The 71,298-nt window shown below is 52.8% G+C and overlaps 2 long non-coding RNA genes across 8 annotated transcripts; one reads left to right on the top strand and one right to left on the bottom strand.

Moving 5' to 3' along the window:
* Nucleotides 1-32,113: 32,113 nt before the first annotated feature.
* On the bottom strand, nucleotides 32,114-65,260 carry LOC109492370. Of its 7 annotated transcripts, none has more exons than XR_006586576.1 (9): nucleotides 63,044-65,260; nucleotides 62,273-62,913; nucleotides 59,508-59,697; nucleotides 53,565-53,796; nucleotides 48,714-50,327; nucleotides 46,908-47,093; nucleotides 46,537-46,660; nucleotides 35,147-35,300; nucleotides 32,114-34,433 (listed from the first exon to the last, which is right to left on the bottom strand). It is a non-coding gene; the product is annotated as an uncharacterized LOC109492370 (long non-coding RNA). The 7 variants fall into 7 exon arrangements; XR_006586574.1 differs by lacking the exon at nucleotides 46,537-46,660 and having other exon boundaries at nucleotides 63,044-64,091; nucleotides 64,935-65,260; XR_006586573.1 differs by lacking the exon at nucleotides 46,537-46,660 and having other exon boundaries at nucleotides 53,565-53,826.
* A 107-nt stretch (nucleotides 65,261-65,367) lies between these two features.
* LOC109492369 lies at nucleotides 65,368-67,734 on the top strand. The gene is made up of 2 exons (XR_002146211.3): nucleotides 65,368-65,856; nucleotides 66,360-67,734. It is a non-coding gene; the product is annotated as an uncharacterized LOC109492369 (long non-coding RNA).
* Nucleotides 67,735-71,298: the final 3,564 nt, after the last annotated feature.

Below are 71,298 nucleotides of genomic sequence, written 5' to 3'. Positions count from 1 at the left end.
CACGGTTCTCGGAGAGCACGGTGCAGGTGCCAAGGTGCTCCTTGCCGCCTCTCAGAGCTGGGACGCTCCGTGAATTGTATTGTACTGTATTTTTTATTTTACTTTATTTTCCATAAGCTTGACGCCCAACATGGGGCTTGAACTCGTTTCCATAAGCTTGACGCCCAACATGGGGCTTGAACTCACGACTCCGAGACCAAGAGTCTCATGCTCTACCGACTCAGCCAGCCAGGGGCCCCAACATCTCGTCGAATTTTTAAAAAATAACATCACCGTGAATTCAAGCTCATATTTCCAATCCAAACTCAGGACTGATTTACGATTGAGAAAAAAAAATAGTATGTGATATTGAATATAACGTGTTTATATTTAAATAAACATTAAATACTGATAAATTAGAACAATTCCTAGCGGAGCGTCCTGTCGTGTTGCCACCCTACACACACTCACGCTCTCACACTCACGCACTCGCACTCACACTCACGCTCTCACACTCACACACTCACCCTCACACACCCACACAGTCTCCCACACATACACACGCACACCCTCTCACACACTCATTCACACTCACACACTCACACACCCACAAGTCTCCCACACATACACACTCGTACCCACTCTGACACACTCATTCACACTCACTCTCACACACTCACTCACACCCACAGTCCCCCACACATACTCACGCCCACTCTTACACACTCATTCACTCTCACACACTCACACACCCACACAGTCTCCCACACATGCACACTCGCACCCACTCTTACACACTCATTCACACTCACTCTCACACACACACACCCACACAGTCTCCCACACATACACATTCGCACCCACTCTTACACACTCATTCACACTCACTCTCACACTCCCACACACCACAGTCTCCCACACATACACGTGCACACCCACTCTTACACTCATTCACACTCACTCACTCACACACCCACAGTCTCCCACACATACTCACGCCCACTCTTACACACTCATTCACACTCACTCTCACATTCGCACTGACTCACACACACCCACACACAGCTCACACACCCACACTCACACACACTCGGACACAAACTTATAAACGTTTCCATTCCTGGCATTCCCCCGCGTGTCCTCCTCAAGGACTCAAAAGCCAGAGTGAGGTTTGCCCCCTTCTGATCGTTTTCTCACGTGTGTTTTCAAGGCCTCACTAGACACAAGCGTGTGGCCCAGGGTGTAGAGCTTAGGAGGCATGCCGTGTACGTCGGTCGACCTGACCACTGAGCCCACCTGGTCGGTGACAGGGAGCGGGGGCCCCGGTAATCAGACACCCGGGCTGGTGACCAGCTCCCGAGTTCGCCGAATACCTGCACACAGTCCCTTGCCCCCTGAAGACCCAGTTTCCCCCTGTGACAAGGGGACGATAACACCACCAGAGTTACGGGGTTCGAGAGGGTGAGGCGGGGAAACGCGCACCAGGCAGTTAATGACGAGTCTGGCTGCTCGTTAGAAGTCCCTGGTGTGGACTCTCAGCACCAAGCACGGGGATCACCCGCCTCTGTAAAGCGTGTGTTTGGCTTGGTTGTCTGTAAAGCGTGAGGCTCGGGACACGTCCTAGGAGGCTGGTCTCGGAAGGGAGCGAAGCGGGGTACCTGGCTGTTCGGGGCCGCCGGCTCCCTGCGCACCTGCTGCCGGGCCCACTGCCCTCTGGCGCACCCGCCAGTGCCCTGCGCACCTGCCACCAGCACCCGCTCATGTTCCCAGAGGACGGTTGCCCAGATCTGCCACACCCACCGCACCTTATTCTCTCTACAATGCAGGCGACGCTTCAGTTCCGGCCAGGATATGCTCTTTGCTCTGCCCTGTTTCCCCTGCTGTCTCCATTCTGTGGGATTGCGCGATCGTCGCGGTCATTAACTAAACCCCGTGACCTTGATTGAGGTGCTCTGTTTCCGGAGCCCCCTTCCGGCACCTTGAGGCGGTTCTTGATCCCCCATGAAGTTAATTGAAAGGTGGTCTCAGAGGAAGCTATCCCGAGCACCCCAGGCGAGTCTGCAGTTCGTAGGTGGGGAATCAGGAGAAGGAACAGCATCTGATGGAGGTTAGGGACCAGCACTGCCGAGCCCGGTGCAGCTGGGGAGGACAGCATCACTTCGTGAGGGCATGAGCAGCTCCCGACTTCACGCCGGGGGCCCCGAGGGAAGGGGCGGGGCTTGCAGGACGTTCCGGAAGCGACACCCAGGCCTTGGGATCAACGGGCCATCCTGCCAGTCCCGGGGGCTCCGGGAAGGCCGCTTCTGGGTGCATGGAGGCCTCACAAGCAGGACCCTGGGCCCAGCCGAAGGCCGTGGCGGGGGTGATGTCATGGAGCACAGAGGGTCTTTGCCCTCCCCGGCCCTGTGTCCTCCCCCGCGCCCCTGCCCCAGGGGCAGATCCAGACCCCGCGCGGCCGGGCCCTGTTCACTACGGGAGGGCAGCCGAGAGACCGTACCTAGTAATCGACCCAGAAGCTTGACTGGAGCTATAGACAAGCAGAATGTCACCGCCTCTTCAACACAGAGAGAGCCGAGCAGGCCACCGTGCCCCCGATCTGGAGCGTCCACGCCCGGGGTGGCTCCGTGGCGTCCTGCCCACGCACACACTGGCCACAGCGGGCCCCTCTGGTCTCTGGACTGTACGAGTCTGGTTGGATAAGGCACCTGAACTTCAAACTCCTGCTGATAAATCCTCCCAAGTCTTGCTTCAAGTGTCACAGGAGAACCAGCTATGTACGTGGATTTCCTTGGCTTGGCACATCGTCCCCAAAGTCGGGGCACAGACCAGTCGACTGAGGGAACTCGCACGCCACGACGTCTGCCGTCTTGTCCCTTCCGCTGGGAAACGGAGAGGGAAACAGAGGATTCTCAAAAATTAAAATAAGGCTCAGTTTGAGCAACAGTACGTGTCCTGGTCTCAGCTGTCCCTTCCTTCTGACTCACAGGATTCCTGCCACCGTGCGCTCGTGGTGACCCGCTGGCCTGATTCCTCTCCACGTTTATACCTCATCTGCGCAGGAACGTGGCCACGGGCGGTGGGTGATTTCGGACACTGTCAGTGGTGGTCACCATGGCTGCTCTCTCCCCATCAGTTATCTGGACCATTTGAGGGAAAGGAGGTCCAACATCCAGCTAATTCTCAGGAATAGTATTTAAGAATCACTCCTTAGGAAACTATGGGACGCAGGGCTGCAGCCCCCCCTGGTGTTCATGCCACGCCCACCTCCCGGGGCCAGGCCGAGGCCCCCCCCCCCACGGCTCTGGGGGGAAGGGGGTGTGTCCTACAAAGCTTGGAGCCACGTCCATGCAGGTCAGACCTTGTCTCTTTATGTATTTTTCCTGCCACTGATGTCTTCTATAGAACAAAACCCCCGGACAACAGAGCCCACACGGAAGGACGTTACCCCGAGCGCACGTCCCCCAGGACATGCGCGCACAGGAGAGTCAGGGAGGAGTTATTCCATTTTGGACCCGAGGAGCTTGGAGGACGGAAAACAGACATGTCTACTTACGGTCACAAAAGCCAGTAAGAAGCCCAGCCCAGCGCCTGTGTCCCGGCCTCACCCACGAGACCCCGGCTGGAAAGAAGCAGAAAGAACAGAGCGGCCCCGGACTGAGCTGCCGTGGCCGTGGGCCCCCTCCCCCGTCTCCCTCGCCGGTCGCTAAGGACAAGCATGTGCAGACCGGCCGTCAGCCTGCATGTCGAGGGGCCGAAGCGGAGGACGGCTCCAGGAAGCTGGTCCTGATGGGGGATCCCTGACCCCAAGAAGTCGTCGTCCGTCCTCAGTTATGCAAATAGCCGAAGAAACGGGAGGTGGGGTGCTGCTTCCGCGTGACGTCCTTCCCTCGTGCCCTGGGCAGGAGCGACTGGGGGGACACCGGCCCTGACGGGGGTCACGAGACGCAGGTGCCGGGGCGGCCGCCGCCTGAAGAGGAAGCCCCTTTGTCAGGCGGGCCGTAGCCTGTCTTCTGCGCTCGGGTGGAGCAGCCCGTGCGGGAGCTTGTCCCCCGGGAGGACACATCACTGCCTGTTACCGCGCACAGCAAGTCCGCCCCACGTGGAAGACCGAGGGTCTTGCGGTCCGGGCGGGCACAGGGGGCCTCCAGTGACGCCACGCGAGGTCTCACGAGCGCGTGTCTCGCACGGAAAGTCGTGTCAGGTGCCATCTGCGGGTGATGACGGTCAAGACTAGGCTGTGGTAACAGCGAAAACCAGCCGGTGCTGACCGGGGCATCCCCGTGCCGTGGAGCCGGCGGGCCGGTTTGGCCGGGCACCTGTCGTCACGAAGCCACAGAACGGGCAACTCAGATTCTGTTTCGTGATACATCAGCTGGTTCTCAGCGTCCTCCCGTAGCTTCGCCATCTCAGAGCGAAGCGGGAGCCGCCGCGGTTAAGGTGCGTGCTTCACGCACAAGCTGCAGACCCGGCCGAGACCTGAAATCCTGCTGAGTGGAACCCTGGTCCGGCCTGGTCCAGGGTGGCAGGCCATCTCCTCGGGTCTCCTGCACGGCTCCTGGGATCAGTAGTCCCCGCTCATCACCTGCTGGGATCAGCTCTGTGAAAGCGAACTGGCGCTTGTGGCGACGAATAATGTAGATTCCAAGATGCGCACAGAATCTCGCTAAGCACCGCTTGCTCTGGGATTCCCGACTAGTGGAGGTGGTGAGCGTTTAGGGCTTTCTGCTTTGCTGTGGGGGGCAGGTGCATACGTGAGCCTCCGCTGCTGCGGGCCTTTGAGATTTCGCTGATTTTATGGGTCTTGTCTGTGAAAAGAAAGGAGAAAAGGAAGGCTGTCTCTTCAGTGGAGTCCTCTGCACCTTCACGAACTAGCACTTAAGTTATGGGAAAACTAAGGTGTAGACAAATACGTCAGCGGCGTCACACGTGTCCATCCGTTACGAAGGACTTCGCTTTCCCTGTGGGGGCCGGGCCCCCTCACCGGTTTGCCGTCTTTCCTGGGGGCGTCTCGTGCCCGTGCTCAGAACGAACCTGTCCCGTGAACGCCTCCGCGGAGCAGCTCGGGGACGTGATCTCCAGTTTCGGGGACCTTGGGCAGCCCCCTCGTGGAGCCCTCTGCCCGGCCCCCCGGGGGTGGTGCCGCCCCCCACCAAAGCGCGCTCTGCCTGCAGCCCCCCCCCCCCCTCCACGTGGCGGCAGCTTGCTCCTTTCTCTTTCCGGTCGCAACAGGGGTGTTGATGGGCTTCCAAAGTGTCACGTGCTTTCACACGTAGTTTGGGGTGACACACATAGTTTGGCCTGGAGTGTCGCCTCCGGCGGGTTTCCCACGGAGGGCCCCGCCCTGTGGCTCTTTCAGGGTGTCGGGGGAAAGAGCCCCCAGAGCTCCGTGCGTCTCTTCCCTTGCCCGCTCCCTACAGCGCCCGCAGGCCGCGGCCACCAGGGCCTGGCTCCTCTCTGGAGGCGTGCACCCCTCCTCCCGTGAGCAGGGCCCCTCCTCCAGCCCCCCTGACTCTCCCGCCCCTGAAACCCTTCCCCTGTGTTTGCTCTTAGGCCTCCAACTTGTGCCGCGTCTGCTTAGGGTCTTCCGAGGATCCGCCTGCTCTCCAGGACTCGCAGCAGCGACCTTGGGAGCCACACGCCCTGTCCCCGCGGGCTCCCCGCTCCCGCCGGCCGCTCCCTGGCGTTGCTCAGGTGGGAGACTTTTGCCTCCAGCTGAATCTGTGAGGTGACCGGCCAGGGGGTCTCACTGGAACGGTCCGACCGTGCCCTGCGGTTAGGCGCGCGGCCACCCCTCAAAACCAGACCTTCAAGGTAAAGGATCTGTCACCTGCCAGGGCCAGTTTCTGCATCACCAACAGCCCACTGGCCCCTCCACGGAGGCAATGGGGGCAGGGCCCACTCTGTTTTTCCGTTTCTGTATTTCTGTGTGCAGTTTTAGGGACATGCAGGGGTGACTGCGCCCAGACGAAGGGCGGAGGGACAGTGAGGACTCCCTGGTGTCTCTCGCCGATCACGGCAAACCCAGGAGGAAAGGAGAAGGGCCCCCGCGCACCGGGCTGGAGAGGAGGGGGGCGGCCGCGCTGCCTCAAGCTGGCAGGCTTCCCGCCCTGGGCCTCCTCTCTTCTCTCGTCTTCTGATGTCTTTCCAGGTTGGAACTCCTGCTTCGATGAAACAGATGACTTTCTGGGCCCGCTTCTGCTCACAGCAGGCACCAGCCACAGTGACTGATTGGTTGAAACATGAGGATTAATGGGTATTTATATTTCATTAAATTTTATGCTCACTGGAGAATAATGTATCACTCACAGATATTGAAACATATGTCAACCCTATCCACTTACATATAATTCAATTTGACTTAAATGCATTGATCAAGTTTTATTAAAGTCCAATACATCTTCCAAAAAGGCCCGCTAATGTAGGACTGTCCCTCCAGAGTCACAGATGAAAGGAGGCAATCGTGCCCTTAGTGTGTTCACACCGTTTTTGGGAAAACAGAGATCATCGCGGGTGAGATGCTCGTGACGAGGTGGCCGGGGGCATGCTGGACTTGACAGTGTGATTATTGGCCAAACTCTCAAGCGAGGCCTTACCGCCACGACCCCAGAGTGGGTCAGAGCTGAGAGCCCACCCAGAGTGGGTGACATTGCTCTGCGGGTCTCCTGGGGCCAGGCACACAGACCCTGCGATCCCCGATCACTGGTGGCTCCAGGGCCCCTGGACGGTGCCTGGGGGTGCAGAACTCTGTCCGCCACCCCTCCACCCTCTGCCCACTCCCCTGACCCTCCCACACCTTCAAGAGTATTTTTACGCCCGTGATGCAGAGCTACTGACACACAGAAGGAAGCACAAATGCACGAGGGGTGGATGGTGTTTAGCTCAGGCTTTAAAAGTGTCATGAGACTTCGGCTGCTTATTTGAAAATTGTATACGAAATATATGTACATGCTCCCAACATAGACAGTATATTAAAACTAGAAGCATTTGGGTGTAGAAATAAGGAGTGTCCGACAGAATATAGGTATTTGCTGTTCATCTTCAGTTGTTGACTTTCTAACACAATCTGCGAAATAGCCACCTTAATTCGAGCAGGGTCCCCAGCGCTCCGGATACTGGGCCCAAGAGCTTGGAGCTAGTCAGCACCTCTGGACCACAGATCCTGCTTTGGAGAATGAAATTCGGAAGCTGGGTCAGAGTTTGTCAAACCTGGCAGAGAGAGAGAGAGAGAGAGAGAGAGAGAGAGAGAGAGAGAAGGAAGGCAGGTAAATGGGGAGCGTAGGGGAAATGACAGATGGATAAAAAGACTTTTCCATGTCCCAGCTCTTTGGGGAACATTCAGGGAATGCACACGTCTCAGGGCGGTGGTGTGCCCCCAACTGTCCAGCTCGGGGACACCCTGTCCTGTTCACTTTAGGACCTTCTTCCCCAAAGTGCCCGTTGAAGACTCTATTTCTGAAGGTTAGGTGCCAACAGCAATTGTTAAAAGGACTGTGGCCTGGGTCTTTTATGCATTATAAACGTGAGTAAGAAAGATGGAAAGTCAAATACCTTCGCATTTCTAAAGTAGTCAGTAATGAAGAAGACTAATTTTCCTTCAACACACCTTCTACAAAAATCTAAAGATGGCTGTAGTTTTAAAAGAGTAAAGTTCATTTCCCGGAAGATACTGTGTGGATATTTCTTCAGAAAATAGCCAAATGACCAAATGGGTGCCCCGTCACTCCCTGAGGTCGACTTCATGGCGCATGAGATGACACCAGCCTGTGTGCATCAGAGACACAGAGCCCGGGTGCATGGACGGTAGTCCCCTGAGGGACCCTGGGGACCCTCAGAGCCAGTGTGTTCCCAAGGGCACAGAGGAACGAGCTTAGGGGGAGTGACAGAGGGAAAACCGTAAAACCTTCTCAGAGCAGCAGACCCGTGGCCCACGCTTTATTCAAGCTCTAGCACAGCTGTGGGGGAGGGGGGGTGCCAGGGCTTTCTTCCACTGCTCATGGTCCAGGATCAACGATCCGGGGCCTCCCGTGTGCACCCCAGGGAAGGACAGGTGCAGCCTGGCTCCACGGCTACCTCCTTACTACCTTCCTGACCCACTACTTCTGTCACCGGGTGCCCGGCGGGTTCTGGGGACTTCGCTCCCTCCTCCGTTTTCTGGGGAAGTTTTCTGGTGAACTTGACCCATGCGGGGCCTCCGAGACCCCAGACCAGCCATTATTTCTCTGCCCAATCATCCTCTCCCCCCTTTATGCCAGACCCCCTTGAACTTGACCTATGTTGGGTCGAAGCTTCAAGACTTCCTCAGTCACCAAGACTGGGGCAAGACCACTGTGGTGGCTCAGGAGGAGGAGCGCCTGTCCCACGGCATCGTGGCTGCATGGCTGCGGGTCCGCTCGTGGATACGCATGTTGGGGCTTCATTTTTGTGGGGGACGGCAACATGACACGTGTTTACGAATCGAGTCATGTCACACTCAGCGGAACAGTAGCCGAGGACTACATGCGAATTATTCATAAAGACGAACCGAAAACCCAAAGCTGTAAGGATGTGCGAAACTGTTGTCCCTAACCGGACCTCACAGAAGTAGAAGAAGGGTTACGCTGCTTAGACACAGCTTCCAGGCTGTTCTCTTTCCTCCTCCAGTGAGGGGTCCGTGAGGTGAGGGGTGGAAGAGACCCCGAAGTCTTCGTCAGGCCCGCGGGCCACATGGGCACAGCCTGGCCTGCAAGACGCCCGCTCTGCCTCAAGGATGGGCTCGTCTTCCGAGAAGCGGGTCCAAGAAGCACGGCCCCACACCGGTGATGTCTCCGCAGCCGGCTTTCAGCCCAGGGAGCGTTCCAAGCACAGCAAGGCAGACCCACAGGCGAATCTCTGCCTCCGAGGACCAGCAGGGCCCGTCTGTGCCCGCACCCTGGCGTCCTGTCCCACCCTTCAGAGGCGTCCAGTCTGTTTCTCGGGGGCGGGTCTGCAGGGTGATTGGTGTTCCGAGGGCCGATAGACAACAGGGTTGGAAACACGAAGTTAAAACGAAATGCATCTGTTTGTTACAGACAAGAGTCCTCAAGATGTTCATGGGCGTTGAGGGCGCTCCCTGTACGGCGAGGCGTCTCCCGGTTTTCATGAAATGCCTGATACTGAGGTGTGCTGATCGATCACGGGACACAGCCTGAAAGAATGCTCCAGAATCTGAATTCTTGGGCAACAGGAATTACTTCTTATCTTTTTAGCTCTACTTCTATTTAGGGTTTCCAAAACATGACTAAGAACAGAAGAGGGCAGAAAGGGGGTGAGGGAGGAAAGGAGGAAGGGAGGAAGGGAGGAAGGGAGGAAGGAAGGAAGGAAGGAAGGAGGGAAGGAAGGAAGGAAGGAAGCCTACTTCGTCCCGTCTTGGCCAGCTCCCCACCACCCACCTCGACACCTAGCGGGAGCCTGGGGCCCAGTAAGCCCTGGCTGATGTCTTACTGGATGAATGAATGCACGCATACATTTTACGCCGAATGGATACCACCGCATAGAAAGGTGCTGAAATTCATCTCATTTCACTTCTCGAAACATCAGATAAAAATGTGAGGCTGGCTCTGGAAACGAGCCAAGAGGCTTTATAGAAAATTACTACGTGATGGGGACAGCTGGGAAAGAAGTGAGCTGCTCAGGGCTGGCCTGGGGGCCCGTGCACACGGCGGCGGGGGAGGTGGGAAAGGTCTCTGGGCCACGTGTGAGCACATGTGTAAGTGTGCGAGTGTGTGTGAGCGTGTGTGAGCGTGTGTGTAAATTGGGAGCATGTGAGAGTGTGTGTGAACATATGAGTATGTGAGTGTGTCAGCACGTGAAGGTGTGTGCGTGAGTGTATGTATGTGTGTAAGCATAAGTGTGAGCATGTGTGTGTGAGAACATGTACATGAGCATGTGTGTGAGAGCATGTACATGAGCACGTGCACGCGTGTGTGTGTGTGTGTGTGAGTGTGTGTGAGCACGTGTGGAGAGAGGATGGATGTGCACCACGCTGTGATCTGGTTTGTGGAGGACCACGGTGTCCCACACGGGTGGTTGGGGTGACGGCCCTGGTGACAGAGGTGGTGTGGGGGCCACCGCGGAGAGCACATGTGCGGTCCCAGCCGGCCGCTGCCTTCCATCCCGGGGGCTGTCGCTCATCGGTCAGGGCAGCGTGGCCTCAGGCAGAGGGACCCCGTCTCCCAGGGTGTCCTCCGCAGGGAGCTTCCGCGGGCAGGGCAGCCGCCGCTGGGCCCCAGGGCCTCCCCCGAGAGTGTCTCCGGACCTCGCGGGGCGCGGGGCTCGGGACAGGGGGTGGGGAGACCGCGCCGTCCCGCCAGATGGAGCCAGGCTCAGGGAGGATCCGGTCCTGCCCTTCCGCGGGGCTGCCGTCCCCCGAAGACGCGGCCACCGTGCACGTGGCACCGGCGCCCTTTCTGGAGACAGGGCCGTGAACTTGCCGCGAGTTTCCGCAGAAGTGGGAAAACTCACGTCCACTTCCTTCTGCCCCTCGCGCACACCCTGGCTTTCACTCACTCAGCCCCAGACCCCAGTGGCCCCACCACTGCCCTGAGGCTCACGGGATGACGGGCCGGGCTCCTTTGCCACCTGCCCTCGTCCCCGAGAGAGCCGATTTCCTAGGGGACGTGGCCGTGCTCCACCACCCGGGCGACTCACCTGCTTCCAAAACCGGAACACCGCCCGCCCTCTCCGCCGTGGGTCCCCCACCTGCAGACTTCTCCTGCTGCCTCCAGTCTTCTCGAAACCCCCAAATCTGTGGTTCCTCTTTCTGCTGTCACTGCTGATGGGAGGCAGGGGTCCTCCTTCTGATATGGGGTCAGAAGGTCAGTGGTAGCGGGGCGCCTGGGTGGCTCAGTCGGTCGAGCATCTGACTTCAGCTCAGGTCATGATCTCACGGTTCATGGGTTCGAGCCCCGCGTCGGGCTCTGTGCTGCCGGCTCGGAGCCTGGAGCCTACTTCGGGTTCTGTGTCTCCCTCTCTGCCCCTCCCCTGCTCATGCTCTGTCTCTCTCTGCCTCTCAATAATAAATAAACCTTAAAAAAAATTATAAAAAAGTTCAGTGTTGGCTTCACACCGTGTACACGCCTACATCATGCCCTCGCTTGGCCTCATCTCGCGGGCATTTCCCCCTCTCACAGCATCACAGGGAGAAGTAGCCTGAGTGCAAGTAGAATAAGATGCTCCGAGAGAGAGACCTTCTCACGTAATTTTTTTTTGCCGTGTGTTGTTATAATTGTTTTGTTCTACTATTTCATTATTACACATTGTTGTTAGTCTCCTTCCAGGACTCTGTTGTGAATTAAACTTTATTACAGGGAAAAGCACACTTCCACGTGGGCTCTGACACTTTGGTTGCTGGCACCCACTGGGGGTCTGGGAGCGTGTCCCCGGTGGAAGGGAGCGGACGGCTGTACTCACAGAGCTTTCTCGATCACTCACCCACGTGTGCGCAGAGCTGGGACGTCTGAGTCTCTGGGTGCACGTCCCCAGGGCAGGTGGACACAGGCGACGCTCGGCCTTCTGGGCTAAGCTCTCGTGCTGTAAATAACCGTCTTTCCTGCAGTCTACTGAATGCAAAGCTTTCTGAATTTTTTGTGCTTATTGTTGGTGTCACTGCTGGTTAAAGTGGCCACAAGTGTGGAGCAGAAGTGCTGTCTGGTGACCCCAAGCACAAGCAGGCTGCAAAGTGCCTCACACCGAAAATGCAGATTAGGTAAGCTGCGTTCAGCCCTGATTACGGTGTTACATTGGCCGAACGTTCAATGTTAACGAGTCCGCGATGTGTATTCAACAACGGGTGCCTGGGTGGCTCAGTCCATGAAGATTCTGACGCTTGGTTCCAGCCCAGGCCAGGATTTCATGGCTCGTGAGCTCGAGCCCCACATTGGGCTCCTTGCTGACAGTGCTGGGGCCTGCTTGGGATTTTGTCTTTCTCTCTCCCGCCCTCTCTCTCTGCCCCTCCCCTGCTCACACTCTCTCTCTCTCTCAAAATAAATAAATACATATATTCAATAAGATGTCTTCAAAGAGAAACAGCCCTAAAACAAGATGGTGTATTGACTGAGGAAAATGCTTCGCGCAAAGGCTCACAGAACCCTACCCCCAGGCCTCCTCCAGGAGCGATGGCTGAGTGTGTGGCTGATCTGTGTTCTCAGTGACTTTACGGAACACGACCACCATAAACGATGAGAATCAACCGTATCTTCTGTACCTGGTCTTTTGGTGACAACGGTCCCCCCCCCCCCCCCCACTGACTTACGGTGAATGCGTACTTGATATACATTTGTCTTAAACTGAGCTGCACATAAAATTATCTGTGACTTAAAAAAAAAAGAGGACCCCTGTTGGGACGGCCCCTCCCCCTCTGAGATTCTGTTTTCATAGGTGATAAAGGGCACGGGCACTGGTAGTTTCCACAGAGCCCTGATGATTCTAACAGGCAGCCGGAGTACAAAATGTCTTGTGTGTTCAAGAGACCTTTGGGACGTTTTCCTGGAAGCGAAACACAATCAAACAGTGTGCCCCAAAAGTGAACAAAAGCCCCCATTTCAGTCACAGAAGCTTAGTTATTGGGAGTGTTTCTCCCCAGCTGCTATGCAGCAAGGCTGGTTTCGAAACCTTGTGGAAGGACCCCCTCCTCAGCATGATTTCATGGAGGCACACCTGGGCCTCCGGGTCTGGCATTTGGGGTTCTAATCCCACCTCCTGTCTTGGTCAGCTATCTCCAGAGACACAGAACGAATAAATGAGATTTATTAAGAGGTATTGGCTCCCAGGATCAGGAGGGTCAGGAAGTCCCGCTCACAAGCTGCTGTCTACACTCTGGGGTAGACAGTGTGGACTCGAGAAGAGGCGTGACTCCACCCTTGGCTTCACGAGCTCCCTCCATGGACCGCGTGCGGCCACAGCGCACTGGGGAGGGCCGTGTGCGTCACCAGCCTACCAATTCAGGTGCTGACCTCTTCTGGAAACACCCTCATCGACCCACCCAGAAATAAGGTTTAACCGGATACCAGGGCTCCCTGTGATCCCTTCAGGTGAATGCAGAAAACCAGCCATCACTGCCACTTACAGTTGGTGTGATCCTAGAGAATGTGACCCTCCCTGAGCCCCAGGCCTCGTCTGCAGAATGGACGTGGTAACAGTTCACCCGCATAAAATTCTTTAAGGTTAAGAGGGCAAAGGCAGGTGACTTGTTTAACACCTGGCCTGGCATGTCTTCACGAGGATCTTACAGTCCCGTTTTCTTTGCTCAAGTCTGAACCGACGGAAGAAGACAAAATGGTAGGCAGGAAGAGAGAAACTTGTCAGGTTCAGCCGACACGGCGGCGGACCAAGGCGTCGATGAGGTGGGCCTCCGGCACAGGCGTCTCTGCGGGGGCCCCAGACTTGGAAGGCTTTGCCCACTCCGTCCCCAAGCTGGGAACGCACGGGGTCTGCACGTCGGCCCAAGCAGCTCCTTCACCGTGGTGGGTCAGATGGGAAATAGCTTCCATTAAGTTTTCCCCCCCCAAATTATGTCTTTTCTCACTGCCCAACTTGGCCTACCAGAGACCAAAGGCTACAGAGAGAGACTCTAACAACGAAATGCCAACAATAAATGACAAAATCCCCAGGGAAGAATGGAGACCTCTACACCTATATACACAAGACACTCAATAGATTCCCTTCAAGTCTTCCTTCTGCTCTGTCCCAGGCAGGGAGGAGGCCGAGGCCCAGAGGGGGGCTCTCGGCACACACGCCTGAGCCGTCTGCCCCGGATGACTGCAGCTCCCACGGGGGCCGAACCTCCCACGTCCCTCCCTCTTGAAGCGTCACGGAGGCACTCAATAGCATCATATCACTGCCTCTACCTCCTACAAGCAGAGAGCACCCGGGCCCAGGGCAGTCATCCCCGGAAACTTCTGGAATCGGAACTTGGTGTCACCAGAAGTCAGGCCTCCGTGGTGGGAAGACCGACTGGGTGGCTTCCATGACCCGGGCACTCAAGGTCCAGCAAGACCAGTATGCCAGCAGGAGGCCCGTTGTGGAAGTGCTCTGGGGTCTCCTGCCTCCTCGCAAGGAGCCGCGCCAACAGCGCCCCAGCCACAGGGTCTCGTCTGAGCCTTCCTTCTGTTCCACCTGCCCGCACACAGCCTCTCCGTTTCCTTCCAGCCCCGTGTTTCTGGTCGAGGGTTGCCGCTGCGGCATCTTCAGCCCGGAGCTGGGGCGGCCACCCCGCTGAGGGAACCTCCTTAGGATGGTTCCAGAAGGGGGACCACCCTCTGCAGTGTGCTCACCTGAAGCTGCTCCCAATGCTTGCTATAACCGTATCTGCGGAGAACCCACACTCATCGTCAAACGCGTTCGAGCAAGTTCTCACGCAACAAGCTTGCCGACGGACTTGCCGAAGGGATGGGGCCTGATGTAGAGGGACTTCAGGTAGCCTGGGGTCGCAGCCGGCCGGGGAAGTGTCCTAACCGGACCCCAGCACAAACGCACAGTTCTGTCAGTCCTGGTGCTTTTCTGTGATTGCTTTCCTTTTAAAACACATCTTAGGTATGTTTGCTTGCCTATAAAAATTCAGTCATTCCTAAGGAGTCAATTAGCTGGGGCCAAAACACGGCTCCCGGAAAGAGGAGTGTGGCCACGGTCTTTTCCCCTGGGCCGGCCGAGGCCCCGTGTTGCCCACCGCCACTGTCCACGGGCGGGCACGGCATATGGTGGCGACAGCTGGAGAGCAGGGTGGCCCTGCTGAAATAATGAGACCCTCTGAATCATTCAGCAGCTTTACAAAGGGAAGGTCCCCCCACGAGCAGCGCACTATATTTAAGTTCAGGGAATCAATTAATCTTTCAAAGGCAGAATTCGCCTAAGAAGCGGGCAGGGGCCAGCACTCGGAAGCAAGCAGGGAGGCCGGGGCTCCTCGGTCTTAGGGCCTCAGCAGCTGGTAGGAGCTCCAGTCCTGCCACGGCGACAGAAATAATATGGTGGGGAAGCCAAACCGGGGGACCGCGGTTCCATCACCCAAGACCGTTTTTCCGCACCCCAGATGTCGTGCGGCCAAGGAACCCGAGGGTGTCCACCGCCAGGCCGGGCCGGGCACCGGGCAGGGCGGTTCAGCAAAGCCAGCCTGGTCACCCGGGAAGAGCCGAGAGTAGGTCGGTGGACACTCTGTACTCAGAGGCAAGTGCACCCGCAGCAGGGGACGGCCACGTGTCCACCTCCCGCGGCCAGGGGACGAGCATCGCACCGTTAAACGTGTGTTTCCTCCGGGCGGGAAGGACCGAGGGCCGTGCCCAGCTCTTCCCCCAGGGGGACCCCGGAGACAGTGAGTCAAAGAAAAGGTCTGACTGTTTCAGGTGAACTTGTCCAATGCGCTGACTCCTTAGCAGCGAGCTTTCACTACGGCTTTCCTGCCTGTTAGGTACTGCCTTTATCTCCGTGACGATTTGTGTTTGGTTTTATACGCCCCCTGTTTTGAGGCAAAAGACAGTTCTATTTCATAAATGTCTGCATTTATCTATGACTGGATGGAATCCAGAGACACAAACTGATATTTTACTGACCCTCTTCCTCCCTCAGCTAGGTCTCCCCAACGCACACACGTGCACACACGTGCACACACGCCCTTGCCTGTGCCCTGGGGAGAGAAGACAGCAGGGTACGAGGGGGAACAAGAAGTCAGTGGGTTTCTCAAGGGGGGCGTTTTCATAGCTGGTGTTGCTGTTCTTCACATTAGTTGAGCACACAGACCCTGCGTCTGGAGCACAAGGTGAGAAAAGACACCTGTCTCGTCGGTGCGTAACATCTGCACGGACAGACTCAAGGCCGCTGTGTCTGCTCCCCATTTCCCTCCTCACTAGACTGGCTGCGATGGACCAATGGTCCATCCTGCCTCCATCTGAGACCCCGAGAAGGGCTGTGCCCGCGGGACATGAGCAGCAGGGACCCCTCACAAGGCCAAGGTCAGTTTGCAGCCAGAGCGACCTTGGCAGTCTGTCTGGAAGTTTCCCTGCCCTCAGAGGGATGCCCATGTGGCTGCGACAGGTCAGGACCAGGGAGAGGCCCCCCTACAGAGAAGGGGCACCCGGCGGGTAGTATCTGCTGGGGACCCGAAGGTGGTCAGAGAGGCCTGTGACGGTGACCACGGACTGCAGGTGCCATGCTGAGAGTCACTGTCACAGGACCGGATGCAGATACAGCTTTAGGCAGGGGGACAGAGGACACTGGGGGTTGGCTGAGAAGTCCCTGGGTGTGATTGAATTTACCTGTAAAATACAAATGAGGCAACTTTCCCCCATCAAGCAGAAACGGGGGTCAGCAAACAGAGTCCGTTAATGACAGATGGAAAGTCCCGTGGCCAAGGTGGACACTTTTACGAGGCGGCCGGTTCCCGCAGCGGTCGGTGCTCAGCCGTCCGCACAGGCCCCCGGGGGGCTCGGACAGGGGCCACACTCAAGCCGCCCAAGACCTTGCCATCCTTTGTCATCCCCTCCGGAATCGAATAAGGCAAAACCAGCATTTAAGAGAAATTAAAGCAGCCCAGCAGGTGCTGGGGAAGTAGCCTTTTGGTGCGGACCAAACAACCAAGTGGACGACAGGGACCTGAGAACAGAAGGCGCGTGTCCACAGCGCGGGACGGGAGAGCCGCACAGGGGCCTCGCCAGCATTTCAGTAATGAGAGCTAAATAAAAAGGAAGAGACTAGAAAACACCAGATGTGTTGGAGGGGATGAGGCTAAGCGTCCCACACTTCTTTGTGTTAAGTGTGTGTGGTTTCAGACTGTGGTCTGCACGCAGTCCGGGAAGTCCCTGAGATAACAGGGCCCCTTGAAGGAAGTCAGGTTTGTGCTGTGACCCCAGAGCCCCGCCCCCTGGAGGTTTGGATGAGTGCTGTGACCCCCGGGGCCCCGCCCCTGGAGGTTTGGATTGGTGCTATGACCCCAGATCCCCGCCCCCTGGAGGTTTGGATTGGTGCTGTGACCCCAGAGCCCCGCCCCCTGGAGGTTTGGATTGGCCTGGCATCGCATCTGTCTATTGCTGTCTAACAAACCACCCCTAAGCTCAGGGAGCTCAAACACCAACCGTTTCTTCAAGTTTCATCATTTTGTAGTTCAGGAATGTTTGGGGCTTAGCTGGTTGATTCTTCTGTCCCCGTGGCGTGGACACTCTGTGCATTCAAGCTGGCAGGTGGCCGGTCTGGAGCTCTCGGGACAGCGCGCTCCCCGTCCGGTCCGGCCAAAAGCCTGGGCTCCGACAAGACTCGGCCTGGGCACCCCCAGTGGCCCCCTGGTACCGTGGCTTCAGGATGGCCCGGATCTCTCAAGGGGCAGCTCAGGGCTGCCAGGGACCGTGGGAGGCAGCAGCTGGCCGGCCTTCTACGACCTCACCTCGGAAGTCACGTAACATCCCCTCGGCCCTGCCCTACCAGGCGAGGGGGCCAAAAGCCCGCCCGGATTCAAGAGGCAGGCCACGCACGGACCTCGGGTCTCTGAGGAGTGTCCAGGAGTAGGCGGCCACGCCTCTGTGACTTCCCAGGTGGCCACAGCGCCTGGGAGCCCGGGCCTGCTCACGCGAGAGCACCTGCATCAGAGCGCGGTCACGTAGCGACGGCAGGCTTCACTGTCAGTTCAGAATCTTTCCTTGCAGATTCCGAGCACACCGACCGAGTTATTTTCGGTGACTAGAAAAGAATTCCTCCTAGGAATGGATGAAGACACCCTGTGCTTCTCGGGACTTTACTGCAGACGTAGCACAGTTCAGCAGCCTGGGCACTGCATCCCTGTTCCGGCAGGTGCCCCCCCACCTCCCAGACCGCCCAGCGGCCCCGGATGTGGTGCACCCTGTGTACCCTGCATGTGTAACTTAGTTCCATTTTTAAAGCAACAAACATTCCTCAATAATTGAGGACCCGTTGGCTATGTGGGTTGTTTGATGATTTCCTAGATCTGAGCAGGAAGCCATTAGGAAAGCTGGGATGCCCGCGCTTCTGCAAACAGCTACTCACTGTCCGTTTTAGTTAGAAACCAAAAAAGATGACGCGAAACCCTGAAGGCTCTTGTGAGCAAATTCCATTTTGTTTTGTTTTACATTTTTAAAACAATAGAGGGCAGGAGTTTCAAACTGATTTCAAAAGCTTCCTCGTATATGTTCTCCAGAATGGAGCAGTGTTCCCAAAGCTCACATACTTTGCTGGGACTTTCAAGAGCAGTTTGCAGTGGGTTCCTGTGGTCACTTCTGACCCCAGGATGCAGTTTTTTACAGGGTTGAGCAGATCCTAGCCACAGAGTGATTTAAAAAAAAAATTCTCCTCCTCGTTCTCAATTCACACCACATTTTGGTTTTGGGCTAAGAATTAGGAAATTTGTTTTAGTTGATTTAATTCATCTCTATAGATAGATAGATAGATAGATAGATAGATGATAGATGGATAGGCGATGGATGGACAGATAGAGGACAGTGAATAGATGGATGGATGGATAGATGATAAATGGATAGATGGATGGATAGACACAAAAATGATAAATAGATGGGTGGATGGGTGGATGGATGGATGAATAGATAATAGATGTATAGATAGATAGACGATAGATGAATAGATACATGAATGATAGTTTATGGATGGGTAGATAGGATACATGATAGATAATGGATAGCTGGATAGATAGATGATTGATAAATAGATAATAGATGTACAGATGGATATCTGATAGATGATAGAGATAGATGATAGATGATAGATAGATGATAGGTGGATGGGTGATGGGTGGATGGATGGATGGATGGATGGATATATAGATAGATAATAGGTAGATGATAGATGGGTGGATGGATGGGTGGATAGATAATAGATGGATAGGTAGGTAGCCAGAGAGAAAATCGCAGAGATGAGACCCTGCGCGGAGGAATTCCGAATGTGAAGGATGTGGGTTTGTCCCATTTGGTGAAGCAGAAGGTCAAAACGAACGTAATGAGACATTAACGTGCACCGAATGCGAGTTGCGTACCCGGCTCTGTGCCGTGTCTGAGCTGCCTCCATATCACACAAGACATAGCTTGTTCCCCGCTTTACTGGGGAGGAGACTGCAACACGGGGGTTCAGAGAACCCTCTCTGGACCAGAGTCTGGTGCAGCCGCCCCCACTCCGGGAGCCCCAGTTCCGGGAGACCCAGCACCAGCCCCTCTTGGCTGCCAAGACTGTGTGTCCTTGAAGGGAGGATATGGCTGTGGTGGGCATCGGGGGCAATGATTCTTTGTTGGGGTGCCCCTCTGCCCCCTGGACTGTGGTTAGCAGCGTCCCCCCTTCTACATAGTCTCCCCGGCCGTGACCACCCCAGATGCCCCTACCCTGTGTTCCATCTCCCCTGGGTGCAAAACCGCCACCCCCCACCCTTGCTCTAAATTGACCCAGCACGCACTTGACATTGTGTACTTTTCAATATCCAGTATCACGGATGCGGGGGCGCCAGGCCGTCCTCTCGCAAAGTCCGCAGAAGGAGAAAAACGTCCACCTACAACCCTGGCTGCGGGCTGAGAATCAGGTCACCTTCTGGCCGCGTCCTGGCCGGGTTTTCCCCGAGCCTGTCCCGGGGGCTGGGCTCGGCTCAGCTCGCAGGGGAGTGGGGGGTGGTGGGAAAGGGTGAGGGGGGCGCTGCCGGGCACAGCCCTCCGGGGCGCCCCTCTGCCAGGGAAGGCCGAGGACGCTTCCCAACACCGTGTCGCCGGCTGTCGCCGTACAAACTATCTGGAAATTTAGATCCTGGAGTATCTAATAGGGCACCATCAATCTTTCATGGCGAGAGAATACATAAATTATAAACAAATATGTCCTCTGGTCTCAGGGAACAGCATGGTGATCAAAGAGGCACAATAGAAACGTATTTGCTTCTGCGGCGCCGTATTCCCCAGCTCTGGCCGCGCTGCCGGCCGGCCCGGAGCCGTCAGCTTCTGTTCCATCTGCCACAGCCCACTTCCCTCCTGTTGTCTTACGTAATCGATACGGGGCTGAAATCACCTGCCGCTACCTCTACTACCTCCTGTTTTGTCCGCTCATAAATTATGGATCCGCGCACAACATCCAGTCTACAATTTCGATTGCATTTGCTAATCATTGATCAATAATTCAGGAGCGGCTCCTTCTTCAAGGGCCCTGGTTTCCCGCAGCAGATGGCACCGGGCTGACGGGGAGCAGAAGTCCCTCGTCACAAAGAGCGGCCGCGAAAACAACTTGTGTCAGGCCGGCTCTCCTCCGTCCCCTGGCGTGTCGGAGGAGGGTGACTCCGCCCTGGCGTCGGGCGTGGCTGGCGCTGCCCTCTCGGCCACCAGGGCACCGGCGGTGGCGTCCTCGGGCTCTGAGCACGCAGGGCGCTCAGCCGCAGAGCCAGGCTGTGCCCTGGTGCGCTGTCCGCCTCTGTTCCCGGCCGGAGGGGGTCTCGTGGGGCTGGGGGGACAGTCCCCGCCTGCCGCCCTCCCCCGGGTCTGGGCGCCTCTGCGGCTGGGACGCAGCCCTGCCCCCCACCCCGGCAGGCGCACGCGCACAGGAGGCGAACCGGGACGTTCCGCGCCGCGAGACGTCGAAGCCCTGAGCGATTTTAAGACGCGCTGTTTCTGCCTCGTTGTTCTTTTGGAAAGATCCGCCTCCATCCGGTTTCGGGCGGTTGCGTTTGTGTCCTTTCGAGCCGCCGCTGAAACGGAGAATAGCCGTCCTTTCAGAATTTGCCCAGCGTGTCTATCTTAGGTCACTGTCCACGGAAAGAATCCTTTTATTCGAACCTCCTAGAGGCAGCGGCGTGGCAGCCTCTCCCGCTGCAGGGGCCGCTGGTTGGAGGAGAAGCTGCTGCCTGCGGGGGAGGCCGTCCGGGCCGCGACCAGGCAGGGACCCACCTTCGGGGGACCCTTCTCCACGAGGGGCCGTGGCAGAGGGCCCTGGGGACACTGGAGTCTGGGCACGGCACGCCCAGGAGGAAAGGGCGTGAGGAGGGACCCTGGTCACCTCCCAGAGCACCTGCCCTGCCCCTCCCCCAGTCCATTGTCGCCAGCCCAGCGACGGAGAGACGGCACCCGGGAGCTCTAGGTCACTTTAGAACATTGTGAAACCAGAAACAGCCTGGAGGGCAGAGGGGAGGGAGGAAGGGAAGGGTCTCAAGCAGCCTGGCCAGAAGCAGACGGAGAAACGCGATGGCCGGTGGGGAGAAACGGGAACATTCTTTAAACCGGAGAGAGACAAGGCGGAGACAGCAAAGGGCCCTAACGATTTCAGCGAGAAGGAAAGAGATCAGAACTGGGCGGGAAGGGAGAGAGGCGAGAAGAGGGAACCGTAGCCACAGAGCCCAGGACAGGGAAGGAGGGGGCGAGTGGCGCCCCTCCTGCCGGTCCTCTCCCCCCCTTCCCCCCCCCCCCCCCCCCCCCGCCAGGGTCTGGCACCTCGGTGGCCGCTGCAGCGTGGAGGGTACACGGCTGGACTGGAGCTGTACGCGGAGACCCAAACCCGGCATTAGTTCTCGCCCCGGGTGCCCTGGCTGATGCCCTCGTGACCCGGGCAGTGTCCCCCTGCCCCGGACCCCTACTTCTGGCTAGAGCGGGGCCTGTGTGGACCCTGCTGGCCTGACCCCAGCGACCTGGTGACAGTGGTGCCAGCCAGCGTGACACAAGCAGCAGTTGAAGAAAACATGTCTGGTCTGGGTGCAGCTCGCTCCTCCGAGTGACCTGGGACGTGTAGGCCGAAGACCTGGGGACACCACTGGGCATGTGCCGTGGCTCCTCGGGGACGCAGTAGAGACCCACCCAGACCTTCCCTCACCTCCCAGTAACCAAAGCTCTCAGCAGCTGCTGACGGTCACGCAGGGGTCCCGACCGGGAACGGGCCGGCCCCAGGTGCCACCTGTGATTCGGAACCGTGGAGCCCGAACTCTCCCGGAAGGACCCGGTTCCTTGGGGTCCCCTGCCCCCTGGGGGTGCAATGAAGCAACCACATCATGTTTGAAGAACTCACTCACCCACATTTCCCTTCTGCACACCCTCTGGAAGGGAGATCATCAGCAGTGTCCCCCCACCCGCTTCATGTGTGTCCACTGCCCTCCCCCCACTACCGTGCCTCACGTGCATCGCATCAGTCCTTGAAGACACAGCGTTCTGGGAATAGTTCGCACTGTGGAGCCTTTCCCTTCCCCTGACACTCCCGTCTTCATATCCACCTATCATCTGCCCATCTACTTGTCATCTGCCTATTTGTAGATACGTGACATCGGTGTATGTCTCTACCCGTCCATCATCTATCTATCACCTGTCTGTCCATCATCTATCCATCCATCTTTTGTCTGTCTGTCTATCTATCTATCACTTACCCATCCATCATCTATCTATCCATCACCTATCTATGTGTCCATCACCTATCTATCTATCTATCTATCTTTATAATTCTTCCCATTATTGATGACTGTTTTCTTTCAGTGTATAAATAATTCAAAGTTTTCCTGTTTCCTGGATGTGAAAGCACCACTGTTTCCTGAACATGGGCACTGTGCTCCTCTATGCCTTTTAACTTCTCACGTCACCTCCAGCATGGAGTCCAAGTGCACGTGGCACTATCTGTGCTCTCCTTTGGGGCAAAGCAGCAGGGATATGCTAGGCCCTGAGAAGACTGTAAGCAGGGTCTGTTCCCATCCAGCTGGGATGAGCAACTATCTCCCAGCCGAACTCTGCTCACCCAGGGAGCCTGTCGCGCACTTGACCAGCTTCCCAACGTCTGGCTGGCCGATGGGCGATAGGAACTAATGGTTCCCAACAAGGGTGGAAAGGTGTTTTCCCCGCCAGTTGTGCATCTCAGAGAAGCTCACAAAATACCAGGACACCATCTGGGATGTTCTGGCCTCGGAGCCTTGCTGCTTCAAAACCACTCTGTCCTGGTCCCGTCCACCAGCTTCCATGCCCCAGCCCCAGGCCACCCACTTGTGGAAGCCTTCTGAGACTCCCACCGTCTCACCCGCTATCCCCAGAAGCCTCTCCCCTCCCAGACTGCCTGTCATACTTTTGGCCTCAAGGCTCAGGCTCCCCGTGCTGCAGGTCTGGGGTGCACAAGGGTGGGAACAGGGATCGATATGCTCAGAGCTGCACCCTGTGTGGTCTCCGGCTGGTGCCTCACCTGGTCTGCATGCACCGTAGCTGGCTCAACTGCCCCACAGTAACACAGAGGCCACGTGCGCCTGGAGACGTGTCCCCTTCGCCCAAGGAAGAGTCTGCCCCCTCCCCTGGCCCCATCACCTGGGGCTCCTTGGGCTGACCGGGACTGACCAGAGGCATGTGCAACTCTGGCCCGAATGTCTCTTTTCCTTTTTCAAAACTTGTGCATTTTCCTTTACTCTGCTAAAACTCTGGGCTGTTTCCCCCTTAATCTCGGGTGTGCACGTGCGCGTGTATGGGCCCCGCCGTGCACACGTCTGTACACCGAAGCAACCCTGAGCAGAGCAGAAAGAAATGCCGGCTGGCAAACCCTAGCTCTCTCCCAACACTGGACTCATTCCTGTTTTCAGCCAAACACATTCAAGATGTTTTCCTAGAGGCTTGGCGGCTTGGCGGTGGGCCCCTAGGCCCAGGAGAGGGTGGCGGCCTGGGGGCTCAGGAGGTCTGCACCAAGTGTTTGGTAAGTTCAGATGGAGTGGAACTAAATGGCCTTTCTCAGCCCAATTTAAAATGATTGGTTTGGCTCCCCCTTGCTCGCGCCCTTCCCGTTCCAGCACGGGCTTTATGACAACAAAAAAGCAGTTGTGGGTCCCTTCGTGTCAACCTTCCAGATGTTTTCTCAGAGAAGAAAGACGTATTTATAAGGTACCTTGTGCTTCTTGTTCTCTTCAAAATTCAGCTCAAGAAACATTGGAAAAAACGGGCAGAGGGATGGTTCTCATTATATCCCCCTCCCTCGCTCTGGTTTCCGAAACCTGCACCCCGGGTAACACAGCTACGTCAAACCATCCACCCGCTCCCTAAACCCGAGGGGCCGAGAGCTCCGGGCCCTGAGCTCCGGGCTGGCTGGTGGGTGGACATCACTGTCGGGAAACAGCCCCCACCTTGAGGAGCAGCCCCCGGGGGCGCTGGGGCAAGGCCGCACTGTGTGGGGTGCAGAGACAGTATAGCCCAGTGGACGTGGTGTTAGGGGAGGGTGTTGAGGATGCCAGTGAGATGATGGCCCTTCCAAGACAGGAGGGGACGGGTCCAGAAGCCTGCTCTCCGCACGCCCTGGGGAGTTCCTGAGGACACGATGTGGCTGTGTGTCCTCCTGCACGGTCACCTGGGGCCGTGTCTTGCCAGCCAGCGTTCCAGGGGACGGTCCACACAGCTGTGCAGAATGCCGCTGTCTACGTAGAAATGTAAAATTTCTCCCAGGAGCTCCTTCGATATGCTTCGAATACTTGATTCATTGACCTTCCCGGGTGTGGAATTAATTGTAGAGCCTGGAAAGTAACAAGTCAAGTTCAAATCCTTCTTAGTTACAAGTCCTGTCTCCACATACCCATTATTTATGTCAGAAAGAAATGGCTGTGCACACCTTCTAATCTGTGAGTGAGATAATTGATGGTACTTGGGGGGTGATTATTTTCTGTCCTGCCCCTGGCCGCCTGGCTCAGTCACTGCATGATCTAGACCTGAATTGTCTGATGCCAGAGCCACCAGCCACCTGGGCCACTGGGCTGATGGGATTGAGAAACTGAACGTGACATTTTTAATCTTAATTAACTTATGTTTAGATGTATATGTAACCTATGTGCTATATTTAGATTTTAACGTGGAGGCAGTGTAAACTATTTTCCATTAAACACAATTTGGTCTTTGGCTGGGACTCAACATTTCACCTGCACCGTCGAAAATTTGGTGCCCAATTTGAGATGCGATCCAAACGTAATCCAGTGATGGATTTTGAGGACTTAATCCAATAAAAATGAATGCAAAGTATCTCATTAATAATTACATGTTGACATGATGATATTTTGGGTATCCTGAGAGATTTTAACTTTCACCTCTTTCTTTTTGCTTCTCTTAAAAATGGATATTAAACAACCTGAAACCATCTGTGTGGCTCACATCACCCTTCTTTTTTTTATGTTTATTTATTTGTTTTTGAGAAAGACAGAGGGGGTGTGAGCAGGGAGAGGGGCTGAGGAAAACAGAGAGACAGAGACTCCCAAGCAGGATCCACGCTTAGCCCAGAGCCCGATGCAACACTTGATCCCACGACCCCGGGATCATGACCTGAGCCGAAATCAAGAGTTGGATGCTCAACCTACTGAGCCGCTCAGGCGCCCCTCACATCACACTTCTTATTGGGCAATTCTGATCTGGAAGGAAGGCATCTAGATCTGAAGGTGGGCAACACATGGACTTAAAATAAGTGGGGTCTTACAGGCTCCCCCACTGGTCTTCTGTCACAGGATTGTCTTCACCACACTCCTGTCTTTCCAGACATGGTCATTCCTGAACCGTCGGACTGAAGCCTTCTGAAGCATCTCAGGCAGATTGAGCAAAATGCATTTGCCCTCTTTCTTTCCCTGTGGTTCTCCCGTCGGGTAGCCGGCGACAGCTGCAAGAGGCAGAACCTCCCAGAGGCACCAGGAGGAGACGTCAGCAGTGGGAACCCGGGGGAACCCCATCATGGGTGGTCAGTAGGCCTACTGTGCATGCCTGGATTATCCAGAAGCAGCTGAAATTGGTTGGTGAATTAATTTGCCCTAGATCACTTGATCACCATATTCCAACAGGGTTTAACTGAATAGTTGTTAGAAATGAATCAAGAAAAGCAGAATATACAGTCAGTGGTATCAGAAAATTCAATGAAGAGATCTAAAGCATCTTTAACATTTGCTTATCATTTCATATGCCATGTCCTTTGAAAGTTTTTTGAATAGAATATTAAATATTAAGTATATGATATTCCCTATTCATTATTCTACCATGAAATAATTGGAAACAACAGTTCCTGTAGATCCACGTTTCTGGACAACCATTTGATTTTACTTACAGTTTGACACGGGGTAGACAGCGATGTTGGTGTGTGTCCAAGGATTCCTTTCAGTTCCATCTCAAGGACAAACAACCGGAGACTGTTCAATAAAGTTTGTCAAAACTCCCGCCCCCTCCAGTGTCCAGGCATATGAATCAAAATTTCAATCAAGGCATTGGTGTCTTAAGAAGAACTGGTGTGTCCATATCCTGGTCCGCTATATTTTTTTTGTCAACAGACTGATCGAGACACAATTCACATTCCATAAAATTCACTTCTTTAAAGTGTACAATGTGGTAGGATTTAGTACATCCACAGGGTTGTGTGACCATCAGCCCTGACTGATTTTAGAACACTTTTGGCACCCCCAAAAGAAGCTCTGTACCCTCGCTCTAACCCTTATTCTGCCCCTGGGAGTCAATAATCTACTTTCTAATCTTTAATGTTTACTTTTAAAAGATGTAGAAAAAAGGACTTAGTATGTGAGATTAGCCTTTTGGGATACAGTGTGGAGGCAGCAGACAAATGCATTTCGAGCACCAGGTGGAACTTTGAGAGTGTCTTAGTCCATGTGGTCATAACGAGACACCATAGACCAAGAGGCTGGGGTGACAGACATGTATCTTCTTATGGTTCTAGAGGCTGGAAGACCAAGTTCAGGGTGCAGTACGGTCAGTTCCTGACGACAGTCCTCCTCCTGGCTTGCAGACAGCTGCCTTCTCACTGCGTCCCCTCCCAACATGGTGGACAGAGAGAAAGAGCTCTCTGGTGTCTGTCTTGTAAGGGCATGATCCCCACCACAGGGATCCCACCCTCCTGGTCTCATCCAACCTCCCAAATACCCAGTCTCCCAACTCCAAGCACATTGGAGTCTAGGGATTCAATATATGAATTTTAAGGAGACACACTGAATCCGTAACAGATAGGTACAAATGGTTAGGACAAAATTGTGTCACGAGGCACCTGGAGGGCTCAGTCGGTTAAGCGTCCGACCCTTGATTTCAGCTCAGGCCACGACCTCACTGTTGTAAGATCAAGCCCCTCATCAGGCTCTGTGCTGGGCATAGAACCTGCTTGAGATGCTCTCTCTCTCTCCCTCTGTCCCTCCCATGCTTACACCCATGTGCCTGTGCTCACTCTCTCTAAAGAACAAAACAAACACAAAAACAAAAAGACAAAATTGTGTTGGGAACCTTACAATTTCCCGACCCAAGCCACAGGCTTAATATTTATTAAATACAAATTTCAAAACTTTTCTGAGTCAGCCTGGAGAGTATAATCAGGGTTGCGGGCTTTGTTTGATCCAACAAAAGAAAGTAAAACCTAATAGTTTAAGTGATAACCATGCTGTTGAACAATGAGAACATTGGCTGGAGGCCTCTGTGGGATGTTGATGAAAGCAAATAGAACAAAAAGGCAGGGCCTCTACCTTTATAAACACACACAGGGGTGTTGAACTCTGGGTCCCACAGCGCAAACATGCTTTAGAGTCCCCAGGGCAACACTACATGATACTAAAATGCACTTCTGCTGCTAAGCACTGGCAAAGTCATTAAATGGCACAGTGACAATGGCAGGTAATGTACTTGCTTCATGGTCACGACACGCCAAGCATTGAACTGCTTCCACAGGAGTCCCATTGGTGGCATTAGCACAAACTTAAAAATATAATTGTGAAGGGGCTCCTGGGTGGCTCTGTCAGTTAAGCATCCAGCTCCAGCTCAGGTCATGATCTCGAGGTTTGCGAGTCTGAGCCTCGCGTCGGGCTCTGTGCTGACAGCTCAGAGCCCGGAGTCTGCTTCAGATTCTGTGTCTCCCTCTCTCTGTTCCTCCCCCGCTCATGATCTTTCTCTCTCTCAAAAATAAAGAATAAAAAAATTGAAAAATGTAATCGTGAAAACCCAAGGATGTTAATTGTCTGGTCAATATCACTGCACACCAACTAAATGGTAAAGTGAAAAACTGGAAAACACCGAGTGTTGGCGAGACAGGGGGACAACTGAAACTTACATGTTGCTGGTGGAAATGCAAAATGGGAAAAGAAAATTTTAGAAAGCAGTTTGGCGGTATGTTACTAAGTTAAACATCACTACCATTTGCCAATTCCACTCCTAGGATCTGCCCGAGAGAACAGAAGGCAGACAGCAACAAACACTCCCACTCACAGCAGTGTGACCCATAGGTCCCAAACTGCAAAGGTTCCAAGCAGCATCTGCTAGTGAGTGGACAAACACATCATGGTCCATCCATACGATGCAGCACATCTCGTCGATACAAAGGAATAAATACTGATACACGCATCAGCATGAATAAATCTCAAAAGCGTTTTGCTAATAAATGAAGAGAGTCAGACACGAAAGACTCGCAAAGCAATTCCACTTACATAAAAATCTCAAAGTGGCAAAATACAGTGACAGAAAGCAGATCAGTGTTCATGAGTGGTCAGGTTTGGGGCAGGGATCACTGCAAATGGACAGGAGGAAGCATTTGAGAGTGACAGACGTATTCTGGGGACGGCGTTGGTGGCTACGTGGCTGTAGATCGTCATCAACGGTCAGGCAACCGAACTCTAAACGAGCCGTCAATTAGCACCCCGATAAGGACAACAGAAAGCAATTTAGCAGGACTAAAACAAGTAAAAGGAAACTACATAAAACTAAAACAAGAAGTCTTGGAGGCAAAGCAGTATGTGTTGTCTTTTTTTTTTTTTTCACGTTTATTTATTTTTAAGAGAGAGAGACAGAGCATGAGCAGAGGAAGGGCAGAAAGAGAGGGAGACACAGAATCCGAAGCAGGCTCCAGGCTCTGCTCTGTCAGCCCAGAGCCCGACATGGGACTCAAACTCACAGACCTCGAGATGATAACCTGAGCTGAAGTCAGACGCTTAACCGACTGAGCCGCCCACACGCCCCATCTTGTCTTCTGATTGAAATGCTGCATCTACGTGGGTCCTGATGAGGTCTGCAGCAGACCCTTTGGGAGGGCCCGCCCAGAACAGCATGATCACCTGCCCATCAACGAGTGCTTGTCACGTGATATCCCTTGTATCCCTGCCCCTGCTCACAGGGATTGGACACAGGGACGAACGACCATTCTGAGCAGAGCTGTCCAGATCTGACTTTCGCCCGGCAATTTATAGCTGGGAGGCAGCAATCGGAGAGGCCGCCATGCCTCCATCCCCAGCCTTTCTCCACACCCTGCACATAGCAATCTCTCCTCCTCGGCACATCACGAGCACTTGAGATCTCTTGCCCAACAAGGCGCCTGCCCTCAAGTTTTTGCGGTTGCCTGGTAGCCCTGCCTCAGGTAAGAGAGAATAAATACTTCTTGGTTGTCTTTTGGGATCTCTCTGCAGGGGGTACATCGTCCCAGCCCATGTCTCCTCTGAAGATTTACCTGCACTTTGTCTCATTCTCTACTTTGTGTCTTGGTCCAGCATTTTATCCACTCTCTTGTATGTCCAGTGACTTCATGGAAGACAAGAAATTCCGTACCTGATTCTCTGTTCACCATCTACCTCAGCGCCATGCACAGTTAAGTGCTTAATAAATGTCTTTTGATGATACAGATGGTCACGTGGAGGATAATGGTGCTTAACTTCCTCCTGGGAGTTTATATATTTTGAGAGAGCTGCACCTCCTGAATCAAATTATGAGCTGGAAAATCAGTTTCTTCCTATCTTTGGTGAACCACAAGGTTAGTGACTTAATGAAGGGTAAGATAATTAACAGTGTGCTGGACAAAGTTCCACATTCCCCCCGCTAAATACTCACCTCTGGTTCACAGAGGTGTAATTGGGCCACACCATTTGCATGCTACGTGCTCCTAATTGTAGATCCAGAATAACTCAGCTCATCAATGAATTTCGTATGAAATCACAGTGTTTAAAATGGCGGAGTAGTTTTTTAGATTAACATCAGGTGCTGATAAAAGAAAGCTTCATTTCGCCAATGGTGAACTTTATCATTCTTAACGAAACATACACTTCTGATCGTTATATCCCATGATCTGTCCTCGCTTCTGCCTTCGGAACGCTACGTTTATTACAGACAGCACAAGCACAGGGTGGAGTCATAATGAGTTGGTGCCCATCGGGCCTTTACTGTGAAGCATGGAGAGAAGGAGAGCAGGGACCATCCTTGGATTCCATATGACCTGTCTGAAGGTCATCCTAGTTCCAGGCCGTGCTCACAGTAGGTGACCACCTCGTGGGCAGGGCCTTGACATCTCTGGGAGCCAAGGCACTGTTAAATCGGGAATGGGCTCAAAGTAGGAGTTAGAGATCAGACCTTAGGATAGCAATTCAATGTCATATTCTGAGTATGTCAGGTGAAAGTTGGGTTGAAGGCCCCAAGTTCGTTCATTTATGCATCCACCCACCCACCCATCTAATCATCCATCCCTCCCTCCCTCCCTCCCTCCATCCACTCATTCCACAAATACTGGCCGTACACTTACTGTGTCCCAGCTCTTATCAGGTCTTAGGGACGCAGGGCAGCTATGAATGAGGATTCTGTGGCCTTTTGGCTCCTGGACCTCATCTTCAGGGGCACCCAGGCTGCCAGACCGAAGAGGGCAAGAGAGTTCTAGACTCCGCTTCCTGTGAACTCCAGGTACCTAATGTTCAGAGAGGGGACCACAGCAAGGTGGACGCTTTATGTCATCTTGATTACACTGCCAGCTCAAAATTTGCTGGGAGAAAGCAGTGTACCATTTCTGAAAATTCACTCTAAGGTCTTCATCATTTTTCACCTTCTCCCTTTTCTTGAGGCAGTGTTTTGGGCAGCTGCATGCTACCAAGAGTGTGGAAACAAAGTACAGCCACCGGCTCTGTACTGGGTGAGCCTCTGTCCTCATGGCCCTTACGTCTCCCTCATCACACCAGGATCGGAGGACTCCGTCAGCAACCCCATCATAGCGACGTGGACCCAGAGGCCACGTGCCCTCACCACCGCCTGGCCGCCTCTCTGACTGCAGGTGGGAACGGGGCTCCGATGGTGCCTTCTCCTTGCACCCCTACCCTCTGCATGGGACAGCTGCGGAGGCAAACCAGGAAGCCGGCCCTCCTCCCGGGACACAGCTGGGAGGGTCACAGCCTGATGTCTGGGGCAGAAGACCTGGCTTTGACCGCCAAGCTGCCCCGGAGTATTCACTGCACTTCTCTGACCTGGGATGTCATCGTCATATGACCAGTGAGGAGGACACTCCCACCATACCGAGCGGCTGGGATGACTTTCCCCCGAGTCAAGGCTCCAGCACAGCAACAGGGTGGGCACAAATGTCATTTCCCGTGTCCTTTCAAGAAATGTACCTCCTCCTTCGTTCCACAGGGAGAAAAGCCTTTTTTAATCTTTGCCTTAAATCGGGACTAAGTCAATCTTTGGGACTGATACCGTTAAATGCTACACTAACTCTTCCCCACTTTCCTGTCACACCGTCAAGTCAGGGGCGGTGTGGGGGCCACCGGTGTCCATTCAGAAGGGGAGGGGCCCACGGAGAGTCCCCCCATTCCACAAAAGGTCAAGACCAACGTTCTTCAATACAGTCTGTCCGCCCTCCTTTGCAGAGAGCTTTCTCCAAGGGCATCATCGATTTTCCTGGATCAGACTCAAGACGAAGAGGTGAGCTGAACCTCCCAAAACGACAGGCTATAGATCGGTATTCGGTGGAGAAGAAGAATCAAAATGTCAGTGTCTAATTAAAACTCATAAAGGAAAAATTAAATTCCATTCTTTAATGATGCCATTTATTGTCATGGATACTAAGGGGGGGGAATCATACTAATGAAAACGCCTTGAGGAAACTACACTTTGGAAATCGAAGCTTGTGGAATGTTTACACCACAGTCCTGTGGTCTGTGTATTAGTCTCAATACGTATGCCAGTGATTTGCATGAAGCAGGGAATACAAGGTCCGGAATTTATCTTCCAACTTACACATGTAGAAAATTTCAGAAAATCCTGAAGCAGCCATAGAGAGCCGTGCTGTGCTGCGCAAACAAAACCCAGAGGCCTCTATGTTTAAAAACATTTTCTAAATGTAAGGATTTTATTTTTTTAATTTTTTAAATTTTATTTATTTTTGGGAGGGAGAGAGACAGAGTGTGAGTCAGGGAGGGACAGAGAGAGACAGACAGACAGACAGACTCCGAAGCAGGCTCCAGGCTCTGAGCTGTCAGCACAGAGCCCGACGCGGGGCTCGAACCCACGCACCGTGAGATCGCGACGTGAGCCGAAGTCGGACCCTTAACCGGCTGAGCCCCCCAGGCGCCCCAAGCGTAAGGATTTTCTGAGATGGGGTTGGGTAGGGCTGGGAGCAGAGTGAGGGAACACAGCAGTCACTGTCTGTTAGCAAGCCTGCGGTTTCGGCACAAAATAGGAGACGTGCTTGAAACCCGTCCTCCAGTTTAGCCAAATGAAAGTGCCACACACGCTTTCCCGAAGAATTAAGTTAATTGGCTTTGCTGTAAGGTTGGTGTCCTTCCTGCTGGAAGCTTTCCCAGGTCTTTCTGGGCGTCGGTGCCCCCCAGACTCCCCGGTCACCCTGTTAGCCCAGACTTTAATTAGCTCTGGCGTCCTCTTTATAATGATAAATGCAGAGATGATAAATATCTCAGCCATCAGCGCTGAATATCATTAACACCTCCCCACTGCCGAATCGATCACTGTCACCCCGGTGCCTGCGTGCAGCGGGGCACATGGCGGCCCGCCAGAGCGCCTTCCAGAGCACCAGCAGCCCAGACTTGGTGGGGTTTTCCTCCCCATATGCTTTTCTCCATCTTTTGCTGAATATTTGTTTGGCAACCAGAGTTCCAATATATTTCCAGCTGAGATGATAACTATTTTGGGTCAATAAGCAAATAGCTAATTTAGAGCAAAATAAATACCAATGAGGAATTATTCTCCAAGCATCAAGATCTGAAAGAGAGTCAATGTAATGAATATAGCTGGCCTGTTTCAAAACCGGAAGAGCTACTCTGAAGCCGTCTAGAAGTCGGCTTTATAAAGAAAATGTCAATCTATAACCCCCACTTAAATGATGTTAGATTTTTCTTTTCAGTATCTGGAAGCACGAAGTACTCTTGTGCCCACAGTTGGAGGGCTGTTCCCGCCTGGAAACTGATGGGTCCAGAAGGATGAAACATCGTCCCCTTCTGCAGAACCCTCTCCAGCTCCGGCTGCTGACGGCCCTGGTGTCCCTCTCGCAGCAGCTGCAAAACACCCCCTGTCACTTGCACGGAGTCGGCCTCACAAGCAATTTGAAGGTGGGGAGGGTGTTTTCTTTTGATCTTTCTCATTGCCGGTGAGACACAGTGTTAGTCTCAACATGGGAACAACGATACCGATTCTCCCCGTGTTCCCTTTCGGGTACCCCACGTGCCCCTGACCTCTCTCATCTCATCCTGACGTCACTCTTTTCCCCTCCCTCCCTCCACCCCACCTGACCATCCCCATGCCACACCCAACGTCCAATTGGCTAGGACATGTGACACCCACAAGAGGAGGCTCGAGGTCTTTGTGACCAGTGTCCAGACTACTCTCACGATAAGGGCACCATGGGACCTACAGATCTGCCTCCTTCCCAAGCCACAGCACGATTGCATCTTGACCACGTGGTCCAAGATTCAGGGCATCAGCCCCTGGAGAGGTGTGCGCGAACACAGGAGCTCGAAGGGTGTGGTCCAGCGTATTGTGGATATGCTGCTCATGTCTTCCTGCCTTCAACACAGGCTTCCAGAAGAGTGAGGCAAGGAAGCGGACAGTTTTCTCCCCCAGTCTGCCTCTTGCCCTGTTCCCCATCTTGGAAGCAGGTGCCCCCGACAGCACAGCCTTCATCATGGGAACCGGTGTCCAGGAAGGCATCTCAGCACAGCACCCCCTGCCACGTCCTGCCCGTGCAGCTCCTCAGCGACGTGCCTGTACCGAGCATGTCCACTGTCCTTCATCTCCGGCCCCACCTGGGGCTCAGCCTTAGTCTTCCCGTGAACGAATGGAGCCACCCCCTGGCGGACCCTGGCTCTCGGTCCCCACGCCCAGCCTTCTCCAGTCCCTTCTCGCACAGCACCCAGGGTGGTCTTTGGAAGCCACACGTCTGGCCACACAACTCCTGTACTGAAAATATTTCAGAGTTTTTCTTTCTCATCAAGAAAGACATCTAAAGTTCCAGATGAGCCTCCAGAGCCCCTGGGCTGTGCCCGCACCTCTTTCCCGTGTCCTTTGTGCCCCAGCCTTCCTTCACCTTACTCCAGTCACAAGTTCTTTCCCTTCTCCCTCCTCCGCTGAAATCCTCCGTGAGTATTTAATTTGCCCAGAGCCCCTGTCCACCTGCTTTTCTGGGTGACGCCTGCTCAGCAGTGTCCATGTGACACAGGACGCACCCTATACCGTGTGGTGCAGCAACAGAGAGACAGTTCTAGTCTCTTCACCGATGCGTAGACTTTGCATCTTGTTGGTGTCTTGGGTCAATGTCCTTACCTGCAAAGTGAAAATAGTGATGTTAGTCACTTCTTCGGGAGGTCATCGGAGTAAGTGAGCTTACGTGTGTAAGATGTTTGGACCACTTGCACACTAACACAATACATGTTTATTAGACTTACCGTTTACGGACTTGATATGTTAATAAGGGACCTTAGAATAGATGTCACACATTCACAGGAGCTTTCTTAGAGCCGGTGGTAAATCTTATTTTCCAAAGCTGACTGCACCATCTCCTCCCATCCCACGTGCTCTCCCCTCAACGGGACCTTGCCCCTCTCCCACTCTGAGGTGAAGTTTTTTGTTGTTGTTTTTCCCCGTTGACTATGGGAGGAACCTATGACTGCTCAGACCAAGCCAGCTCAGTGTAAAGGCCACTGCAACCGTCCGGTTAGAGCCTTCAGCTAGCCTGGAAGCTTCCTCTCCTTGCCTCTTGGGACGCTTGCCCTCGGTACGTTCCCTCTGGACACACGCGTGCCAGGAGAAGTCCCACGCGGAGAGTGGCCACACTGTGGCTCCCTGGCCGAGGGCTGAGCAACCAGGCCACAGCCAGAGCCAACGCCAGATGTGTGAGCACGCCATCTTGCACGCCAACACGGTGGAGATCCAGCCCCAGCAACCCACGGAACCGCCAGCGCTAAAACTGAATTGCTGTCTTCAGCCACTGAGTTTTGGGGTGACTTATTATGCAGCGATCAGAATGTAGCCACTACCTGGGTCCCGTGTGGTCACTGAAGTGAGATCCAGTCATCACTGTCCCTTCAAGCACCGCCTGGTTGTCGCGAGTCCAAAGTGAGGGCGGTGGCCAGTTGGTTTTGTTTCCAGCTGTGGATGTAGCCCGGTGCCTCCTGGGACTTCAGTAAACACCTGCAGAAGAAATGAATGAAGAAGTGCTTCGTTCTAATAGTTCTAGTGCCTGGCACCGCCTCTCCTCTTGGCTGGCAGGATGGATTCGGTGAGCGATGATCTGTGGAGAGCCCGAGAGTAGGTTTCTGGGAGCCTTGCAGGTTGAGCGCCTAAAAGACCACCCTAGACACAGACCCTCAAGCCCACGGATGGGCTCTGCTCGTCCCAGAGTTCCAGACCCATCTATTTCTGGGATGAATTTAATAATTATTTCAATCAATAATAAAAGTTGACATCAGAGTGAAGAAAACTTCACAAAGACAATCTTGAGTGCCCAGGCAAAGCAGTTAAACTTCAGATTACATTTTTAAAATTCCAATACCGCTATTCTACTTGTCAGATTAATAATTTAAAGGCAGATCAGCCCCCAAAAGACAATGAAGGTAAACTGCTCTCCGTTCTCGTAAAGCATTGTCTGTCATTGAGAGCTACATTTTAAAGTTACAGTTTTGTTAAAATGAACATCTTAACTTTCCGTTTTATAGCAATACTTCCGTTCTCAACGGAAAATCATAAAAGCAATGTTACTTAAAGTTGCAAAGTAATTTATTTCTAAAATAAATACAGGTAAATTGAATTCCATCCGACTATAGGTTAAATATTTTATTTTGTTAGTATAATGGAAACAGAAAATAAAAGGAGACAAAATGTTTTGTTACCTTGGTGCCTATTAAGATCTTGGCATCCTTTCTAGAGAGTGCTAGCCAATTTCAATAACATCGGGAACATGAGGAAATAAATTAGACATTTTAATTGTGAGATTATAACATACTGATGGAAGAGATGGGAAGGAGCCAAAACAAATTTTAATGACAAAACAACAATCTAAGCAAAGTAGAAAACATTGGACTCTGTGGGCTTTGAAGGAAAATAAAGAAATGAAATCAGTAGCACCTCGAAGTGTATGAGGCCAGTAAACTGGAGAGAGCATAAATCGTGAGTGACATTCACAGATGTATTCTAGATAATGCAGACTGCTTGAAGCAGTAAATCAAAGGCATAATTGGGGAAATGTTCATAAAGCTTGAATAATTGATGCATTAGGTGGAGACAGGAGAATTGCATCCTTCAGGAAAATTTAGAGATTTCAAAGTAAAGACGCACGGTGACCAGTCGTAAATGGCCACTAGCAAGGACTCACACGATTGAAAAGAGTTTAGTTGGGTAACATGACCGTGGGTGAGTCAGCCTTGGATGAAAGAATTTTACTTGTTGGCTTTGCAAACAATAGGTCTATTCTCAGGACGCCCAGAACTCAGCGGTGGGAGAGCCTGGCGGAAGTTGTTGATGCTGTTAGAATCGGATTAGCCCTCGATTGTCACCTTCCTGAGACACACAGCCACACGTCTCCAGACCTGACCGAACGCGGTGAAGACAGATGAGCCGCGGTCGTGTTTACGCAGGAACCGCATCCCTCATGCAAGCATGTGACGCGGGGCAGCACAAATGCTTACCGAGAACAAACTCCTGCCATCAAAACATAGAGCATTACTATCTCTCCAGAAAGTTCTGTTGGGCCTCCTCTCAAGGGATAGGCCCTTCCGCAGGCCCACGTTGATCTGACTTGTATTTTGCCGGTTCCAGAATTTCATGTGAGTGGAATTACACATTTCTTCTCATTTATGTCTGGGCTCTTCTGTTCACCATGAGGCTGTGAGGTGTACCTGTGTTGGGAGCATCAGTAATTCACTTGTTTTCATAGCCGAATATTCTTTCATGGTATGAATGCATGGCGATTTGTTTACACATCGATAGATCTAGCTAACGTATCTATCAGTATCTATCCATTGATAGAATAAAGCTGCTGTGAACATTTTGGTACTAGTCATTTTCATGGATGTAAGTTTTCATTTCTCCGACGTAAGGACTTAGGAGTGGCTCACGTAGCAGGTGCATGTTTAACGTTACAATTGCTTCACGTGAGGACTGTCCCGCTGTCTACTCCCCAGAAGTGTGCAAGGGCTCTGTTGGCTTCGTCCTCTCTGGCCGTTGGCACCGTTCATCCTTTTAAGTTGTACAGAGATCTGAGGTCGTTGTGAATGTGCTGTATACACACCTGATGACTCACAACCCTGGACATCTTTCAAGAGCAGACTGCCATGTATGTACCTTCTTTTGAGGCGTATCTGTTCAAATAGCTTGTCCACTTTTCAGTTAGGATGGTCGTCCCATTACAAGGCGTTTCTAACACAATAGCGTCAGGAACTGTAATCCCCGTGCTCTGCCTTCCATCCCCAGAACTTACTTATTTTATAACTGGAAGTCTGTACTTTCTGACCCTCTTCGGCCCTGCCTCTGGCACCGCCAGCCTGTGCTCTGGGTCTGAGTTCTGTTTTTCTTTGTCATTTCTGTCCCCTCTTTTGTTTCTACGTATACATGAGATCACGTGGGATTTGTCCTTCTCTTCTTGAGAAATAAGTTTTCCTGCTGGTTCTTTTTGCATATGTGTGTATATATCTATGCATCGCACAGATGCAGTTTGTAAAATGCATGCATGCCTGTGCCCCCCCCCCCCCGCCCGCCCTGTGTGCACAAAGGCTTGTATCCGGATGTTACACATGTATGAAAATCCCTGACCCAAGTCTTTGGTCACACACCTGTGCTGTGACTCTTTCCTCCAGACTGTGGTTGTGCTGTTTCGTGTACTTGATTGGCATTGCCTTCTGACGATTAGAACGTTCTAGAGTGGATATAGCCCAGCTCATCCTTTGCCTGATACCAACATAAGCAGACCAGCTCTGTCATGTCTTTGCAGGGCACATCTATCCTGTCCTCCCACTTTTAGTATCTGTCTTTATATACGAAACACGCCTCTGAGAGACAGAATTTAGTTGGGTCCAACTTGCCTAACCAGTCTGAAATTTCGGCCTTATAATTCACTTTCTGTGTGTGATGATTGAGTTAAATCAACCATTTCACTCTTCATTTATTATTTAGCCATGATATGCTTTTTTGTTTGTCTGTCTGTTCATTGCTATTTTTTTTTCTTGGATTCATAGTTAAAATTTTTTATTTCATCTATTACCTTCTCATCTAAAACTCTTATTACATTTCATGTTTACTATAAGGTTATTTACATTCAATATTGTACATCTTCACATTTTATTTCATTTTTAATTTTTTAACGAGTATTTATTTTTGAGAGGGAGACAGAGTGTGAGCAGGGGAAGGGCAGAGAGAGAGGGGGACACAGAATCCGAAGCAAGCTCCATGCTCCGAGCTGTCAGCACAGAGCTGGACACAGGGCTCGAAGCCATGGACCCCGGGATCATGACCCGAGCCGAAGTTGGATGCTCAACTGACTGAGTCACCCCTGGGCCCCACATCTTTACATTCTAGACTTCTTACTTTATGCCGGATATTTCCCACTGTCTGCATCCAATTTGTTACATTTTGACGTGGGAAGTAGACGATCACCAGGTGAGAGCTGGGGAATCATGGGACTCCCCACCTGCATTTCACTTTCTTGCCCTGCGTGTGATACACTGAATGAAAACCACTGCTTCCGTGTTTTGTCGAGTTTTGTAGCTGGCTGTGGCGGGAGTCTGCTGCTGTCTCAATTATGCCATTATAGTTGGAATCTGGCCTACTAATTTCATTGGGGCCCTTGAGGTAAAGAGTTTTAATCTTCACGCTTTACGAGTTTTAAGAAGTAAGTGGTCGTATTATTTGATCTAAGAGAAGAAGAGGAGAGAATAGGTAAAAATTTGACAATTAGCCGGTTAATTTAGTCAAGGTCGATAACTGATTCAGATCATTCGGTTCCTGGAGTTAAATCCTTTGGCTTGAAATAATCAAGCTGACTTTTCTTTATTAAATAACAAGGTATTTATTGAATCTCTGCTTTACCTACTATCATGTAAACATAGTTCAAGACATAATCTTTGTATCAGGAAGTGACTACAGTTTCAAAACGATCGTGTCTGCTCCTTTTGTTGACTTATCATCAGCCCCGTATTTATACAGGTCAGTAAGCAAATTATTTTTGTTGATTTAAGAACCTCTCAAGAGGACCTTGGGCTTAACATGCATCCTAACAGGAAATAGAACACTAACCGGCTGAAGAATCAACAACTTTCTTTGGGCCTGTAAGAGAGGAGAGGCCACAGGGAAGACGGCTGCCCACAGGTGGGAGAGACCAGTGACTCAGCCAGTTATGGCTTCCTGGAGAAGGAGCCCAGAGTAGGAACCAGAACAAGAGTGGAAAACCTGAACTACAGTTGAAGAATTCCTAGAGGCTCAGGGTGGACAATTCTGGGAGTTAAGAGCTCCAAGGGGACCCAGTCGTAGAGGGACTCCCACAATATTGTGAGATTTACCCCCAGGGGCTTGACCAGTTCCCCACAGTAAATACTAGAACGCAATCCCCTCAGACTTCCAGCAGGGGATGTGGGAAAGGAGCCATTTAGAAAGTCACTGCAGCTTTCTGTCGTTCTGAACAAAGCCTGCCCCGTGAGAAAGGGGCTGACAGAGCCCGATCTGCTAGAGTATTATCAGAGCCTAGGTGACCCAGGGGAAGGGGACTACCCAGGCCCTGTCAGCTCCAGCCTTCTACGTGGGACAAGGGAAGTACCCAAATACAACCCACTCTAGCCAACCAGCCCCGGTCAACAAGGGAGGAAAACACAGAGGGACACGGTCTGGGAGCATGCACTCACTAAAACCCCAAGACTTAACCAGAGGAGTAGAAAACACCCCTCTCCCCACTGCTCACTGCCACACTGGAGATGCTCACTTACAGCAGTTCCTTTTACCTCGTACAGCGTGTCAAAACTCACAAGGCAGACTAAAAGGCAAAAACCAATTTGAAGAGACAGAGCAAGCATCAGAGCGTTCGACAAGGCAAGGATGTTGGAATGATCACACGGGGAGTGTAAACCAACCGGGATTCACACGCTAAGGGCTCTGATGGACAAGGGGAATGCAAGGGCAGGTGGCCATGGGAGCGGAGAGGGGCGAACGTGAAGAAAGAATCCAAAGACGTGCTAGAGATCAAAACCCCTTTTAGAAATGAAGAATGCCTTTGATGGGCTGATGAGTGGACTGGCTACGGCTGAGGAAAGAGCATCTGGATTTGAGGTTATGTCAACTGAAACTTCAAAAACTGAAAAGAGAACAAGACGAAAAACAAAAAACAAGCAAACAAAAAATGCCCACAGGATACCCAGGGACTGTGGGGCGACTACAAAGGTGTAATACCTAGAACAGAAATGCCAGGAGAAGCAAGAGAGGAACAGAAGAGAATATTTGCAGCAATCACGACTTCCAGTTTTCCCACGTGAATGTCAGACCCCAGATCGCAGTGCAGGATGCTCAGAGAACACCACCAAGAGGGGCCAGTGGCACCAAGACCAGATCCGGGCACATCACCTTCAAGCTGCACAAAATCGAAGTGAAAGAAAAAAATCTTGAAGGAAACCAGAAAACCAAAAACGAAACACCTTACTTACAGAGAAACGAATGTAAGAATTTCCTCCGACTTGTACTCAGAAGGCATGAAAGCAGGAAAGGAACAGAGCAAGATATTTAAATCGCTGAGAGACACAAAACTGAAAACAAAAACTTGGGGTTCTGCAAAATTATGCTTCAAAAGTGAAGGAGAAGTAAAGACTTTCCCAGAAAAACGAAAACTGAGGAAATTTATTGCCAGTAGACTTGCCTTGCAAGAAATGTTGAAAGAAGTTTTTTGACGGAGGAGAAGACTAAAAGAAAAGAAGAATAAAAAAGACTAAGAGAGAAGATTTAAAAAACCTCCCAAAACCACAACAAAGATACTCAGCTCAACATAAAGAAACGAAAAGCATTGGAGAATGAGTAAGTGAAGGTAAAATAAAAAACTTGGTTTTTTTATTTTTAATTGATGTATATGCAACAATGTATCTGATTCTTATCTTATGTATATATCTTATGCGTGTGTATATATTCATATCCATGAAAAGACGTGTGCTTACGCAGCTTATATATAAGTAAAACAGGGGCTCCTGGGTGGCTCAGTGAGTTGAGCATCCAACTTCGGCTCAGGTCATGATCTCGCGGTTCTTGAGTTCGAGCCCCATGTCGGGCTCTGTGCTGACACCTCAGAGCCTGGAGCCTGCTTCCGATTCTGCGTCTCCCTCTCTCTCCCTGCTCCTCCCCTGCTCACACTGTGTCTAGCTCTCAAAAAAAAAAAAATAAATGTAAAAAAATTTTTAAGTAAAATAAATAACAGTCACTGTACAAGCGATGAGAGGTAGCAATTAAGATGTTTTTATTATAAGATATTTTCACTACCTGTGAATTAGTGTAGCATTATTTGGAAGTGGATGTGTGGCTCGCTTGTGAATGTGTACTACGAATGCCAGGGGGACCACGACAAAAGTAAACTAAAAAGAAGTATGACTCACATGCTAAGTAAAGAGATAAAATGGAATCATGCAAAATACTCCACTCAAACCACAAAGAGGAAAGGGCGACAAATTCAGTAGACATTACTCCAGCTATACCAATAACCACCGAGCCTCAGTGGTCCAAATACCTTGACTAAATAACAGAGACTGTCAGAGTGGATCAGAAACAAGACACAGGTACACACCATCCAGAAGAAACCCGCTGTGATTATAAGACACGTATGGAGTAAAAGTAAATAGATGGAGAAAAGCATACCAGGCTGGCACTAACCAGAAGAAAGGAAGCAAAGCTATATTAATTTCAGACAGAGAAAATTCAAAACAAAAATAGTTATCAAGGATAGAAAAGGGGGTATTACATAGTTAAAAGGGGCCACTTCGCCAAGAAGACATAGGATCTGTATACCTAAAACAGAGCATCGAACCACATGGGGCAAAAGCTAACAGGACTGCAAAGAGAAAAAGAAAAACCCACTGCCACAGTTGAACACTTAACCATCCTTCCATCACAAACAGACAGATCCAGAAGGCAGAATATCGTAAGGGCATAACTGGACTGAACGACACCATTAGTCAACAGGGCCTAACTGACATCTGTAGACTATTTCACCCAACAATACAGAACACACTCTTCTCAAACACACATGGAACATTCACCGAGACCGACCACCTTCTGGGCCTTAGGACACACACAAACACAAAAGAGCAGAAGTCACACAACACCTTCGTTCAGACCACATGGAATTGAACTAGAAATAAGTAACAGGAAGAGAGCTAGAAAATCCCTAAACGCATTCAACCACACACTTCCAATTAACACATGCGTCAAGGAAAACACATAAAGAGTAATTTAAAAATAAACACATTTAATAATAATAATTAAAACACATTAATAATTTAAACACATAAAGAGTAATTTAAAAATATTTTGAAAAATATTTTATTTTAAAAATATTTTGAAATAGGGGAGTCGGTTTGAGCGTCCGATCTCAGCTCAGGTCATGATCTCACCGTTTGTGAGTTTAAACCCACATCGGCTCACTGCTGTCAGCGCAGAGCCCACTTCGGATCCTCTGTCCCCCTCTCTCTCTCTGCCCCTCCCTCCCTCTCTGCCCATCCCCTCCTCATGCTCTATCAAAAATAAATAAGCATTAAAAATATTTTGAGGTAAATGAAAATGAAAACACAATTTATCAGCGTTTGTGGGATGCAGTGAAAGCAATGTTAGACAGAAATTTATAGCTTTAAATGCACATATTGAAAAAGAAACAAAGATCCGAAATCAATGTGGGAACTAGAAAAAGAAATTAAGAAAAGAAATTAAACCCAAAGTAAACAGAAGTAAAGAGATAGTAAGAATTAGAGAAGAAGTCAACAAAACTGAAAACAGGAAATCAATAGAGAAAAACAATGAAAGCAAAAGCTAGTGTTTTTGAAAAAAGCAATAAAACCAATAAGTGTATGTTGGGCTACCTGAGAAAGAGAGAGGACACAAATCGCTAGTATCAGAAAGGAAAGAGAAAACATAACTACAGGTCCTATAGATATTAAAAGGATAATAACCAAATACTATGAACAATTCTAAAACCACTAATTTGATACCCTAGCTGAAATGAACCAATTCCTTTAAAAACACAATCTGCCAGAACTCACACAAGAAGAAATAAATTAATAAGCCTATATCTGTAAAGAAATTACGTAAAAAAGTCAACAACCTTTCAAAACCCAGATAGGTTCACGGATTAATTCTACCAAACATTTAAGGAAGAAATTATACCCATTCTCTACAATCTCTTTCAGAGGTTAGAAGCAGATGGGATACTTTCTAACTCATTCTATAATGCCAGCATTACCCTAATACTAAACCAGACAAATCATTACCAGCAAAGGAAAACTACAGACCAGTATCTCTCCCAAACGCAGATGCAAAAACCACTCCAGAAAATATTAGCAAATTAAATCCAAGAATGTATAAAAATAATTAACACCACAATCAAGTGGAATTTATCTCAGCTATGCAAAGCTAGTCTGGCATTCAAAAATCATTTAATGTAATACATCATACCAACAAGCTAAAAAAGAAAAATCACACTATCATGTCAATAGATGGGCAAAAAGCATTTGACAAAAATCCACCACTGATTCATGATAAAAACTTAGTGAAGTAGAACTGGGAGAGGAACAGCCTCGACTTGAAAAAGAATATTAACCAAACAAAACAAACACACAAACAAGCAAAAAGAACTCAGTCAACAACATACTCGATGATGGGAAACTGGAGGCTTTTCCAATAAGAGTAGGACCAAAGCAAAAATGTCCCCTCTCACCACCCCTTTTCAACATCGTACTGGGAGTACTAGCTAGTGCAATAAGAAAAGAAAAGAAAAGGAAACACAAGTATACAGATTGAGAAGGAAAAAATAAAATTGACTTCGATCACAGATGCCATGATTGTCTACGTAGATAATTCAGAAGAGTCTACCAAAAACTCCAGGAAACAATAACCATAAAATCAAGGTTCAGGATACAAGGTTAATACACAAAATTCAATTATCCTATATGCCAATGCGAAACAAGTAGAATTTGAAATTAAAAGCACAATACAATTAATATTAGCATTGTAAACAACGAACGTTGTGGACATAAAGCTAACAAGATATGTAAAAGGTTTATATGAAGACCTACAAAACTCTGATGAACGAAATCAAAGAAGTAAATGAGTGGAGAGATATCACATGTTCATTTGTAGGAAGACTCAACATCGTCAAGATGTCAGTCTTTTCAACTTGGCCCATAGATTCGATGCAATCCCAATCAAAATTCCAGCAAGTTATTTTGTGGATACCAAAACATTGACCCCAACGTTTATACGGAGAGGCAAAAAAGCAGAATAGCCAATGCAATCCTGAAGCAGAACAAAGTTGGAAGGTTCACACCACTTGACTTAATAACTTGCTATAAAGTGACAACAACCAAGAACAGACAAATAGGTCGATGAAACACCATAGAAAGCCCAGAAATAGACCCACATACATAGAGGCAATTGACCTTTGACAAAGAGCAAAGACAATCCTTTCAACAACTGGTGCTGGGACAACCGGATGTCCACATGTACACGCAGAAAAAAATGAATACAGACACAGTCCTCACACTCTTCATAAAACTTAGCTCAAAACGGATCACAGACTTAAATGTAAAACACAAAACTAGAACACTCCTGGAATAAGAGAAAACCCAACTGACTTTGCGTACGTCTTTTTCCATGGATCAAAGGCACGATCCGTGAAAGAAAGAACTGATTAGCCGGACCTAACATTAAAAGCTTCTGCTCTGCGAAAGAAGCGTCTAGAAAAGGAGAAGATGAGCCAGTGCTGGAAGAAGATAGTTGCCAAAGACGCGTCTGACGAAGCACTCGCATCCCACAGACACAAAGAACTTTTGACACTCCACAACAAGAAAATAAACAACCTGGTTAATCAACGGATGAAAGACGGCAACGGTCGCTTCACCAAAGACGACATACAGAAGGCCGGCGGGCATACGGGAAGATGCTCTGTGTCACATGTCACTCGGCAAATGCGAGTTAAAAAACAAAAACCAAGCAGCGAAATACCATTATACACGTATGGCCAAAATCTGGAACGCTGACAAAGCAAAGGCTGGCGGGGGCGTGGAGCACGAGGGTCTCTCACTCATCGCTGGTGGGGGTGCCACGCGGTGCAGCCACTTTGGGAGACAGTTTGGCGGTTTCTTACGAAAGGAAACGTGATCTCTCTGGAGTAACTGGTCTCCTTCCAGACTTTCCCCCTCCTCTGGTTCAAGATGGTCCCTGAGTGAAGGTGGGGAGAGGGGTGGTCAGATGATCCCGTGATGGTGGGGGTGGAAAGGAGCCTGGCTGCCTCGCTGGGTCCTTGAGGTGGATCGTCTGACCCAGAGAGCGCACGGAGCACCGCTAAGATACAAAAGTGCCATCTGGTCATCTGGAGCAAGACGCTGCCATCTTGCTCCAGAGTCAACCTCTTTACCATTCGTATCGCTTCCAAAAAATCTTTGTGGCCTCCTGTCCCACCACCAATTCGCCAGGTGTCTCCACATCTCCACACCCGTGCACAGAGACCAGATGGCATGAGAGGGTGGCAGGCATCCGCGAGCTGAGCCCCAGTCTGGCCCGTCTGCCACTGCTCCCCCTGCCCCACCCTGGTGGGGCAGCCAGGTGCTGGGCTTCTTCAAGAAGCATGTCCCCCTGACCCCACCACGAATTGTGCCTAGAGTCCCTGCACCAGCCTGAACATACCTGCCCTGCTCTATGCCTGCCTCTTCCCGCTGTCTCCATTCACTTCTCCTTCCAGGTAGTCCCAGTGCATGTCCTCCCTCGAGACACTTCCCCTCCTGCTTGGCGTGGCTCTGAAAACACACAGGGCCCCTTCTTTCCATGGTGAGAGAAGGTCCTGGGCTGCTCAGCCTGACCTGCCTTTGTCAGGCTTAGACGACGTGGAACCAGAGGTAAAACAAACTGTTTCAATATGCAAAATACGTGCCCCTGTTGTTGAGGGCGAACCCACCAAGTGTAAGAGTGCGATTAAACCCCATCGTCCTCGGCTGCCCGAAGGCTCCAACGTTCGGTTCACGTGGCCCATGCCTGGCAGCTTCCAAGTACGATCATCCACCTTCTGTCCCTCTGTCCGTGTTATCAGTGCACCCATTTTGTCTACCGTTTAAGAACAGGGCCATTGGATTTAACTCAACCACACCCCATGCGGATATCTGACTCCCGTTACTAGAATTGTGCTATAAAAAAGAACGGCACTCACGGTTCTTATTTGCCGAATGCTTTCCGGGTCCCAGTGCCTCAGAACAGACGGGCTCCGAGGCTCACCCGTGATCACCCACTCTTCACATGGAGAAGGGTCGTGGGGCTCCCAGGAGCTGAGCTCGCTGCAGAAGGTCACACACTTAATAAGTCAGGGAGCTGAAATGCCACGATCTGTAGGCTGGATTGATTGACAACTTGATGTGTTCACTCTCAAAAATATATTAGCATCACAAGTGCGAAGCTCTGCAGGTGAACTCTCAGCAGAAGCTTCTCCGGGCACGCTGTGACCCTGTCACACAGCAAGTGGCACCTGGAGTTGAGAGCGGTCCTTGTGAGCACCCAGCACACCGGCGCTTCCTGCTGACTTACCTGTCGCAGGCAGAGCAGAAACCAGTCCTCATTACCGCGGGTCTCGCCGGGGTGGTCTGGGACCCCACACACACGTGACGGGTAGAGAAACAGTTTCTATGCACCAAGCACCAATGAAAGCCAGCAGACAGGCGTCCTACGACTTCACATTCTTCAGGGAGGACTCAGAACATGACAAGAAGATCTCTTGGAGAAAGCAATTTATAAGTTTACTGTAAACGTAGGATTCCAACAAAACTAGCCCATTTTTTAAACCACACAGATGCACATATTCACATAAGTACATGTACAAGAACGTCCAGGCCGGGCCAGCGCTTGTGCAGGTGGGCACAGCCCCACTTCCCAGCCACTCAGGTGGATCCAGGCACGAACAGCGCCCCCTGGAGGTGCCCAGCCCACCCACGGGGTCTGACGGGCAACAGGGCGCTAGCCATTACTCCCTCCCAGCGGCGGAGTCGTGGCTGGCCTTCACTTGCCAAAAATGAGCTCCATGACGCTCTCAATCCGTTCCAATGAGCATACGTTACTTTTAGAGTCAGAAAAATGTAAATTCATGTTCATTTTGAAAAAATATATATAAGGAAGCCCATCACAGAAGATGAAATAGGATTTCTGGGGCGCCTGGGTGGCTCGGTTGGTTAAGCGTCCGACTTCGGCTCAGGTCATGATCTCACGGTCCCTGAGTTCGAGCCCCACGTCGAGCTCTGTGCTGACAGCTCAGAGCCTGGAGCCTGTTTCGGATTCTGTGTCTCCCTCTCTCTCCGCCCCTCCCCTGTTCATGCTCTGTCTCTCTCTGTCTCAAGAATAAATAAACGTTAAAAAAAATTAAAAAAAAAAAGAAATAGGATTTCTTCTACTGTTTGCACTGGGTCAGTAGAATTCGAAATTACAGTCATTGAGGACAAGCGTGATCATTATAATTTTTTAAAAGCATCTGTAAGTACACTTTAAAAAATATATAGTGTGTGTGTACTTGCCCGTGAGTTTCTGGGGGGGGGGGGAAGGGCAAAATTGGTGTTAAAGACCACAGCTCACGTGGCTTATTTAAAAGGGTGGATAGCCGGCACCCCTTTCACTTTTCCCTTTGCGGAATGTTGACCCCGCTATTATGACAGAAAGACAACCACCCAACCTAATAGGCCCTTTATTTGCTAATCAAACCTCTCATTAACAATTAATTGGATCAAAAGTTCATAGGCCATTATTGCTGTGTCAATTAGATGCAAAAGACCCAGGAGGCTGAAATGGAATGACTGCTCGGTGATAAATAATTTCCAGCGGTGACTCCCCTGACTGCTCGGAGGTCACGGTGCTGGCCGCAGAGGCCGCACCGGGTGCCCCTCTGACGGGACGGAGGCCGTGTGTCTTATCAGACATGCTAATTTAAGCTCCGTAATCTAAAACGTGTGAAACACCATCTCGGGGCAAACGGTAGATGTTGCGGCCGTGTCTCTACCTGAGCCCTACGGACGGTCTGTGTCCCTCTGGACGGAACGCGTCCCGCCCCGGGGTCTGGTCCAGGCGGTGCCTCGTGACCGTGTGGCATCGTGGGCGCCCTAACTGCCGGCCGCCTGGGGACGGACGACCTCCTGACCCCATAACTGGAAAAGCAGAACCACGCACCTTTCCCGACCACTTATTTGCCCGTCCTCTTCGGGAGGGGTGGGGTCTGAAGCGTTACTCGATCTCCAAGATTGCAATTCCACACCGAGGTCATTAGATTCGAATGAGTCATGTTGTTTCCCGGCCAACGGGTAGGCGTCTCGGTTAGAAAAATAAGGGACGATCAACAAAATTTCGACTTACCGGAGGCAGGAGAAGGCTTTGACCGTAGAAAGCGCTGCAGAAGAACGTGAAATGCGGGTTCTCGCTGGGTGTTAGCACCGTGCCTAATGTGTGGCCACCCAGCAGATGGGAAGAGGTTCTTTCCACTTTCTGTGCTCTGTGGGAACCTTGCCGAAGGGTAGACATTGCGTGAAAATGCCTGACGTGGACGGCCCACCGATTAAACTCAGTGTAGGCAGGAAGTCCAACCAGAGCTCCTTACAAAATTGTGGGCTGTGCACCCTTTTTTCAAAATCCTGTTTGCACTTCATTATGTGAGGCCGTGGCGGGCTCTGTTCAAGCGAGACGGCGTTCTCCAGCTGATAACACCACGAGCCGGCCTGGGGGAACGATTCCACCTTTGTCCCCTCGGTCAACACGTCCTCCTTGTATGGGACTGGCTCTGTTCTTCCCACTAAGCGCCGAGAGGCAGGTGCGGCCACACGGCTCCCCAGTGGTCACTGGGGACAAGGCTCGGCCTACGCAACCCGCTCGCCCCGCTCGCCATGGATACGTCCAGACGGAGGGAGGCGTGGATGAGGTTGGGAGACAGAGCCTTATTCACCGCTCTGGAAAGCACGCAGACAGATCTTAGCCCACTTCCTGGAAGGCCGTGAGGACCACATCACTCTAGGGGCGATCAGGGAAATGGCCAGCCGGCCACACCCACCTGGGCCTGTCCACCTGTGACGGTCAATTTTACATCCACCAGGGCCACAGGCACCCGGGGTATTTGCTCGAACCTGATTCAGGCTGTGTCTGTGAGGCTGTTTCTGGGTGAGGTTAGCATTTGAGTCAGTGAAGCAGGTTGTCCTCTCTGACGAGGGTGGGCCTCGTCCAGCGCTCCGAGGGCCCGGACGGAAAAAAAGGCAGAGGAGAGGAGAATTCACTCTCTGCCCGACTTCTGCATCTGGGACACTGGTCTTCACCTGGCCCCGGGCCGGGGCCCACACCACTGGCTCCCCTTCAGACGGCGGCAGCAGCTTCCTTGGTCCCCAGTTTGCAAACAGCGAGTGATGGCAGACCAGACGCATAAAGCCCGCCAGTGCTGCTGTTGCCCCGAAACCGGACCGAGGCAGCGCCCTCCCTCTTCCCGCGCCGGCAGCCTGGAAGCCCTGTCCGGCGGCACCTGGGCCTTTCTGAAGGGCACCTCTCCCACTCCCTTGCTTGTCTCAGGACACAGCGTGAGCAGCGAACGGTTACACATATTTGCCCAATGGAATTAAATTTCAGCGGAAGAGGGAAGTCACACGAGGGCCGTGCTAAGGCAAGATTAGAGATCTCTGATCAAGAAATGTAAACCAGCTGTAATGTGGCCTGGGGAGACTGAATCAACCGAAACGTTGGTTTTGCTTTGCGGCTCATGCTCCCGCTGCGGGGGGCGTGTCCAGGAACCTTCAGGAAGCGAAGGCCGAAGCCCGGCTCACGTAAAGGCAGCGATGGGTGCGGAGGCTGCTGGGACGCTCGCTGGCTCAGTGCCTTGAGCAGGGCCAGCCCGCGGCCGCCTGCCCGCCACCTTGCACACGGACGCGAGGGTCGCTCGGAACAAGCTTCGTCACGAGGCTGAGTGTTTGGGGGTCTCGAGCGCCGAGAGCCCTGGAACAGAAGAAGACAGCGGAAGAGCACAGGTGTGAGTGAGCGTGCAATGCGGGGCCCTTGCTAAGACTGTGCCTGTAAGGTGGGGGTCAGGCTGCACAGGAGCGGGAACCGTCACCCAAGAGAAAGAAGCCACTTTGTGGACGGTGGTGCATTTCTTTCCTTCTTGCTCCTGATGGTGAGCTGCCCTGGTGGGGGCCGGGGGCCCCACAGGGGGAGAGAAGGACCAGAACAGCAGGCCCCAGGAAACGAGGGAGCATTCAGCACGCCGTGGGGACAGAGCGCATGCAGCTGGGAGCACGTGTGGGACACCAGCGCCTCTTCGAACGCGTGCGGACGGCTCTCCAAGTACAGTAAAGGCATCATCGTCACCGCATACTTCCTCCCTCAACGGATGCTCAAAATGTGCCGCTCTCAAATTTGAGCTTCAAACATTTCGACGTCCCGCAGGCTTCAAAACGTCGAGAGTCCTTTCTCAGCGCGAGCCTGGGGCGTTCAATGTCCGTGTGTACGTTTAGATCCATGGCTGTCCTCCTGCGGCAAAGGGCATCGCTGCTGATCCTTTACGTCCATTTCCTGCTGCTCCAGGACGGGCACACCGGTGCCACAGAAGACATCGGCCGGTTCCTGTGCCCCCAGACACGGCCTTCTGGTGGTTATGATTTACACCACAGAGAAATCCCTTTCCTCCATACTTGTCTTTGGATTTTTTAAAACGATTTTCACTGCTAAGGCAAAAAGGGGATTTGAAAGATCAAATAGATACACCATATAGTGTTGAGTTCCTATTTCCTCGTTGTCGAGACTCCAGCGGAAACCTTCTGGGTGAACTCTGTTTCTGGTGTCATACCCTGATTGTCCAAATTTCAATTGCACCCGCCCAACCTTGCCAGCGGCACCCGTGGGGGGACGTCAGGTGGGTCTGAGCACAGCCGAGGGTGGCCTTTGGCCGCGGAGCTCGGCGGTGCGGCGTCCGGCCTGAACGGCCTCCCCGTTCAGCCAGCGCACGTCACACATCACAGCCCTGGGGGCCTTCCCGCCGTGGGCGCGCGGGCTCGCCGTCCCCTCTGTGCGCTCGGTGGCCCACAGAGGTGACCCCGCCAACACGCAGGCCTCCCGCCCGGCCTTCAGCACGGGCCCCACTGGGCTCTGTTACCTGTGAAATAACCAGATTTGGGGCCCCTGGCAGAACGAAAAATGCCCATCTACGGAGACGTTGAAAACAAAGGCTCAGAGCCGCTGATGGAACCGACCTGCCCTTCCTCTGGCTCCGGCTAGCCTCCCTGTGAATATTTTATCACCATGGACCCAAATTATAGACCCTGAATGTGGTGGGTTGTCCACAGGCTTGTACGAGCCTCAGCCTGGTCGAGGCAACGGAACCCAGGCCAGCCGGTGGGGTGAGGGTGGCCGCAAAGGTGAAGGGAAAGGTGGGTCGCCCACCAGACTGGGACATCCACCCGACTGGGGCGCCCACAAGAACTTAGCAGCAGCGACCTGGTTACTCTGCCTGGGGGAGGAACAGAGGAGGTGATGTGAGCAGAGCCCGAGGCTGATGGGGATGATGAATCTGGAGACCAGGCCCTCAGAAAGGGGGCCCGTTTGCAGTCCGTGGACCTCAGAGGACAGGCATGTGATGACGGAGGGAGAATCAGCCATAGCAGAGAAGAGGAGGAGAAATCTCCTGGCCTCTCCTTCCTCCCACGCCCCAGGATCCTGCCAGCACCTGCCCAGGGGTCTGCCATTCATGGCCATGACGGGCCAGACCAGTGGGCAAGGGGGACCTGGGAGGGGCCATGGGGGAAGAAGGTGGGGGAACCTGGGGGTGCGGGGTGCACGCCAGCAATCCCGGGCCCAGCTGGATCTGACAGTATCCAGCCTGAGTCTGTATTGTGTCTGGTCAGCGTTCCCGGATTGTCACCACCACTGACGGAAAACACTAGAAGGTTCGGGGTGTTGGTTCTACTCTGACTCTGGCAAGCTCGCACGAGGCATTCCCTGTGTCACTTTGTGCTAAGTCACTGCTGTAAGTCCTGCCATATCCAGGGGTCAGACTTCTGGGAAGTAGGCTGGTCACAATCTGACACAGATCTGGAAGTCAGCCAGAAAGGCGCTAAATTTGGGGGCGAGGGCTCGTCCTGGCTCTTGGGGGTGCGGGGGGAATACTCCCTCGGGATTCAGTGTGGGCTTGGTACTGGGGGTGATGCTCACGTCCCCAGGAGCCACAGCCCCACTCTATCACGCAGAGACCCGGGATTTCGGGGGACAGGCGCGTGGGGTGGTTGCAAAACAGGGTCAGAGCACCAACAGCAGTAAAGAATGGCTGTCTGCAGACAGAAACAAGAGAAGCCTCCTCGCGCACGGGGCCGAGCTCGCTCCCAGCAGGCCGCACCTGCACACTTGGCCCCACGACTGGGACTAGAAGGGACACCGCCCAGCACAGCTGTGGGCCACACACAGATCTCTGGGGGTTGGAGTTCCGCTGTTATTTTTGTTTATTGAGCTTCTGTTCTGTTTTGTCTTTTCTGTGTAGGGATTTTCACCTTCCCACTCCCAGGCATGTGATAAAATCCAAAGCTACGGGAGAGCCTGTGTCAGTCCGTGAGCCCCACCGTCAAAAGCAACGCATGGGAAATTAAAACACCCCGGGAAGCCAAAGCACATTGAGATTTACTCCCGGTCACCGGTGCTTTATTTTAGAAAGCGAACCAGACAAATGAATGGCGCAGCGCTGAGGTTACCAAGAGGTTCTTCATCCAGAGGTGTCCTAATTGCCTGTAACACGGGCTTTAGATTCCCTCTCCCGGCACCACGACCCGTGTGCCTCTCCATCAGCCTCGCTCGCCGCGTCGAACCTCACGTTCTCTCCCGGCCGGCCGGTCTGGAAAGAAGTGACCTCAGGAGAAACGGACACTGGGCGAGGACAGCTCAGGCTCATGTGCAAGCAGCCCATCTCTCCGGACCTTTTCCAGACAGTTCTCGTGGTAGCCTACCCAATAACCTCCCCGCCCCATGAGCACCACAAGCCAAACATTTCAAGCGTTTTCAAACAGGCACGTTTAACGAAAGGGTTGCAGTTGTGACAGTAACAGATCATGCTAAGTGCCGCGGCAAGGCCCTGGGGCGCCGCGGTGAGCCCCCCACGACCCACTGTGACACCTGCCCCAGCCTCTCCGAGGGCCAGGCCTGGGCTTCGTTTTGCTTTGTTTGCTCAATGGGGATAAAAGTGATACTCACCTCGTGGGTTTCCGAGCAAATACAGAGATTCAGATGAAGAAGTCTGACAAGGGCTGGAGTACGGGACGATCCAACAAGGAGCCAATGTCCCTGCAGGCTGTTGCTACCGTTCATTAAAGCGAACTTTCCACACGAAATCTGCCATTCAGACTCCCAGCGATCATGGCTATGTCTCCCCCCGTGATGAAGGCGAGAAGGTTACATACGAGCCCCCGGATCCCGTATGGTTCCTCTGTTAATTGCGGAAATACCTGTTTCAGAGCTGGGGAGGAAGCCACAGGGCACCAAGGGTTTTCTGGTTTTGTTTTGCTTTTAGCATCGAGACATTTCCCACCTTGTCCAGTGACGTTTGGTGGGGCTCTTGGAGCAGTGTCACCGCCAGGACCGCGTCCCCCACTCTGAGCAGCCGAGAGCGAGCAGGCCGTGTGAACGCAAGACCAGAGGGCCCGAGCACAGAGCGCGGAAAGACACGTGTGGGTGGTCAGGGCCCTGGACTCTGGTCCCGGGGCGTACCCTCTGTCCCAGTCAGCGTCTGCCTCTTCCGTGCCTCTCCACCGCTCGCTCGGGGAGCACTGCTCAGAGCGGGAGACTTTACAGGCCTCCCTCTACCTGTGACTTCCACCCGCAGGTCTAGCCCCAGAAGGAAGTGTGGGGGTCCTGGGCAGTTTCCCGAAGGAAAAGCTACTTGTGACCTGCAGACACTGGAAAATGGAAAGCGTGGCCCCAGGAGGCATTCCAGGGGGAGGCCGGGACACTGCACCAGAGCCACAGGCCCAGGCTTCACTCAGCGTCCCCGCGCCCGGACTCTGAGGGACAGGCCACGCGTGCAGAGTCTACAAACGTTGCAAGGAGAGCGAGGGCGTTTGCAAACAGCTTCGTGCCAACACCTCCCACAATTCAGGTGAAATCGGCAAAGGCCTCGCGTGACCAAAACCACCAGACTGCACTGAAGACAGAGGCCCTGTGTCTGTTACGGTGGCTTCCACTCTAAGACCTTCCCCGGAGAGAGCTCCCGTTCGGATGGTTTCTCCGGGGATGCTGTCAGACTCTGGCCCCACAGAAACTCCTGAATATACTCATAGGGCCGGGAGTGGACTCGTAAGAGAAGCAGGCAGGGACCTTCCCACAAAACTAAAGACTGTAAGTCTAGCCGTCAAATTCCTTATGCAAATGTTAGTGAATCAAACCCAGCAATTCATAAGAGAAGATACTGTTTCATGACCAAGTGGGATACAGCCCAAGAACGCTAATGGTTTCACATTTCAAAATCATACCAGATTAAAATAGCAAAACCAAAATCATATGATCGTATCAGTGGATGCAGAAAAGGCACTTGACAAAGTCTGATCCCCCTTTATGACAAAAACTATCAGCAAAAACTCTAGGGATAGAAAGGGGGAAAGGGGCGCCCGGGTGGCTCAGTCGGTTGAGCGTCAGACTTCGGCTCAGGTCATGATCTCACGGTTGATGAGTTCGAGCCCCGCGTCGGGCTCTGTGCTGATGGCTTGGAGCCTGGAGCCTGCTTCGGATCCTGTGTCTCCTTCTCTTTCTGCCCCTCCCCACTTGTGCCTCTGTCTCTCTCTGTCTCAGAAATAAATACAAATTAAAAAAAATTTTTAAAAGGAAGGGTGAAAAACATACAGATTGGAAAAAAAGAAAAATGTCTTCTAGACGACTTGGTCACATATGGAGAAAATGTGAACCAATCCACAAAATGAGCTACTAAGACTTATCTTCTAGAAGCTTCCCTGAACAAAAAGAAGGGAGCGTTTCTGGGACCTGGTGCCGGCCCGTCCATCTCCACCTCCTGCCCCTCCCTACCTGTGGCCCCGGCCCTGCCACACTGGCCGTCGTTTTAAAGCCTCGCTCACGAGGGCCATACGTTTGCTGTCTGCCCTGCCTGGTGCCTTTCCCCACACAGCTTCCTTGTCCACCTTCGTGGCTCAGTTCAAAAACCGGCTTCCCAGAGAGGCCCCGGACCCCCTCCCCACCCCATCACTCTACTACACTACCACGCTTTTATTTTCAACTTCCTTCTCCCTGATTACCGCTGTCTGACATCATTCTAATGTCGGGCCTACGTATCTGTCTTCCCTCAAAGTGTCCTCCACGGGGACAGGCACCTTGTCCCCCTGTATCCTGAGGCATCTCCGGCATCCGGCTCTCCGTAAGTGGTTGCTGAGTGAGTACTAGATGTCAGCAGATGTCATAACGTTAAAGCCAGGGAGGGAAGCTTGGAGGTTTCATCCTGGTTGGTTAGGGGAATTAATGTAATGGCCCTCAAAGCCAATAACCGCAAGAACGCATAATTTTTACTTTAATTAATTTAATTTTAGAGCAGTTTTAAGTTTGCAGAATAATTGTATAGAAAGCACACAGTTGCCGTGTCCCATCTCCCCCATGCGCACATTTTCTGAGTCTCTCGCCCGGGTGTGGTACGTTCGTCACAACTGACGAACAGACAGTGATAGATTATTATTAACTAAAAGTCCACAGAGTTCACTGAGGGTGTTGCAGATTCTGCGCATGCGGACGAATGCGTAATGACGCGGATCCACCGTGACGGCTCACACGGAATAGTCTTGTCACCCTAAAAATGCTCTGCGCCCCACCGGTTCTTCACTTCCTCCCTGCAAACCCTGAACCACCACTGATCTTCCCTTAGTTGTGTCTTTTCCAGAATGTCACAGAGTTGGAATCGTACAGTACAGAGCCTTTCCAGGCTGGCTTCCTTCACTGCCTTGATAGCCCATTTCTGTTTATTGTTGTCATAATATAGTTACATGTGAGTGTACATGCCCACATCTATGTTATCGCAGTAAATGACGGTCGCCTGTATACACATGCCACCTTTCCCTCCTCTACTCACCTACTAAAGGTCAACGCGGTTGCTTCTGAGTTTTTGGCAATAATGAATGAAGCTGCTAGAAACATTCACGTGCGATGAACAAACACACAACCGACACAAAGGTCACCAGGCAGAGGCAGTGTATAAAAATCTATTGTGTTTTTATATGCAAGCTACAATTAATTAGACATCTGACACACAAAAAGTACTGTTTGCAATAGCATGACGTCCAAGAAATACTTGAGAGTAAACCTCACAAAATGATCAAACACCTCGTGTGGAAATGGGATGGACTCACAACATCTAACTCAGTTCTGAGAAAGAACAGAAATACAGGACCTCTACTTTATTCGAGATTTCTACGAAGTTACAGTGATCAAGAAAGTGTGGTGTTGGCATGAAAACCAATGGACTCTATCCAGGAATCCAGAGGTGGGCTCGACACATACACAGCCAACTGGTTTTCAACAAAGACACCAAGGCAATTCAATGCAGGAAGGGTATTCTTTTCAACGAATGCTGACAGAACAGTCAGATGTTCGTGTACAAACACAAAACAAAATGGAACTGAATCCTTGCTTCACGCGATCCACGAAAATAAACTCAGAACACAGACCTAGACGTTAACGGCTAAAACCACACATCTTCTCTAGTGTATTTTAGGTCCAAATCTTTACGACCCTGAGCTACTCAGGATGCTTCGAGAGGGTGTCCAAAGCCTGATGAAACGCCATCACATCAAGTGGACTTCATTAAAAGGTAAAGAATTTGTCCTTCCAAAGATACTTCTAGAAAAAATGAAAAGAAAAAAAAAAAAAAACAACCTCGGGGTGGGAGACAATATCTACAAAGCATTTAAAGATTGTGCCCCCCTCAAAAATATAAAGAATTCTTATACCTAATATGGTAATTCCGTAACAAAAAACTGAGAACCTACAACGGAAAGAACACGAGAGCTGCGCGTGTGGTTAACGCGGGGAAGCTCCGCTCGTCACTCATCGGGGAAGTGGAAACAAAGATCGCTTCTGGGACGTCCAGGAAGGTAAAAGTCTAATCATGCCAGATGCTGGTGACACCGGGAAGCCGTCAGGGCCTCCACTCCTTGTTGGGGGGAAGGCAACGGCCACAGCGACTTGGGAAGACAGTCTGGTACCCTATGAGTCAGGAGCCTCCCTCCTGAGTCGTCACCTAAGGGAAATGAAAACATGTCCACACAAAGACCTGAACACGGGTATTTACAGCAGCTTTATGCCTAATAGCTAAACACTGGAAACAGCCCAAATGTCCATCATCCGGTGAATGGAGAAACAAATCGTGACAAATTTACACAATGGAATACCGCTCGGTGATACAAAGGAATAAAGTCCTGACACACTCCACCACATGGGTGAGTCTCAGCGGCATGTGCTCCGTACAAGGAAGTCAGGCACGAGAACACCGCAAGCCGTATGCAGAATTCCAGAAAAGGCAAACGTCGAGCGACAGAAATAGGTCAGTGGCTGTCAGGGGGCAGGGGAGAGGATTGACGGTAAAGGGGCAGGAGGCGGGGGGGGGCTGGTGGAAACGGCCTCAGTCTTTCTTGTGTTGGTTGTTACATGGCCGCATGCATTTGTCAAAACTCGTCAGACTGTGCACTTAGGAGAGGTGGGTTTCATCGTACGCACACCGTATCTCTAGAAATACGACTTTAAAAACTCACTCTAGCCGCCAGCTGGGGGAGGGATTAGAGACACTGCGGGGCTGCGGGGCTGGACGGATGCTGTTGAGGTGGTTCCAGGACAGTATGGCCGCGGCGACCGGTGGGGGAAATCCTGTGGGGATGGGAGCTCTGGGGACTTCCTCCCCCTTCAGAAATAATAATTTAGGGGGAAAATCAATTAGCAATCAGCAACATTTAACGGTAATGAATGTTGTATATAGAAAACAGGACACGTCGTATGTCACATCAAAATGCCCCAAGCATCTTTAATGTGACTCTCTTGTTTCCCTCTAAGAGAAGTTAAGTCACTTGTTGGTGCAAATCCCACCTGGGAATCTCTGTAAGTGCAAACCGAGACAGGACCGCTGAGCAGAGACCCTCTGCCTCCTGCCTCTGCCCTTTTCCTGGGTGGGGGGCTCCCCTCAGAGCCCAGCTGCCCCGGAGCTTAGGAAAGGGCCCACCCCGACCCTGCAGGAAGACCCTTCCCGCCCAGCCCTGAGGCCCAGGCCCACGCGGCAGCTAGCTGTCCGCATGTTCGTGGCCGCACATTCTCCACATTTCAGGAGAAAAGGAGACTCCGAGAATGTTCAGTGTTCGGACTTCCCTCCCCCGAAACGAGGTAACTCTCCACCAGCAGGATGTACATTTTTGTTTGCAAGCTGACTGGCGACAAGTTTCTAAAGATGAGCTAATTACGCTCACCAGCCAACTCCCCAAAGAACGTCAGCAGAGAAGCCGGTCGGCTGCAGAGACTTGTTATACGCGGACGTATGCTCTTTCCAATATTTGCGTTTCATTCTACTTAATCTTCCACACAGCCGACATTTTCCTAGATAGTTTTGTGTACATGTCTCCACGATTTTTATCTCTTTTTGCAACACTGAGCATTTATTTTGCTTCTCGGTGATAAGTTGTTCCAGACAGTAGGTAGATTATCAGGAGGAAAGATGTTTTATTAGTTAATAATGTACTTACCAAATTATTTGGCTCATAACTGATTTGCATATTTTTATAGGCTACTGAGCCACTGAATCAAAGACAAGAGCACGTATTTGCTTCTGGAAAGTTTGAAATGACCCTCATATTTTACCAAGGATGAAAGTTTGACCATTTCAAATACTTCAAAACCCTATTTCCTCGCGAGCCTTCACGTGGGGGAAGATTCAGTGACCTATAAAAGGCACACATCAGTTATCACCTAAATAATTTGGGAAGGAAACTATTAGCCCCCCTGTTTATCACAGTTTGGATAGCTCCTTGGCTGCAACATCGCTCACTGTCCTTAAATCAGAATATCACCGTGCAAAAAAGAACTTCGCAATAAAACATGAAAGAAAATGTAATGAGAGTTTGGTGATGCAAAAAATTATCTGTATTTCTTATTCAGATGCCTTACCTGGAGGAGTGACTTAGGATCTGTCACATACTGCTGCTAACGGATGATAAAATTACAGCTTGTCTCACGTCACTTTGCTGCCCTCTCCTCCATGGCGGCCTCCCGGGGGCTGTGGGCTCAGCTGTGTCCCCCAAATTCCTATGTCGAAGCCCCCCAGGACTCCGAATGTGATGGTGTTTGGACACAGGACCTGTTAAAGAAGTGAACTCGTTGGGATCGGCCGTAATCCCGCAGGGCTCCTGTCCTCACAAGAAGAGGAGGTGAGACAGATAGGGACGCCCATGTGACGGCACGGGGAGAAAGGGGTGCCTCCACGCCAAGGAGGGACGCCTCACCGGGACCAGCCCTGCCCACACCTGGTTTTAGACTTCCGGCTTCCAGAACCGTGAGCCGACAGTCCTGTGTGTAATCCAATCAGCCGGGAGCGTTTCCCGAGGCGGCCGGCGTGCACAGATGCGCCACCCAGCACGGGCGCACCGCAGCCCCGGACCCTCCGGCTGACGGGGGAACCGGCCAGGCCTGGAAATTCACCGGCCGGCGGCTGAGGTCTGAGGACCGCCATCCCCCTGTCGGGCTGACACGTTCCAACACCGAGCCACAGGATCCACTCGGGCAACCCCCAAAAGTGGCACGAAGGGGCGGGCGCAGCTGCAGCAGCTGGGCCGTGAACCGGGTCCCGATGCCCCAAAGTCACTCCAGTGATGGTGGCCTCAGCCTACGGCCCGCAGAGGAGGCTGCCTTTCGCGGAGGGGCCCTGGCCATGCCTGGGAATCTGACGTTGCAGAATCTGACTTCTGTGTTCTCCCCCGTGGCCGCCGCACGCCAGCATGCGCGGTCCAGAGCCACTCAGCAGGGGCCTCCCCTCTGCCTCGGTGCCCCCGCCCCTGGGCCTGGGCCCCGTGTCTGCGCGCCTGGAGGCCCAGCTCTCACAGAAAGGACTCTCTTGGCTGCAGGCCATATCTTGTCAACTCTCCTCGAATGTTTAAGACACGGAGGGAAGGGGCGCCTGGGGGGCTCCGTCGGTCGAGCGTCCGACTTCGGCTCCGGTCATGATCTCACGGTCCGAGTTCGAGCCCCACATCAGGCTCTGTGCCGACAGCTCGGAGCCTGGAGCCTGCTTCGGATTCTGGGTTTCCCTCTCTCTCTGCCCCTCCCCTGCTTGTGCTCTCTCTCTCAAAAATAAATAAACATTAAAAAGCTTCTAAGACATGTGAAAACTCACATTTACAGTTCTACAATTTCTCTGCCCGTGCTTTAAGTCAGGCGCCCTGACTCGGGGATCCTGTGCTGACGGGGAAGCTCTGGACGCGTAGTTCCTTCTCCCGGAGCCATTCCCGGGCCACGCGCCCCGGCAGGGCTGTGGACCTGCCCCAGGTGGGAGACCAAACGCCCCATGCGTCGCCGAGGGCAGCGAGAGCCTCGCAGAGGCTGAGGACGCACGGGTGGGGCCGGGGAGCCGGGTGTGGCCGCTGGCCTTTCACGGGCCCCGGAGAGCCGGGACCCGAGGGGCTGGTGCACCGGGCAGGCCACAGGCCACGCCGCTGCGACATCTGCAGCCTCACGGGTCTCATCCAATCGCCAGGCTCCCCTGGCTCCGGTGAGCGTGCTCTGTCAGCACCACCCCCAAATCCTGACCAGGGCGTCCTGGGGCGAGTGGAGAGACACAGCCAAGGTCCTAGCGGGCACCCGGGGTCGTCTGCTCCCCCCACCGGGAGCGTGCCGGGATGGCGAGGGAGGGGTGAGGCGCGGGACCTGCAACAGGGGAGGGAAGGCCTGGTCTTCTTTCCCTGCCGTTGTCTCCCTTGTACTCAAACAGCCACAGGGGCCTTCGAGACACCTCCCAAGGGGGCTGGGGAGACGGAAGGAGGGCAAAGCTTCCCCCTCGCACAAGAAACAAGAAAAGCAAGGGGTGCCTGGGTGGTTCAGTCGGTTAGGCGTCCGACTTCAGCTCAGGTCACGATCTCGCGGTCCGTGGGTTCGAGCCCCGCGTCGGGCTCTGGGCTGATGGCTCAGAGCCTGGAGCCTGCTTCCGATTCTGTGTCTCCCTCTCTCTCTGCCCCTCCCCTGTTCATGCTCTGTCTCTCTCTGTCTCAAAAATAAATAAACATTAAAAAAAAATTAAAAAAAAAAAAAGCAAAGCAAAACCCACTCGTGGCTTTACGACGAGGCCTCTGCCACCATCCAGCTTACAGAGAACTTGGGCCCTGACCCGGCCGGAGCACAGGTGGTGGCGGCCTCCATCCACGGGCAGGACCGGCCAGGCCCCGGACATCTGCACCAGCCCAGCGCCGAGCCTCGGACGGTGGCCGGGGCACCGGGGAACCAGCGATGTCACAGGATGTGCTCGTACGGGAACTCTGGTCACTCAAATGCCAGACACCCAAAGAGCAGAGACCCCAGCCAGCCCTGAGTGCTCCTGGAAGCTTCCGGAAGCTTCTCCAAACCCTGGTCTGTTCTGAGAGGCCCTCCAGGGGTTCCGCACGCCTGTGGACACCTCAGTGGAGCACTTCACGGCCTTGCAGTAGCTGCAATTTGCATCTCCGGCTGGCCCATTAGGTTGAGCTCACCGTGGCTGATGTGCTCGCTTGTTGGCTGGATGGAGGGAGGGAGGGATGGACGGACAGACAGATGCATACAAATAAAGCCTTAAAAAGCATATGGGTTCTGAAGTCACCGTTTAACTCCCTCCTCACATCCAGCTGCCTTTCCTCCGGGAGACACACACTTTGCAGGGGGAGGGGAGGGGAGTTAAACTTCCGACCTACCCTCTGTGATGCCGAAAATCCACCTTGCCTGGCTGCATCCCCGTCCTCAGGAACATGCAGGCCCGTGGGGTAGAGGGGATGGGGACGGAAGTAATCCTGCTGGAAAGCACTGAATCACACACACACCCCGCTTGGGAAACCAGGGGACACGAGTAAACTCCCAGCACAAAGCGGCAAGGAGGAGGTTCCCCAGAGCTGGACCCCTGGCCCCGAGGAGCACAGACGTGGTGGGGCCCTGCAGAGGCACGTCAGCTTCGGGACAAAGGGACCGGGAAGGAGTGGGGGGCTGCACAGGGAGGAGGGGTGCTCGGCGGTCAGCGGTCGCTAACCCCAGTGCCAGCTCGACGCCCCGCTGAGACGTCAAAGCACCCGCTCCCTTCTCTGTGATACGGGGTTTCCCTTGGCTCTTAGCACGGGTCTCCACCCGTCTGATGACATCTTCATTTTGTCCTTTTGTCCTCGGAACAGACCTCAGGCTCCTGGAGGGCAGGGACTCCGCCACCAGGTCCCCAGCTGCAGGGCCTGGCTGTGGTCCCTAAGTGTTTGCTGAGTCCAAGAGCGTGTAAATCGGCCCAAACACCAGCAAACAAAGGCGGGTTACGGTCACCAGCGGAAGCGGGGAGCTCTTACGCCGCCTCCCTCTGAAAATAAAAGCAACATCACACCTCGATTAAACTCTACACGTACCGCAAAGACACACGGAATTAGATGGAGAAAACGTAAAGCTTATTTTAGTAAGTCTGAATGAGGGTTTCTTGGCGAGATACGCACCCCAGAAGTTCAGGCGAAAAGATGGCCGCATCTGATGCTGGAACCGGGAACAACCCAAAGTCTTCCGGGTGGACAAACATCCCGTAAACAAAGTACCAAAGTCAAAGAGCCCGTCTCTGACCCGGCAACGAGTCTAGAGGAATCTAGTCGCGGCCCAGGCTCCGCGGGGCAGGGGTGCGAGCAAGCGCAGGGGTCGGTCCCCGAGCCCCGGCGCCACCAGCCGGTGCAGTGAGCAGGGAGCCCCCGCAGAGCTGCAGGCTGGAGACCCCCACGTCCACGGGCGTGCACGCACAACACGCCCACGCTCCCATGCACGTGCACGCACGCTCCCACACGCGCTCGCGCACGCTCCCAGGCCCGGTGCACGCGCACGCGCTCCCCCAGAGACTGGAGGCGGCCCACTGTGGCGGCCCCGCGTCTTGGGGCACCCCAGGCAGCCGAGGGAAGGGAGGCAGGGGGGCCCGGCACAGCAGCCTGGGTGCGGGGGACGTAGTGTCGGGCACGGGGTCTTTTCTGACCCCAGGGAGATGAGCTGCTTCGATCCCAAACAAACTCGTGCGTGGGAGGGCAGTGGAGGACGACAAGTTTGCACACTCACTCCCCGCAGGGACCTGGGTGTCGCCCGGCTGCGCACGAGGCCAGGGCTGCCTGTGTCCCTGGGGAAGAAACGCGACTTTCGGACAGAGCTGCAGGGGGACAAGCCTCCCGCCCCCGCGCCTCCTGCGTCCCCTCCCGAGCGCAGTCCTCTTCCAGGCATGGAACAGCCCCGGCCAGTTCACCCGTGTAAGGTGCCCCAGTTCTCCTGTGCAGCCGCAATACACCAAGCCCCTTCTGCAGTGTCCTTACTCCTCTTACGCTGTGTCTGCGGCCCTCCGGACACGCGTTTGACCCCGTGACTCCGCTTTAAAAGCTCGTCCTGACAGCTTTGCTGGTTGGATGAACAATCTTTACCCTGAACGGTAGGGCTCTTACTTACCTGCCCCTGGCTCCACCCCAGCCTCGCCTCATGCCTTCTGTCTGGGCGGGTTCACTCGCAGCTCTGTGGGTTCTGGAGCACATGTTTTCCTTATGACCTCAGGGCCTTTGCACAAACTGCCCCCTCTGCCTGGAACCACATATCCTTCCCCATAACGTTCGGCTTGCCTCCAGGAAGATTTCCCAACCCCACGCTAGGCCATGTTACCCTGGTTTATGCTTTCAAAATACCCCATCCTTCTCTTTTATGGAAAGTTGCTGTACTTGTCATTAATTAATGACATTAATTTCTTACCAGTCCTAAAGGGTCTGTGTCTCAGCCGTAATGCCAGCTCTGGTAGGACCAGGGCTCCTCACATGGTCTGGGGACTACCCACTGGCTGACTGGCAACTCACCAATCACATGTTGAGTGAGTGAGTGTATGAATGAACAAGGGAGCCGCCTCTGGAATTAGGAGGTGCTTATAAGTGACTTGATGGCCATACAGCAGGGAAGTTCTGTCCCCCACGACCCCCGGGGACCCTTGTACTGGGGGGAGGGGGGCTGCAGACACCCTCAGCACCTTGATCGGTGTTCATCCAGCCGCTAACGACCGAGGGAAGCAGGAGGGAACGCCTCCCTCCTAGGGCTTTACCAGGGAAGGAAACACCGCAAACCGTGAGCAGGGGAGTCTCTGTGCAGTCGCCCTCCCCAGGACAGGTGAGCACTGGGCCTCCAAGTCTTCTGAACAGATTCCAGAGCAGGGGTTTTCCGCTTGGGATTTTGGGCTATCCCTCCACTATCACATGTCCAATTTCGGTCCAACTTTCTCTATCCTATTAACTCAACCCTAACTCCCCGGAAAACCAAAGCAGTTTAGAACAGGTGGTTGTGTTCCCTCTGCGACCCTCCAGGCCCCTCCGGGTGTGGACATACAGCGGACAGCAGTCCGAAGTCCCGCAAGAGTGCCACACGGGCCTCGGCCCGTGGTGTGCGCCCGGGGCCCTTCTGGTTAAAGTTTTAGGTAGCTGTACGGACACGAGTAGGAAGGTGAGTCTTCCACAACAGAAATGAAAGTGAAAGAAACCGAGTCGAGGCTTCGCTGATGCTCCTCCGGGAACTTTGTGTAGCAGTTACGATAGCAACACTCAGCGTCTTCAAGGCTCTTTGAAACTTTAGCAAATTCAGCCCCGCCATCGTGATGTGGGCCAGGTGAACGGCACGCTCTCATCACCGGTGACACAAGCTCACGGCGACAGTGAGGGAAGGTGGTTACCCCGCCCCCCCCCCCCCGCCCCACAGCCGCACACTCGCCCTGGGCGGAGCCGGAACCCCCGTCGTGGGTGTGGTCCTGCCCGGTCCCAGGCGAGCACCACCCGGCCGGACCCGTGGCCCGAGTGCTGCGAAGACGTCCCCCTCCCTTCTGAACCATGTGCGTCCCTCCACGCCCGTCCTGTCCTGGACACACGAGCCCATAAAAGCGCTCCCCACGCCCCGCTGCACACAGGCCTCTCCCAGGGGACCCTCGGCGACTCTGGGTCTGTACATCTTCTCAGATCAGCCGCAGAAGTCGTCTTTGGAACCGGCAATCGGCACTCTGTGCTCGAGAGCGCTCCTTCCTGCTGCAAGCGCCGTGTGGCTGGCCTTCGCCCTCGCCTCGGGCTGCCCTGCATCTGTCCTCCGCCCTCGGCCACACACCCCTGCGTCCTCCCAGCTGGGGCTCCCGGGGAGCAGGCTCTCGGGATTGGCTCCGGGGCTGCCGGAAATGAAGTCTTTAATTCAGTAGATGGCACTCTTACCTCTGAATCCACAGAGCACCGCGCTTCCCCCACACGCACACACACCTGACAAAGAGAAGGTAAGCCGGTTGCGTTTCGAGTTCACACGGCAACTGTGTCCTTCCGTGGAGACCAGCCTCTCCTGGAGAGCTCCCCGGAGGAGGCGGCCGCTGCGTCCTGGGGCCAAGCCGACTCCTGGAAAACGTACACAAGCGCTAAAAGAAGCGGAAGTAGGTTTGGCTGCAGGACTGTTCTTTCAGCAACAGACTTTCCAGAATGTTCTTTCAAGTTGCTTGGTCGTACAGCATCAGCTTCTTGCTTCTATCCGTAAATGTCTCATTAGGTAACAACCCCTGTTAAGCATAGACGGCTCCTCAAGCTTGAAAACATGCTAAGCAATTGTTCAATTATATATTCCCAGGTAAATGCTATCTGTCCCGTGTAACACTAATTGTTTTGTCTGGTGACTTGAAGGAAAATAATTATGATAAAAATAATGAATGTTATAAGATATAAACTACACAGCTAATTTTCCCAACAGCTTTGGAATCTCTGCTCCTCTCTCTCTTTTATTTTTCCTTAGAAACGACGTTCGTTCTTCTGATTTTATTCTTCTCGAAGTCTCCTGAAACTGGAAGAATGCGGCAAATTAAAACTTCAAGAAGGCCTTCCTGCGAGGGGACGAAGCAGAAATAGAAGCCACCCCGATCCCGTTAGGTGGAAATATTCACTGACCACGCTGGTGGATCTCCTTTTGTGGTTCTAGTGAGGATCCCACTGCACAGAAGGGAGAGAAATCTGACCGAGTTAAAGAAGGATTTGTGGGAGGAGATTTGTGTGTCCTTTGACATCTGGAACAGGGCCAAACTGCGGCCGGGGCCGGGGGGGGGGGCCCTGGGGGGCCCTCAGTGTCTCCTCCACCCCTGACCTCGCTGCAGCTAAGGGTGTGTCACAATCTCTCATGCAAAGTCCCCATTCGTGATTTCCAGGACACCTGGGAGAGAATGGGTGTCACCCACAGCTGCTGAGTCCGCGGCTGATTCCCGACGTCAAGCTCCCAGGAAGGCTCTCCGTGGTCCGGCCGGGGTCACGTGACATCTCAGGACCAGGCAGCTGTGCCGGACTCAGGGGTGCACGGTCCCCACGGGTGGCGCCCGAGGTGCCCAGGTGGACGGGGGCGGGTCAAAGTCAGGTGCTGGAGGAGGCAGGCCCGCGTGTCTGCGTGCACAAGCACAGGTGCGCACGTGAGGGGCCTGAGGAGGAGTCTTTAAAAAAGAGGAATAAAGGCAGAAAAAGGAAGCGTTTCTACTACACAGGATGTTGTAATTATAAGCAAATGATGTCTCCACGAATGTGACATCGTAAGGCCGCTTTTCAGTCTCTGTGGCGTCTCAAACTGTGGTTTGATACTTTAATTCCTAGATTTATCGCAATTCATGCATGGATTATTTCCACTCCCCCCCCCCCCGCCAAATTTTGAATAAGTTGTTGAGATTGGCACGCGTTCGTGCTCAGAATTCACCAATTACAGAATTCTAGCTCACAATGGGTGAAGGAGTTGCCTCCATGGCCGACCTGGGCCTGTGCTCTCCTCAAACTAAGAGTTCGGAGCAGGCACGGCTATTTACAGAAGAGGAGTCCCGTTGGCAGCTAAGAAAACAAAAGGCTGTAATGATCTGTGCTTCCCCGCGGAGCTGGTCGGCACATTTCCGGGTGACCCTGGGGAGGCAGCGTACCTCCGATCTCCGTTGCCCAACGGTCTCTGGGGTGCAGGGCATGAGTCCTAGGCGGTCAGGATGTGCCCAGACCCATCTCCCGGGCACGGCTTCCCTCCCCTCCAACACCAGCCAGTTGGCTCACGGCCTCTTTAGTGGCAGAGGTTGTGAAATCCTTTCTTCATAAATTGGCTTACATCAACCGATTAAAAGACGAGATCAGTCTTCTGAGTTTGCCCCGCGGCTTGATGGGAGCGATTTCTGCTTACCACCTTCCTCTATTGTGTTTGGGAGATTCTCAGACTTCTGGAAATATCTCTTGGAAAGTCAGTGTTTGTAGATTTCCTGTGTCATGTGGTTGATAATTTACTGAGGTCGCAGTCAGATGCGCCGTGTTCCTTTCTCCTGTCGACGAGCCGTTTACAAAAGCCCTGTTGGGCTCGTGGGTGTGCCCCATATCCTAATTTGATAGGAGTGCTCCCTCCCTTCACTTGGGCCTCTTAGCACATCACACAATGTTCTGCACATTTTATAAGCGTTTAATTACATCTGGGGAAAACCTGATTGATGGAAAGAGAAAAAGGTGAGGAAAGAACGTGGGAGGTTTGGAAATTGGCACCGAGAACAAATTGAAGTCTAATTAATAAACAGGAAGAACTGGAAACCATGTCTGGTGTGGAAGCCCTCATCGGAGATGGAGGGAGGGAGCGGACGTTACTAGAATGGAAATTGGGAAAGGCGTGGCTTGCTCAGAAGTGCCTGGCCAAGGAAGAGAGTGCGTGGCAGACCCTCGATCCCGGGCAGAACGTGTCTTTCGAAGACAGACAGGCACAGGAAGCGTGTAGAAGTTGAACGCGTTGAAATCTTCCTGTGCAGCACCCCCCCGCCCCCAAAACTGCTGACTAAAACGCTTAGCTAAGCCTCCGGAGGACAATGAGCTCACGAGAGGAAATGAGCGTGTTGCCAGCAGCAAGTCACGGGGACCCGATTAAGCGCATTACGGCCTTGGCGTCACCCCCACCCACGTGGCAGACCAGCGAGCAGACCTTCCCCACGGGCTGGGGACGGACACTGACGCCGAGCTTCGCTCAAGCGCCGGTTCCCTTCCAATCACCATCTAATTAGGGAGGCCGGAGTTTCCTTTTCTCACCCAAGCGAGCGACCGCGTCCGGGCCTCCGCTGTCCCCTTCGGACCACACGGCGCGTCCGTTTTCCTCTGGCAGGCCCATCTGAGCAGCCCCGCGGAGACGCGGTGGGCTCTCCGATGTAGGCGCCCTCCCCTCCTGCTCTGCACCTGCCGGGGGCGCTCGCGGGAGCCTCGGGGCGGCGCTGATGTCCGGGGGACTGAGAGTCAAATGTCAACTAGGAAGGACACTTCCAAAAGCCGAGTCGTCGCGTAACACGCTCCCAGATGAGCCGTTCGTATTTCATTGTGGCAAGCGACGGGAGGAAGTCCCTTGCAAGAGACGTGATACGTAAAAACCAGAGGGATCGCTTTCTCTCCATAGACACATTCACGACTTCTTGCAAAATAGCGGCGAGTGGAAGACGCCAAGTGCTGCCACAGGGAACGTCGCGGGGACCTGCGGGCCGCGACGCATTAGCCCCGCTTTCCTCAGGCTCACCCATTACAGCCGGAGAGGCCTTTCGATGCTTCCGCTGTAATTGTCTCAGCAAGTCTCGTGTTTCAAGCGCAAAACGACGCGCAGTTGTTAGCCTCCTGTGCGATCCCGGGATAACTCCCATCTTTGTCCTCTTTGCTCCTACTTACCGGCCGTCTCCAAACACGAAATCCGTATGAACTCATTAATCCTTTCAGGATTTCCATTTAATTTGAAATGAGTCACTAGAAAAAATGTCAACACGATGCAACACGATGCTGAGCCTTCCAGATTATTCGGCTCTCCTCCCAAAACAAACAGAAAACTCATTCTGCCAGGGACAGAGTTTCAGGATTGTTGCACAAGACTTGCAAACGGGAGTTTGAAGACAACCTTCAAGGTACACAGCCCCAGACAGACTTACCGTGTCTTGCTTGCAAAATATCCGAGCTCGGGTTGGTCGGGGTATCTCCAGCGTGCCGGCCACAACCAGAGCTTTAGACGGGAGCTAGTTACGCACTGCTGGGTAACACACGATCACACATTCAGGAGGCGAAAACAGCACTGATTTATCATCTGGCCGTTTCTGGAGGCCTGAAGTCCAGAAGCCATGTGGCTCGACCCCCACTCGGGTTCTCAGTGGGCTTGAGTCTCGGTGTCTCTTCCCAAGCTGCCGTTCTCAGCCGGCGCCTGGGACTTCGTTCAACCTCGTTTCATTGGGAAGATTCGTTTCCTTGCAGTTGTAGCTGGTGATCATCTGGGGCCACACTGAGGTCCTGGGAGCCCCCTCGTGTCCCCTCTGCGTGGCACCTGCAGGTGGTCCATAGCACGGATGCTCACTTTCCTCCAGGCCGTTTGGGGCACGTCTCTTACTTAGACTTCCTTTTCTGTCATTGCCCGGAGAAAACTCTGCTTTCAGACAGCTCACCTGATCAGGTCAGACCCACCAGGATGTTGTCCCTTTGCCTTACAATGTAGTATCATCGTGAGACCATTCTGTCCCATCTGCAGGTTCCACACGTACTCAAAACGGAGGGGCAGGGGTCGCAGGGGGGCGTTGAGAATCTTGCCCACCAGGGGACACACATATCCTGAGATCGAGGCGGAAATCCCTGATGTGCTCAGGTGCCCAGTGCCAGCTGTCCCTTCTGGGGCGAACATGATACTATCTTGTTGAAGCATTCACCACCGCCCAGGACGGACCAAAGCCTACGTGCCCTCAAAGCTGGATGCCCTCAGGCTTTGGGCTCGCAAGGCTGGGGTTGGACTTCTGGGAACCCACTGAATGTCTTCATTTCTTCATTTCTTCATCCCACTGTGCAGGGATCATGTGGTCCCTAGAAATTTGCCCCCAAAGGGCAGAAATGCCCGGAAGGCCACTGAGGAGGCACAGGAAAGACAGGGACAGGGTGGCTCTCCTAGTGGTGAGCAGGTGGGGAGGGATGGAAAGGAGAAAGGAATCTTCCTACAAGTGGGCAGAGAGGGTCCTCCCGCCATACTGTTTTGGGGACGTGTGCACTGAGGAGTCTAGACCCAGTGGGTTTAGTGAGTGACAGAAGCATTCGTGGTACCAACGTCAGCCTCTCTGCGTGCGCTGTGCCCCCTTCATGATTGTGACGAGGGCCCCCTACCTGCCTCAAGCCCTGTTCTTACACACACACACACACACACACACACACACGCACATGTGGACGCACACCGACACTCTCACACACATGTGCATATGTGCTCACACACACACACACACACACACACACACACACACACACCCCTAATTCCCACACAGGGGACTTCACCTGAAAAACAGTTTTGCTAAATCCAACCACCAACAGGAAGGAAGTTGGACTTTGTGAGGAGAAAGGGACAGAACAGAGAGGTCACTGTCTTGCAACACGTGCAGGGTCACCGTGGCCTTTGAGCCACACTGGTTCCCAGGGAAAGCCCCTCCTACAAAGGGGGTGAGGTTTTGTCCTTTGGGGGCTGCTCCTAGTCAGCTGTCCAGGGCATTTGGGGTGAGCCACAGCTGTCTCCAGAAACTCCTCAAAAAAAATTTGTTTATGACAGGACAGCAAGTGATTTCCAAGCAAGTACAGAAAAGGAAAGAATCTAGGATGGGTGAGCATTCTGGTTCATGACTGCATCCCCAGTGCCCAGAAACAGGATATTCTACGTTCTATAAACAGGATATTCAGTAACGCTGAGCAGC

This window comes from Felis catus, chromosome A1, assembly GCF_018350175.1.
Source record: "Felis catus isolate Fca126 chromosome A1, F.catus_Fca126_mat1.0, whole genome shotgun sequence".
Lineage (NCBI taxonomy): Eukaryota > Metazoa > Chordata > Mammalia > Carnivora > Felidae > Felis > Felis catus.
Note: the sequence above shows the minus strand (reverse complement) of the source record. Positions and strands in the feature narration are given on the sequence as shown.